General features: G+C 30.5%; 7 protein-coding genes across 8 annotated transcripts; 4 read left to right on the forward strand and 3 right to left on the reverse strand.

Annotated features, from left to right (window-relative positions):
* Nucleotides 1–3,573: 3,573 nt before the first annotated feature.
* LOC114164190 (carotenoid 9,10(9',10')-cleavage dioxygenase 1-like) lies at nt 3,574–8,920 on the forward strand. The gene is made up of 13 exons (XM_028048758.1): nt 3,574–3,660; nt 3,731–3,868; nt 3,949–4,051; nt 5,946–6,205; nt 6,456–6,635; nt 6,759–6,837; nt 6,966–7,047; nt 7,143–7,205; nt 7,293–7,434; nt 7,525–7,774; nt 7,896–7,960; nt 8,055–8,216; nt 8,693–8,920. Exons 1-13 carry the CDS (start codon nt 3,589–3,591, stop codon nt 8,801–8,803), a joined length of 1,707 nt encoding a protein of 568 aa, XP_027904559.1. The 5' UTR covers nt 3,574–3,588; the 3' UTR covers nt 8,804–8,920.
* Nucleotides 8,921–10,734: 1,814 nt separating this feature from the next.
* Nucleotides 10,735–12,342, forward strand: LOC114162201 (putative RING-H2 finger protein ATL12). Its single transcript, XM_028046010.1, has one exon. The coding sequence runs from the start codon at nt 11,042–11,044 to the stop codon at nt 12,212–12,214; it is 1,173 nt and encodes a 390-aa protein (XP_027901811.1). The 5' UTR covers nt 10,735–11,041; the 3' UTR covers nt 12,215–12,342.
* A 10,714-nt stretch (nt 12,343–23,056) lies between these two features.
* Nucleotides 23,057–24,523, forward strand: LOC114163776 (protein JINGUBANG-like). Its single transcript, XM_028048088.1, has one exon. The coding sequence runs from the start codon at nt 23,115–23,117 to the stop codon at nt 24,462–24,464; it is 1,350 nt and encodes a 449-aa protein (XP_027903889.1). The 5' UTR covers nt 23,057–23,114; the 3' UTR covers nt 24,465–24,523.
* Nucleotides 24,524–30,866: 6,343 nt separating this feature from the next.
* Nucleotides 30,867–32,042, reverse strand: LOC114163779 (aquaporin TIP4-1). The gene is made up of 3 exons (XM_028048093.1): nt 31,811–32,042; nt 31,498–31,728; nt 30,867–31,417 (listed from the first exon to the last, which is right to left on the reverse strand). The coding sequence occupies exons 1-3, from the start codon at nt 31,935–31,937 to the stop codon at nt 31,035–31,037; spliced, it is 741 nt and encodes a 246-aa protein (XP_027903894.1). The 5' UTR covers nt 31,938–32,042; the 3' UTR covers nt 30,867–31,034.
* Nucleotides 32,043–33,233: 1,191 nt separating this feature from the next.
* LOC114163778 (lactoylglutathione lyase GLX1-like) lies at nt 33,234–36,922 on the forward strand. The gene is made up of 9 exons (XM_028048092.1): nt 33,234–33,404; nt 33,506–33,683; nt 33,774–33,898; nt 34,006–34,070; nt 34,295–34,507; nt 34,597–34,644; nt 35,104–35,211; nt 35,320–35,460; nt 36,221–36,922. Exons 1-9 carry the CDS (start codon nt 33,293–33,295, stop codon nt 36,260–36,262), a joined length of 1,032 nt encoding a protein of 343 aa, XP_027903893.1. The 5' UTR covers nt 33,234–33,292; the 3' UTR covers nt 36,263–36,922.
* On the reverse strand, nt 36,357–40,133 carry LOC114163777 (VAN3-binding protein). Of its 2 annotated transcripts, XM_028048090.1 has the most exons (9): nt 39,919–40,130; nt 39,466–39,740; nt 39,050–39,103; nt 38,631–38,699; nt 38,139–38,511; nt 37,683–37,847; nt 37,499–37,548; nt 36,777–36,834; nt 36,357–36,675 (listed from the first exon to the last, which is right to left on the reverse strand). In XM_028048090.1, coding segments are annotated over exons 1-9 (1,245 nt in total). In that variant the 5' UTR covers nt 39,920–40,130; the 3' UTR covers nt 36,357–36,475. The 2 variants fall into 2 exon arrangements, with proteins under 2 accessions (XP_027903891.1, XP_027903892.1); XM_028048091.1 differs by lacking the exon at nt 38,631–38,699 and having other exon boundaries at nt 39,919–40,133.
* Nucleotides 40,134–40,879: 746 nt separating this feature from the next.
* On the reverse strand, nt 40,880–46,537 carry LOC114163955 (casein kinase I-like). Its single transcript, XM_028048358.1, has 15 exons — nt 46,240–46,537; nt 46,070–46,110; nt 45,687–45,756; nt 45,436–45,584; nt 45,194–45,289; nt 45,000–45,070; nt 44,821–44,882; nt 44,677–44,740; nt 44,455–44,539; nt 44,152–44,278; nt 43,925–44,007; nt 43,042–43,096; nt 41,962–42,089; nt 41,654–41,827; nt 40,880–41,470 (listed from the first exon to the last, which is right to left on the reverse strand). Exons 1-14 carry the CDS (start codon nt 46,313–46,315, stop codon nt 41,654–41,656), a joined length of 1,281 nt encoding a protein of 426 aa, XP_027904159.1. The 5' UTR covers nt 46,316–46,537; the 3' UTR covers nt 40,880–41,470.
* Between the last annotated feature and the right edge of the window lie 8,782 nt (nt 46,538–55,319).

Below are 55,319 nucleotides of genomic sequence, written 5' to 3' on the forward strand. Positions count from 1 at the left end.
CACTTTGATACCAAGTGTTATATTCCTTTTGGAAACATTTATTTTTTTAATCGCTATTTTAGCATCTATATAACAAGATTCTTTACTGAGGGAAAAACAAGTGGAATATATGATTGTACGAAACAGCAGTAAAATATATAGAAGGTGACATTGTATTGTATGTTAACTCAACTACGTGACGTTGATGGAAAACAACTTCAAAGCCAAACAATGGCTTCTTTGTTTTTTTCTTTTTTATTGATGTAGCGGGTACTCCAACCTCAAATTCTCCAAAAACCACAACTGAAAGAAGAAATACAAGCCAAAAGATAATCTGAAAAGGACAAAGATTTTTTTTTTTTCTGACAAAAATACGCTTCGAACTAACCATGACTGTACTTTAATAATATCCATCGATTAACTAAAATCAAGAGCACCATGACAAAAAGCAATTTTGTTTCGGAACAACCACTACTTGTGTTAGAATAATTACTTCACATTGTCCCGTAAAGTAGTATAATAATTCTAAATTTAGATGAGTTTTAAAATTCTAGCAATTGTCTTCATCAACATGATGCTTGGAGAATAGCATATAATTTTATTAGGTTATATCAACATTATATGAGCCAAAGAAGTTTTGTTAATTACTATTATACAACAACCAAATAAATTTTAACCTAATCTATATATAGACAACCCAATAATTTACATTCAATAACTTGGTTTTTAACTTTGTATTCTGTGCTTATCAGAAACAATGAATTGGCAAATAAGATACTTTCCAATTAATGCAACAAAAGACATGTCTTTTTGGATGTTAAAAAACATAAGAAAACAAAACACAACTCACATGGGAAGCATCACAGTATTAACTAGATAGAAAGAACAAACACAAATGATGAATATATAAGCCAAAGGTACATACATCATTGTCACATGAGAAAGAGAGAAAGAAACACATACATCATCCAATTAACTAGACGAGAAAAAAAAAATAGTAAAGCGCTAAACAATAAGCATATGACTTTTATATATATATATATATATATATATATATATATATATATATATATATATATATATATATATATATATATATATATATATATATATACTGCGAGATATATATTAACAGCTGTGAATCATTTGATTGACATGAGATTTGAAATGACTCTACTTAACTATATAAATTATTTAAAAAATAAACGTATTGATTCTGTAAGAGATCTATTACAAGATCAATTTGGATTAATCTTGGTTCGTTTAAAAAATATAGTTAGAAGAAATATATGTGGAGCAATTAGACATAAATCGATTCTAATTCCTTGAGATTCGCTAACTTCAACTCTATTTTATATATATATATATATATATATATATATATATATATATATATATATATAATATTTTTGTTATCATAAGTATGATTTCTTATACCTATTTTTAATATCCGTGAATTACAATACGCAAAATTTATTATACATTGCAATGAAACCCAATAACTAATTAGTCCATACAGATTTTAAATAAATAAAAATATCTGAAAAGTTTTACAACGACATATATAGTGAATATTCATGATCATTTCGAGAAAATCAGTTAATAACATCAAATTTTTTCATGATTTCTGAAGTGAATTTAATAACGAAATCCCGAAATTACGTTCATCAGTAGTATATAAAAAATTCATGATTTTATAACGAAACAAGTCTCTGTCCCTCGGTGAAATCTTGATAAGTACTTTTTCATATAATTTTCGTTCATTTCGAAATGTTGAAATATATCATCATACACAACAAAAGTTAGTTATTAACTATGATAAGGTTTTTTTCAATATTATTTAATTTTTTTACACACATTCAACTTCCGCAAGTTTAGATTTATTCATGCCCACTTTCTCTTCTACACTGTTTTCAAATTAATGAAGAGGAAGAGATAATTATCATTTTTTATCACACCGTACATCCAAAGAGAGATATTACTGTTCTCATGAAATAAAAATACACGTAATTAATTTGATCTATTAATCTAAAATAAAGTAGAAAGTTAAATACTTATGTTTGAAGTAATATATTAATTTTTTTTTTACGTTTTGTAGACTCGTAGTTGACACTGGTTGTGTGTTGACTCATCAAAATTGAAAAATGCAACTTGGACTGGAATATTCCGATCCCAGGGAAAGCTCCATATGCATTTCGAAAGATACAAAAAAATACAACCTTTTGCTCATTTACTAAGGTAAATGAACCTCCATTGACACCCCTCATATATATTACATTATTATTTAAAATTATCTTGTATTTATACACGAACAATTACATTTAGTAGTTTCTACGGTGAAAACAAATCAAGAATTGAGGATTCTTATTTTAAATGATAATGATAAGGTCATAAATACAACTATAAATGTGATTTACACATAAATCTTAAAAAATATAGAGAAAAGAAGCATGTTAGTGTGCATCATGATTATCATGTATATAAATTGTTGTTATACTCATTCATTCAACTTTTGTTTCTACATTTATTATATATTGAATTTCTATTTTCAAATATTCAAATGCAATTTTCTTTTAACTTATTCTCAATTTGATATTATCATAAAGTGATTGTTATGAACATTAGGAATGATAAAGTGAGTCAGTCTAGTCTGTTTTAGCCCATCTCACATTTTAGTCCGTAAAGTAGGAATTAGGTTGGTCCATTCCGCAGTTTAATATTAAATTCACTTTTTTGACTTGCCCTATCCTGCGAACTGATTTGTAGGTCTGTGGACTAGTCCACAATATATACTAATATTTAATAATAATGTAACATTTTAAGAGAATTAATTTATGCATTTTATTTATTTTATGTTTTTAAATATTTTCATTCTTTGTTCAATATAAAAATTCAAATTTTTAGCAATCTTCTTCTTAAATACGAGTTTTTTCACATTAGGTCATCTCTCAAACATAAACATTTATAACCACATGTATCTTAATAGTGATCTATGTAATTTTCATCGTACTGGAATATATTTATCTGAAATTTGTCAAAAAAACTTTTAATACATGCATATTATACTTATCTCAGTCAATCGTCAATATCAATTGTTAACTCTAATAACACGGATAAATCATGAGAATAGATTTACACGGGTCACCAAATGAAATATAAATCAAGTAATTAACATCACTTTTAATAAAAAAACCATAATAAATTTATGTGTTTTTTCTATAATATTATTCATGATTCTCATTTTTATACAATAATATTTTTAATATTATTATTTTATGTAAATGTTTGGCATGACTTGTCACAAGTAATTTTTGAGATCATTATATATATTATTACATGCTTAATTAAAATATTAGATTATTATTTATTTATTGTTTAATATTGCAATTATTTTATTATCTTGTTTTAGCTAAAAAACATATAATTCTATATATGATAGACTTGGAAGAAGCTAGTAATTACTTTTAAAAATTCATATACTTAATTGGAACATATAGATAGATGGTAAAATGATTTTTGTCTTTAGTTAATGCAGAATATTCACTTAGGTTTTAGTATTTATATATTGAGCTTGTAAAGTGGTAGTGTCGTATCCAAACACAGTTGGTAATGGCAGCTTCATTCACCACTCTCCCACCTTATTGCTCCATTCACAAGACACCCTTTACCTCAAACTCTAAGGTAATTCAATTAATTCTGCCTCTTAACTTTTAAAACCTAAAACATTCATTCTTGTTCCTTTTATTTGCAGCTGATCTTAAGAGCCATACCTCAAATTCCGCTCCAAAATCATGCTTCCCAAGCCATCACAGACATTAAAACCAAATTTCTTAACGCTATTGTGGATTCAGCCTTTGAGTTTGTCGACCAGCTAGTGCTTCCATCTCAGGTGAAGTACCGTGTTTTATCACTTGAACGTCCTAAACATCATTAATAATATATCAGATGTTTAATTACTGTGTTTTGCAGACAAACTTTGCTCCGGTGGAGGAATTAGGGGAAGCCATGGATATCAGTGACATTGAAGGCCACATACCAGATCATTTTCCAGAAGGTGTCTACATTAGAAATGGTTCGTACCTGAAGAAATATTAATTCTTTAACTCTATCTCTATGCATGTGCTAGGATCACACGGAACTGAACACAAAATTCTTTCACACTTTTTTTTATAACACCTTTGCTTGTGAGTGTCTAAGAACAAATTAGAAATTGGTTGAGTTTTTATACGAACAAAACATAGATAAAACTAATTTACAATCATAATTATTCTTTTTATTTTCTTGTTAAACACAGTTTCTTTATAAAATTAACATGTTAAAGTTTTAAAATATAAACAAATTTCGCTATAGTTTATTATAACGACTTTAATACTCTTACCAAATATAAGTGTAAGAGAGAAAGAAATCGAAAAGGAAGACCCAATGACAAATTTATGTCTTAAATAAGATGCATGCCTTTTTTCTTTTTGTTAACCATGTTTTAAATCTCTAAACTTTAAACCAAAATTGGTATTTTTTTCCTATCAGAAACTTTGATATATTTTGATCCTTAAACTTTAAAAATGAATAGATATAATTATTTTAATCTAATTACACTTTTTTGTGTCAAACGTCTTTTTTGACGTGTCAAATATGTTTTATACGAACATTTGAATTATTTACACCGGTTAACACTTCTTCATTTCAATATATGTTGAAAATCACATTTTATACGTAAAAATAAAAATCTAAAATAATTAAGTTAAAATGATTATATTCATTTATTTTAAAAATTTATGAACTAAAATATATCAAAGTTTTATACAGAGACCAATTCCAATTTTGTAAATTCTAAGACTAAAAATATACTAAATTTTTCTTTTAACAAAAGTGATGCAAAAGTAAGTAACACTGATATCTACTAATATTATGTAATATGATTAATTATGAATGATGAATGAGAAGAACATTTTAGATTTTACAGTGTTAAACTATCTTTTTATAGTTATAAACCTACAAAATATATATTGTCCTTGGTTTGATCCTCTCATTTTTCACTAAATTTACTACAGCAAATCACATCTCATTCTTTTCTTCTTTCCTTTCAAAAATCAGTAAAGTAACGAAATCAGAGAAAGTTTATGTATGTCACATTAAAGTTTCTTTGCATGTGAAGTACTTCGATACTAGATTATTATTATTATCATTATCAAATCATCATTTTCGATTATGAAACTGTAATCATTGTACAATTGATTCTAGCATTGTTCCCCAATGATAATATGATAATGTTTGCATGACAATTGCTCGTAAATCATGAGCACCAGTGTCTAACTCTCCAATCAGAATTTGCTTTTACACATCGTGGCTGGCAAAAAAATAATTAATTAAATTGAAAGCTTTTGTACCTATTTAATTGATCACTGTCACTCGGCCCACCAAACTTTAAAATATTATAATGAGACGAAAGTCAATAAAAAAAATATGCTAGAATCTTTGGGATATTCCAGTCTATATATATATATATATATATATATATATATATATAATATAAGAGTTCATAATAAAGTTTAATATTTTTCTTTTTGAAATCTATGTTATGGTAGTTTTGAATCAATCTTTCGTATTTATATTATAGTAGTTCCAATCGTGTATATTTTTTTTTTCAAAATAATCAAGAAGCATTTTCTAAAAACACCCGCAACATTTGAACTTTGCGTTAATTTGTTTAATCATTTTGTACTTCTGTATTGTATTGAACATCATGTTTTCTTCAAACCCAAATGGTCTAAGTGCTTGATCCTAGTTTCTGATATATAATTGTTTCCTCATTTTCTGTTCATTTCCTCTTTTGCTATTGCCAAAGAAAAATGAGAAAAAAGAAAGAAAATAAAAGTAAAAGGATGTGATAATAAGTAAATATAAACTTGATTATGTATTTATGTTCATCTTTGTATATATGTTGGTATATAACACATGGTGTACAGGAGCAAACCCACTGTTTGGAGGATTGAAATCATCGAAGTCTGTGTTGGGGAAGACAAAGAGTATTTGGGTGGAAGGAGAAGGAATGCTTCATGCTTTGTATTTCAAAAGGAAAAATGATGGCAGCTACACCATCTTCTACAACAACAGATACGTTCAAACTGCAACATACAACCTTGAGAAACAAAGTACCAAGCCTTTGTTTCTCCCTGCAGTAAAAGGAGATTCATTGGCCGTTATGTGTTCTATGCTTCTAAACTGGGTCAGCATTTTCTACCATATCTTCAAAATATGACCTTTTCTTCCAACATAACAAAAACATTTTCTTAATAATGCATATGTGTACCATAAACAGTTTAAATTTTAGATTACATTGCGTATGCATGCATGCATGTAACATTATTCACTTTATTTTTCAAATATGTTTTTTAGAAGTTTCTATAAGAACACACTTGAAGTTCTGGTGTGAGAGTTCACAAGAGTTTTGATTTTTCCCCTTGTGGATTTCACAGCTGAGATTCGGAAAACTGAATAAAGATTACAGCAACACCAATGTGTTTGAGCATTCAAACAAGTTTTACTCGGTTTCGGAGAATTACATCCCACAAGAGATTGACATCTTCACACTAAATACTTTAAACTACTGGGATGTCAATGGCGCATGGAATCGTCCCTTTGCAAGTCACCCCAAGGTTTCTTTTATATGTGTTAAAGAATATCTGGTCACAGCTTAAGATACAAGAGTTTCACTAACTTATCAGTAAACTATGCATAGATTTACTTAATGATAATTAACTTCTTGATATTCAATGCAGAAAGTTTTGGGTACTGGAGAACTGCTTATTTTTGGTGTAGATGCAACTAAACCTTATCTTGAAATTGGAATAGTATCGGGTATGTAAGCTTTAAATTCTTAATAAAACCTAATAATACTAGTTTTTTTTTTTTTTTTTGATAAAAAAAGGTTTCGCTGATGTAGTGAGTGTAATATCCATAACATACACATCAGTAACCATTTTCAGCTGATGGAAAGGAGCTGGTTCACAAAGCAGATATAGAACTAGACAGAAGCAGTTTATGCCATGACATAGGTATCACAAGAAGGTATACATAACATTCATTAATTACAAACAAATAATGAAATCGTTACAAACATTCATTACATTCATTATGCATTGATTCATGTTTTTGGTTAGCAGGTATATAGCGATATTGGATTTTCCACTGATTGTTGATTCAAACAGACTACTTAGAAGAGGCCAGTGAGTATCTAGTGCTCATATATGACTATGATGATGAGACATTACAGAATCTTTGTCGGTTAATTATTTCCATGTTATTCCATGTAGATTAATCAAATTCGACAAGGAGAAATATGCCAGAATTGGGATAATGCCGCTGTATGGTGATGCTAACTCAATCAAGTGGTTTGAGGTGGAACCTAATTGCACATTTCATCTCATCAATTCCTTTGAGGATGGTCATGATGAGGTCGTAACTTATCCATAAATTTGAAACTTACCAAGAACTTTTTGTAGAATTATTGGCTGCAATATTGAGAAATTTTGTACCTTGTAGCAGGTTGTGTTGTGGGGTTGTAGAGCCCTAGATTCAATAATTCCAGGACCTGAAGATGGTTTGAAGGAATCTGAGTTATTCTCTCGGTGTTATGAATGGAGATTAAACATGAAAAGTGGAGAGGTTAAGGAAAAATATCTCACTGGACCAGAACAATTTATGGATTTTCCAATGATCAATGCAGGTTTTACAGGAATTAAGAACAGATACGCATACACCCAAGTGGTTGATCCCACTGCAAGTTTTGCTGCAGGTAATAATTCTGTAAAACAAAGTTTCACTTCTCTTTAACTATTTAACAATTGCAACAACCCTTATTTACCATGAATTTAGATTCATAACTGATAATATAAGTTTCATGTTTGACCGTTTAGATATTCCTAAATACGGAGCTTTAGCGAAGCTATACTTTGCGGAACCATGTTCAGAATTCCCTGTGGTAAAACATGGCTTCAAATAAAATATTATTACTTTTATTTTTCATGTACTTGTTTGTTTTCTCAAAATTATTCAAATTCAATTGTGTAAATCAGGGAGAGACACGACAAGAAGAGCTTATAAGAGTGGAATATCATAGGTTTGAAAAAAATGTATTTTGCACCGGATCTGCGTTTGTCCCTAAGGAAGGTGGCGTGGAAGAAGATGATGGTTGGATAATCACCTTTGTTTACAATGAAGATACTGGCGTATCTCAAGTAGGTCAAATTAATTGTGGGTTAAATATGTTTTTTGTCTTTTAAGTTCTAGTGAAATTTGGAATTAGTCTTTCTTCAAAAATTTTGATTAATTTAATTTTTCATCTTAAAAATGCGTGAACCTTTTAACTCAATTTTATTAAGTTTATATGACGTTTCAAGCGAATTTCATGATAATATTTGATTGTTTATACTGTTTGACGCATTTTTGTTTTAATGTTAACTCAAATATTATCATAAAATACGTTTAAAATATCAAATAGACTTAACAAAATTGGGAAGAAGGACTAAATCTATATATTTTTAAAAATGAATGACTAAATTAGTATAAAATTTTGAAGAAAGACTAATTACAAAATTTACTGAAAATATATTTAACCCATTATATATAGTGGCAAGTACTAATTAACTAATTCATCTGATGATCCTGCTAAACTCAAATTAGCTGCTTAATTTTTTTATTTTATTTCTTTTAGGTTCATATAGTTGACACAAAGAAGTTTTCAGGAGAGGCAGTTGCCAAAATTACAATGCCTTGCAGAGTTCCATATGGATTTCACGGAGCTTTCGCGTCAATCTCATTTTAGGTGTGGGGGTTGGGTTGTGTTTATTGTGTTAATTAGTAACTCTAGACACTAAGGTTTGTTTTATGTGTTATTATCTACTTGGCTACCATTATTTAAAATAAAATATTATTAGGTTTCTACTGTTTTATTAAAACTCAAAAGAAAAAAAAATTATGATGTTTCTTACATGTCAATTCTTTCTGATTTTATATAATCATATAGGAAAATATTATTTTCATATCCAATTTTTTTTTTACACTTATTTGATCCTATCATTTACTATACTTTTCACTTTCTTTATTTTTTTAACAAATTTAAAAAAATATATTTATTTTATTACTATTTTACCGTACATGAAAGTTAAATGATTGTCAGATGTCAAACAACTTTTTTCAATCATAAAATATAGAAATTATTCTAGTAAAGGCTTATAAAAGGTGTTTCCATGGGTAGTGGAATGGTGTCTTTCCTGTGGTCGACCCACAGTTTTATATCTATAGATTATAGTGCCAATATTGTATGGAAAAAATAAAAATTAGAGTTATTTGCACAAATGGAAACAATTTTCATAATGGGAAACACGATCCTTGGTCTTGATGCTTATTAATTATCGTTATTCTTTTTCTTCAAATTTAATTGTTAAAAATATTATTCTTTTTTACAATTAATGTTTAAAATTTGTGTTATTCTAGATAAAAAACGATTAGTTATATGATTTTATTTGTTATGCTAAAATTAAAAAATTATTTTAAATTATAGATAAGACAAAAGACAATTAAAATGTTAAGAGAATTGGTATTCATTAAATTTAAAGCATAAATTCCTTAGTTACACTAATTTAAGAGATTAATATGTAAATAATTTCATAACTGTAGAATAACATGATTTTAATTTAATAAAAAATAATAATTGAATGTTAGGGAGTTTAATTAAACTCCAATGATTATTGGTTCAATTTATAAATTGTTCATGCAATCGATATATATATATATATATATATATATATATATATATATATATATATATATATATATATATATATATATATATAATAGTTATCTTATTGTTAATTTTCATAATTTAGAAAAAATATTTTATTTATCTAATTATCACCCCAAGTCATTGTAATACAATCTTACTCTATTTTGTTAGTTAAAGCATTTGGTACTCTTATCAAAATGTTCTTAAAAAAATCTTAAAGGTATTTAGATAATTGTTTTTTTTTCACTTGTGGAGATATTTTCTTATTTTGTTCTTATCCCTAGTAATTTTGATGCCTTTTAAGAGTGTAGCTAATCATAACATTAACCTCGTACATGTAAACTCTAATTGTTAATTAAAATTTATTTCTTTTAAATTGATTACTTTTCTATAACTTTAGTAACTTTATAAGCTACCACTAACAGTTAATCATGGACCTCTAACAATTGGACGATTAGAAAAAGGATTAAATTTAGAATAAATCATAATGGTTAAGAATAATAGACAAAATAAAAATAAAAAAGTAATGATTGAGAGATAGTGAAGAATCTCGAATCTGATACTTACTTTAGAGGAGAATCATTAAAGAATTAAAGTTTTCAATTAGGGAAAAAAAGTTGCTGATAAAAAACCTACAATTACAAGGTGCTCTAAAACTTCTTGTGATATTGTTTGGGTAATTGATTAACTAATTGTTATAATTTTTTTGTAAAAAAATTATCGTAAATTAGGGTAGTTTAAATGGACATAAACTAACGTTCAGAGAAAAAAAGAAAGAAAGAAAAATTACCTGATTACCTGAATACCTGAATACCTGAATCTGAATTCCTTAATATGACACTCTAATTAATTCTCTTTTAATATGCAGTTGTCGAGTTTGCATAAGCATGGCTTATTTTCTCCGATAAACAAGGTTTCAATAATAATAAATAAATAAACAATATACAGATTCAACAAGTATCAATTGAGGTAATGCTTAACAGAAACGAACCATAGAGTGATTGTATAATATGTCAATCATGGACACATGTTTTCAGTCACAGAGAGGTCTTTCAAGCTGATGCATGCTTTTGTCTTCATCAACCACAAGATATTCTATTTAATTGTCCAAGGCAAGCACCACAAAAAACAACAAACAATAAAAGCATGCAGGGTAGGGTCTGTTACAGTAAAATAAGACAAAATTGAAGCCATTTCTGGGTTCATCTCACAAATGTTTATTTAGGAAGAAAAAAAACCAAACAGAGAACCAAAACGGTAACATCTCCACTTCCGAAGATGTCTAACGCCCTCAACTTCAACCCCTTTAAGAAGCATTTGCTAGTAATGTTCACCATGGTTCTCTCTATCCCCTTCAGTGTTCAATCTCAAGACAGGGAAGAGGAAGAACAGAACCTGCCACAACAACCTCAAACCGTTCAGCCAAGCAAGGGGATTGTGATAGCAGTGCTCTCCACCATGTTTGCCATTACAACTATCTTACTTTTATATGTGAAGTTCTGTCGAGTCAACAACCGTCATCAACTTCTTACCCCAAACTCAAATCTCCAAAACTTTCAGGGCCGATCTCGATCAAGTTCAAGACTTTCTGGTATCGACAGAGAAGTAGTTAAAACCCTCCCTTTCTTCACGTTTTCATCCCTGAAAGGATTCAAAGATGGCCTAGAATGCACTGTTTGTCTCTCCAGATTCGAGGACGCAGAGACTCTAAGACTGCTTCCGAAGTGCATGCACGCTTTCCACATGAATTGCATTGACAAGTGGTTTGAAAGCCACTCCACGTGTCCTCTCTGTAGACGCAGGGTTGAGGCAGGGGACATCAAGAACCTCAACTACTCCCTAAGCTCAAGGTTCCTCCGGGTTCCATCAAATCTCACGGAGGATCTGAACCTTGAAATCTTCGTTCAGAGAGAGGCATCTCATCGAGGGTCATCGACAAGAGGCTTCAAGGACGCTGGGAAGTGCAAGAAACAAGAACTGCTTCTTGGTGATGGTAGTGGCACAAAGTGGGACAAACATGTTCGTGTGACAAACCTTAAAATAGTTATCTCTGACGTTTTCACGAGGAGCAGGTGGAGTGATCTTAACTCTTCGGACCTGTTGTCGTTGAACAGCGAGATGCTTAATGATGTCAGCAGCAGGAGATTCTGTTCCAGTTCTTTGGAATCTACAGCAGACAGTGGGAAGGTTCAGGGAAGTTGGCGTTGTAAGGAGGAAGAAAAGTGGTTTACGGAAGTGAATCCTGGTGAGAAGAGGTGCATGTCTGAGATTGCGAATGTTCCGAGGTTTGCAGAAATGGGGAAGGAGAATAGGATCGGAGAAAGTGTGAGATCAAATGAGAGATTGGGGAGAGTTTGGCTGCCGATTGCACGAAGAACTATCCAATGGATTGCAAAACAAGAAAGGAATCCGAGTGAATTAGAACCAAAAACTCTAGCCTCAAATGTTTGATGTTGCTGCAGGAACACAATTGTCGGCGTAATGAAATTTGTGTTTGAGAAAACGAATAATGGTTATTTGACATCACTAAAAATTAAATAACCGGTTTGAAATGAACTATAAGTTGGCTTTTTTTATTATTTTTTCATTTCCATTTATTATTTATGTTTTAAATCAAATTTGATGAAAAGAAAATCTCATGCGTTCCGTTAACTTCTATGCTGGTCTTACCGCCGTCGTTCCAACAGCGCGCTGGGGAGCAGGTACGACTAGCCGAATTCAACGATGATCACGGCCGGTCCACTCGTCGGAGAAGGTCATGCCGTCGCGCGGCAAGCGCTTGTGGTTCTTGAAACAGGTAGCGGTTCTTCAACGAATACATTTAGCCTAAAACCTTTCTTATAGATGTATAAAGACTTTTTAGTGTGCAAAACATATAAAATACATTCAAATTTATAAAAATAAAATATCAAAAATTACATATTTATCAAGAGACTCCTCTTTTTCTTATAGGGTTCGTTGGTTGCTTGAAGCGGTGGAGATAAACGACAAGAGAAACTAAACACGTGATAAATGGTAGTTTCTTTTCAACAAATTTTAGTTAACACATAAATGGAATAAAAATATTTAAAATTATTATTGGTCTTTCGTTCTCCGTAAAAACTAAAATCTGTCTCTCTTAAATTTTTGGTTAAATTTAATTGTTTTAACTTAAAAAATGTATGAATTTAATTTTTTTAACCTTTGTTAAAATTTATTGTTAAACACATTTTTATTTATATTAACTGAGAATTATATTGAGAATTATGTTTGAAACGTTAAAAAATAAAAAATATAATAAAATTTGGTTAAAATAATTAAATTTACGTATGATGATAGATTAAATTGATCCTAAATTCAAGACAGTAATTTAAATTAAAAGTTATAGAACAAAAAATCTTTAATCTAAATAAAAATTTAGACTTAATTATTCACTTTGTCCCGGTTTGATTAAAAATTTTCAAGTGAGTTTTCACTTAGCTTTTTGTTTGAATTTAAGTTCCAATTTTAATTTTTTTTTGTTTCAATTAATTTTTTTTTAAATGATAAATTTTGATAATTTTTTAAAGGATAACGATGGTTACAATATCATTATCTTTTTCTAAAACAAAATTACAGATTACTAAGATAAGTTAAAGGCAATATCATGGGTCAACTGTACTTATATCGAGAAAATCAAAATAAAAATTGTGCTTTACTACAGCAAAATTGTGCTATACAAAATGAATCATATTTTTCAATTATGCTTTACTCATTTTTTGATTTTTAAATTTTCATTTATTTTAATCATTTTAAAAAGATTACACTACTTTACTATAGAAAACTCTCGATGTACTTGTAAAACATTATATGATCTTTCTTGTCTTCTTCACTTTTGTTAAAACAAATTAAATTTATCATGTGTCGGTGTAGTTATATATATTTAGGTAATGGTGCATATTGCCCTAATCTATTTTGGTCATCTAATATTTGATTTATTAAAAGTATATTAAAATGGACTGGCCTATATAATATTTATAGGTTACTTTGTCTGATCACATCATATAAATATAGGCTTAACAGTCCGCGCACATATGTTAGAAAAATGAAACAAATAACAAAAAGATGTCTAAAAATAGGACAAGAAAAAAAAAATCATAATGTCAATCATCATAGACCGCAATTGATGTCTATCTTGCATTTAACATAATACCAAAATGTCAAAATGCCACTTTCTTATATACTAAACATTCATAAATAACATTATTTTTACAACTAAAACATAAAGATCACGAATTTCATTGGAAAATAATACTTATGTAAAGTATGAAAGTTGTACTTATCTAAGTGAATCATTGAGTAAAGGATCTAGTTTACTTTTCTTTTATTATAAAACTACTTGGATTATCAACTTATGCTGCAACCTACTTCCATAATATATATTTCGGTTGAAACTTTTTTTCAACATTTTATTTATCACATTTTTAAAATTTAATAATTTTTATTCACCATTAGTATGTGACTATGTGATCAAATTTTTAACCAAAAATATAAAAATAAGGATGATAAGTAAAAGAATTTTTGAAGACAGAGAACATATCTCTATTATTGATGTGAAAATTAAGTCCCTGATCAAATAAATCGAGTTTCTGCATTAATTAATTTGGATGTTAGGATATTAAATTGATGTTAAAATATTAGTATAATATTTATATAAAAATATCAAATTTAATAAAAATATTAGTATAATAAATAAAAATTAAATTTTTTATTAATTTAGAAAAAAAATTGGTTCATTATAATAAAAAAGTTTAGACTAAATTAAGATTAAATTGACAAGTACAAAATTTAATTAAGATTAAAATAACAAATATTATAATTAAATCTAAATTTAATCAACAACATGATATTAATAATAACACGTGATTTTACTACTAACATATAACACTAACTACAACATTTTTTTTTAAATTAAAAAAAATTAAAAAATCAAAAAAATAAACAAAATCAGAAATTAATAAATGACATATATTTAATATTGTTAGTATATACTAAAAGAAACACATAATTTTTATACATTATAAAAAATTATGACGTAATTAAAATTTATTAAAATTTGATAACCAAATTAAATTTTTTTAAGAAAATCGATAATTAATCGATGATTTAAACCAATCACCTTGACAATCGATGATTTAAACCAATCAAATAAGTGTGGATCACCTTGAGCCACGCAAAACTTGAAGAAGTGAGCACCGATTTTCATTTGATATTCCTGGTAAGGTTAAAATACATTTTTTATTTTTTGTCCCAATTTTTGTCAAGTTTTTTTTAAATAAGTCCTAATTTTAGTTTTGTGTTTAAATAGGTCTTAATTTTCGTTAATTTTGTTCAATTAAGTTTGTTTTTGCTAACATCGTTTAAATCATTAACGGTCATGAACAACGACTGTCACGTATCACTTTGTGATTTTTTTTATTTTTTGATTTATTTTTTATTTTTTAAATTTGTTTTTAAAAATTTTAAACTTTTAATTTTTTTTTAAATGTACATGTGTCAACCCAGTAGCGTGCCACATGTCACTTCGTGGTTTTTTTGAATTTTTGATTTTATTTTATTTTGATTTTATTTTATTTTTTTTAAATGTCCACGTGTCAACCCAATAGTGTGCCACGTGTCAAAGTCAATATTCTATATTCAATTTAGTCCCTATATTTGTTATTTTTGTTCAATTAGGTCCCAATTTTTGTTAACATTAACCAAGTTGTCTCTATCGAAGATGTGTCCAAATTTAATTTTTATATCAAAATTATAATGATGTAAATTTTAATATATTATATAAAAATATTTAATAAAAAATGTGAATTTTAATATAAAAATTAAATTTGGTTTTAATTTGAAGAGGGACCAAATTGGTTAATGTTAACAAAAATTGGGACCTAATTGAACAAAAATAACAAATATAGGGACCAAATTGAATTTAGAACATTAACTTTGACACATGACACGCTACTAGGTTGACATGTGGACATTTAAAAAAATTCAAAAAACCAGGAAGTGACACGTGGCACACTCCTGGGTTGACATGTGTACATTTAAAAAAATTAAAAATAAATTAAAAATAAATTAAAAATAAAAAGAAAATCAAAAAAATCAAAAAAACCATGAAGTGATATGTGGAAGTCACTGTTCATGGCCGTTAATGATTTAAACGTTGTTAGCAAAAAATGACCCAATTGAACAAAATTGACGAAAATTAGGACCTATTGAACATAAAACCAAAATTATGACTTATTTGAAAAAACTTGACGAAAATTGGGAACAAAAAGTTATTTTAACCTCCTAGTAACGATTACTTTTTTACCTTTTTTACTTTATAACTTTTACATTTTAATGTTTCTTCGATAATTATAAACTAACCTATTTTTTTAACAATAAATACACATAATAATAAAAATCAAACGCGTGTAATTACATTAATTATTGACGAAATTTAAATAATACTAATAAAATTCAAATTATTTGTATTAATATAAATAAAATTAAAATAGTTAAATTTACAATGTAATACTTTTCTTTGTTATACTAAAAATAAAATGTTATATATATTACAAAATCACGACGAATATACTTTATATATATATATATACTTTATATATATATATATATATATATATATATATATATATATATATATATATATATAAATCCTAGACAACATATACGAACATGAAACAACTTCATTGCATTCTTCATTATCATATTTCTTAGTAAATGAAGTATATGTGCTAGATTTGTTTTCATATATATTTTTAGGTTTGACTATTCAAGGATAAATGTATTTTTCCTTTTCTATTTTTGTATGAAAAATGATAGGTTGACACTCACATTTTACCACTTTTTTTATCACCTTATGTGGTATCATTGTGTGACTTTCTATGTTTCATTTTTAATTAATTTTTATACTTTTGTGTTGGCACTGAAGATTGAAAGTATATCCCGCTCGTGGATACATTTTTGTCTCATTTTCACCTACCAAGCCTCCCACCATTTTCACCTCATTTTTACATACTCTGTTCACCTCAATTTTTCATACACCATTCGCTCATTCTCTCTGTTTGGTTTGTTCCTTTTCACCCACCAAGCCTCCACCCACGAGAGGAAGAAGCAATTTAATATTTGCGGTGACTCTCCTTTAATGGCGAAACTAGGTCTTCCATTTTCGTTTCCTATTTTCAACTAGATATTTTTTTCTTCGTTCCTTCCCACCCACGAAGCTTACCACCAAAGAAACCTCCCATACACAATTGCTTCAAGGAACCCTAAAAGGAGCATTGGTCTCATATTGGTGTTGGAATTTGGGCAGTTTTTGCACATTTATTATTGACAAAGTTTTTGAAAGGGTGGGAGGAATATGTATGCCCTTCCTCGCATGGTGCACCCCAGTTGTGCGCACGAATAACACACCCATTCCTACTGCTTCTTAACCAGGTCTAAGTGCCTTTTTTGAAAAGAAAAATTGCCTTACGCGTATTTGAAATTAATATGCAACTAAAGCAAAATAACTTGTAACCCACCAATGAATTTTTGCACATTAAATTTTGACAGTTTTGGAAAGGACAGAAGGAATGTGTATTTCCTTCCTCACATAATCTTCCCCAGCTGTGCACACCAATACCACACATTTTGCTAATGCTTCTTAGTCAGGTCTAAGTGCATTTAGGAAATAACATGCCTTAAAAATATTTGAAATTAACTTGCAACTCAAGATAAATTAACTTGTAACCCATGAAGGACTTTTTGCACAATAAAATGTTGACAGTTTTGGAAAGTGCAGTAGAAAACATAATTTTCTTCCTCACATGGTGCATCCCATTTATGCACACCTGGGTTACAAGTTTTCTACTCACTTTCCAAAACTGTCAACATTTTATTGTGCAAAAAGTCCTTCATGGGTTACAAGTTAATTTGTCTTAAGTTGTAAGTTAATTTCAAATATTTTTAAGGCATGTTATTTCCCAAATGCACTTAGACCTGACTAAGAAGCATTAGCAAAATGTGTGGTATTGGTGTGCACAACTGGGGAAGATTATGTGAGGAAGGAAATACACATTCATTCTGCCCTTTCCAAAACTGTCAAAATTTAATGTGCAAAAATTCATTGGTGGGGTACAAGTTATTTTGTCTTGAGTTGCATATTAATTTCAAATACGTGTAAGGCAATTTTTCTTTTCAAAAAAGGCACTTAGACCTGGTTAAGAAGCAGTAGGAAAGGGTGTGGTATTGGTGTGCACAATTAAGGTTCACCATGTCAAGATGAAAATTGTGTTTCATATCGCCCTTTCCAAAACTATCAACATTTTATTATGCAAAAAGTCTTTTTGGGTTATAAGTTAATTTGTCTTGAGTTACAAGTTAATTTCATACATGTGTAAGGCAAGTTTTTTCCCAAATTCACTTAGACCTGACTAAGAAACAGTGGCAAAGGGGTGTGGTATTGGTGTGCACAGCTGGGGAGCACCATGTGAAGATGGGAATACACATTCCTTCTACCCTTTCCAAGACTCTGCCAACATTTAATGTGCAAAAACTCATTGGCAGATTACAAGTTATTTTGTCTTAAGTTGCATGTTAATTCCAAATATGTGTAAGGCAATTTTTTTTTCAAAAAAGGAACTTAGACTTTGTTAAGAAGCAGTAGGAATGGGTGTGCTATTCGTGCGCACAACTGAGGTGCACCATGCGAGGAAGGGCATACATATTCCTTCCACCCTTTCAAAAACTTTGTCAATAATAAATGTACAAAAACTACCCAAATTCCAACACCAATATGAGACCAATGCTCCTTTTAGGGTTCCTTGAAGCAATTGTGTATGAGAGGTTTCTTTGGTGGTAGGCTTCATGGGTGGGAAGGAACGAAGAAAAAAAAATATCTGGGTGAAAATAGGAAACGAAAATGGAAGACCTAGTTTCGCCATTAAAGGAGAGCCACCGCAAAAATGAAATTGCTTCTTCCTCTCATGGGTGGAGGCTTGGTGGGTGAAAAGGAACAAACCAAATAGAGAGAATGAGTGAATGGAGTATGAAAAATTGAGGTGAACGGAGTGTGAAAAAATGAGGTGAAAATGGTGGGAGGCTTGGTAGGTGAAAATGAAACCAAAATGTACCCACGTGCGGGATATATTTTCAATCTCCAGTGCCAGTGCAAAAGTGTAAAAAATATTAAAAATGAAACATAGAATGCCACATAGTGATGTCAGATAAGGTGGTAAAAAAAGTGGTAAAATGTGGGTGTCAACCTATCATTTCTCTTTTTGTACATCCCTGACCTTAATTATTTACTATATTACCGTATTAGAACATATAGCAATAAAACATCCTTGTAATAATATATTTTAGAAAACTAATTGAAACAACTTGTCATACCTAATTCTTATCAATTTGACTATTTGGAGTAATTTCAAACTGTGAAAGGAATGCATTTTCTTCCTCTCTTTTAACGTTGAAATATCTCTTCTTATCTTTATCGATTTAACATTTTTTTATATAATTATGGATTTGGTATCCCAACTTTTTTGTTAAATTCAATTTGGTACTCATAATTTTTGGTTTGTTCAATTTAGTACTCCAATTATGTAAAGAGATTCAATTTGGTCATCTTCGTTAAGTTGGAATTAACACCGTGTCCGTACAGGACACGTGTCAAGCCATGAAATTTTTTATTTCTTTTTCCAAAAAATTTAAAAACTGTCATGTGTGAGTTTATCATCGTACCACGTGGCAGCTTACAATCATGACATGTGTGGCAGTGATAATAGTTGTTTTCAATTTAGTACCCAATTTAAATTTTTGGTTCAATGTAATACCTAACTTTTTAAAAGGTATAAATACATATTTGGTACCCAAACTTTTTCGGAAAGTTCAATGTGGTACCCGAACTTTAGGAATGTTCAATTTGGTACCTCAATTTTCTAAAGAGGTTCAATTTGGTCCTCTCCGTTAAGTTGGAGTTAACACTGTGTCCGTACAGGACACGTGTCAAGCCATGAAATTTTTATTTTTTTTTAATTTTTTTTTTCAAAAAATTAAATTTTTTTTTCAAAAAATTAATTTTTTTTTTCAAAAAATTTAAAAAACTGCCACGTGTCAGTTTATCATCATGCCACGTGGCAGCTTACAAGCATGACACGTGACAGTGTAATAGTTGTTTTCAATTTAGTACCCCAATTTAAATTTTTGGTTCAATTTAGTACCCAAATTTTTTAAAATGATCCAATTTCATCCTTTCCTATTTGAGACCAAATTAGTAAATAAGCTTAATTATAATTTATATAAACATGTTAAAATAATTGTTTTGAATTTATACATCAAATCACTACACCTAAATATTCAAATTATTTTATTTTTTACAAGTGTAAAAAATTTCATGTATAAAAAATTACAAAGGTTAAAATGAAAAAAAATAAAATAATTTAAGTATTTAGGTGAAATGATTTGATGTATATATATTATAAAAAGTTATTGTAACATGTATATATAGGTTGTAATTAAGCTTATTTACTAATTTGGTCTCAAATGGAAGATGACGAAATTGAATGATTTTAAAAAATTGGGGTACTAAATTGAACCAAAAATTTAAATTGGGGTACTAAATTGAAAACAACTATTACACTGCCACGTGTCATGCTTGTAAGCTGCCACGTGACACGATGATAAACTGACACGTGTCAGTTTTTTAAATTTTTTGAAAAAAAAAATAATTTTTTGAAAAAAAAATTAATTTTTTGAAAAAAAATAAAAAAAACTAAAAAATTCATGGCTTGACACCGCACGTGTCCTGTACGGACACGGTGTTAACTCCAACTTAACGGAGATGACCAAATTGAACCCTTTAAAAAATTGGGGTACCAAATTGAACATTCCTAAAGTTCGGGTACCACATTGAACTTTCCGAAAAAGTTTGGGTACCAAATGTATATTTATACCTTTTTAAAATGATCTAATTTCGTCCTTTCCAATTTGAGACCAAATTAGTAAATAAGTTTAATTACAACTTATATATACATGTTGCAATAACTTTTTCTAATATATACATCAAATCATTTCACCTAAATACTTAAATTATTTTATTTTTTACATTTTAACCTTTGTAATTTTTCACACATGAAATTTTTTACACTTGTAAAAAATAAAATAATTTGAATATTTAGGTGTAGTGATTTGATGTATAAATTCAAAACAATTATTTTAACATGTATATAAGTTATAATTAAACTTAGTTACTAATTTGGTCTCAAATTGGAACTAACGAAATTGGATCACTTTAAAAAATTGGGTATTAAATTAAACCAAAAATTTAAATTGGGGTAGTAAATTGAAAACAACTATTACTACTGCCACGTGTCATGATTGTAAGTTTCCACATGGCACGATGATAAACTAACACGTGACAGTTTTTAAATTATTTGAAAAAAAAATTAAAATAAAAAAAAATTGAAAAAAAATAATTTTCTTAAAAAAAATTTAAAAATTTCATGGCTTGACACGAACACGGTATTAACTTCAATTTAACGGAAAAAACTAAATTGAATCTTCTTGGGTACTAAATTAAACAAAAAAAAAATTTGAATTGAACTTAACTAAAAAGTTGGATATCATATCTGTAATTATATTTTTTTTTTAATTTTCGCATTTTGATATCCTTAAAATTCATTATATCTTTATGCAAAAAAGTTCTAAAATAAGTTTGAACATCATCATTCTTAAACACGATTATGGCACACAAATAGAAGGTTCTAGTTACAGTGGTTTCTTTGCGAAGGAAATTATAAAGGAAAATTATAAATAGTACATTTTTTTTTATGAAACTGTAACCCAAAGTACAAACAGCCTGGCCAACTTCTGTAATTTTTCTCTTTTCTATTCCTCAACTCACAACTAAATCAATCAAGCACACACTGCATTGATTCCTTATTCATTTATACCCAAACTTTCGTACAGTGTACTTAATTTATACGTATATTACCATGGGAAATTACAACATAAATTCATTTAAATTACTTTTTTAGCTGTTACATTTGTACAATTTTTAAAATTCAGTCTTAACAAATTTAAAGGAAAATACTGGTTTAAATGTTTATACATACTTTTCAAGTTTTTTTTTACTGCCCTGTAGTTCTGTTTTTCATTACAAGAAAAATCACTATTTTTATTACCATTTGATATCATTCTTCACCATTATTTCTTTTTTCTTTTTTCTAAAAATGTAAAAATTAACTTTTGATAAAATTATTTTATCTTCATATAAGTTATCAAATTATGTCAAACAATATTTTTCCATTTTTTAATTATGAACGGAAGTATTCATGAAAATATAAATTATTTGATGTACTGTTCTCCACCGCATCAAATGCCGTCAACTGATGATGCTATAACAGCAGTTACAACTCGACCAACCATCTCTGACACCGTTTTCATTCTGAGCTGCACTCTGTTCTTTCTTTCACACCATACTAGTTGGACCATAACTCAACATTGCAATCAGATTTCATAATTAAAAACATAGAAAGAAACAACGGACTACTATAAGCAAGACGATAAACAAAAATAAAGAGGTGAATGGTGAAAAAAGCATTATAAACTTCTATGCAAGAATAGCATTTTCAAACAATTCATAATGGACTTAAATTTTTGTGTGACATTTATATTCCAACACCGTAAGGTAATATCGAAGATGTAGCAGTGGTTTCTACATTCACATGTGACAAGAAGTTAAGTTGAATCTGTTAAGTAATAACTCCACGAGATTCAATAGTAAACATTAAAATTCCGCTACCCATACCAGTAGAAAGGAGAAGGTTCTATGATGAGCTTGATGACAATGATGAGAGCTACCCCATTCATATCTCCACCTTTCTGCTCCCTCTCTAGAACTAACGACAAACCAGTTCATGATGGCTACCACAAATGTTCAACCAAGCCCATCAAATTCAAAAACTTGCAGAATTAATCAATTTATTCAGTGTTTACTGTTTATATATATTACTTTCATCATAAAAATAACGCAGAAAATGTCTAACACTGTATTCTATCTTAAATGTATTTTTTTTTCTTTTTACTGAATAACACTGTTTCTTATTCTTATTCCTGGAAAAGAAAAGGAAAAAGTAAAGCAAAGAGGGGTCGCATAGTGGAATGATGCAGAAGAGAGCACGACAATAAGAGAACAGTTGAGAAACATTTATACCATAATAAATACACTCCACCCATCGTCCAAACCCTTATTATGTTTGTTATAGCTCAACTGTGAGGGATAATTTGTAAAGTCCCAATTACTACTATAGCTACCACTTTTGTTTCTTTAACTCAAAGCACATATTCATCTCATCACGCCATGGATTTTCATGGCAAGGACACCCTCCTCAACCTAATGGAAACCGAAAAGCCAGAACCACCACAATCCCCTCTTCACCTTCATCTCCAAACCCACAAAGAGATAAGCGAACAAGACCTTCAGTTCAGTCCCCCAAGGCCTTCAAGCTCCGATGGCATGTTCCCTATCATGCCAGATTCACCATGGACACTTTCCCCTCTCCCAACCCCTTCATCTTCTTTGCTTTACCACTGCATCGCTTCGCTCCACCGCCACGAGGGTAACATCTACGCCATCGCTGCTTCAAAGGGTTTGGTCTTCACCGGCTCCAACAGCAGCAGAATCCGTGTCTGGAAGCAGCCGGATTGCATGGACAGAGGGTATCTCAAAGCCAGCTCCGGTGAGATCAGAGCCATTCTCGCTTATAGCAACATGCTTTTCTCCACGCACAAGGACCACAAGATAAGGATATGGACCTTCACCGTTTCAGATAGCTTCAAGTCCAAGAAACTAGGCACTCTCCCTAGAAAAACCTCCATCCTCATCTTCCCCTCCAGAGGGAAGAACACGCCCAAGCACAAAGATTCCGTCTCTTGCATGGCGTATTACCACTCCGAGGGCCTCCTTTACACCGGCTCCCACGACAGAACAGTCAAGGCGTGGCGTGTTTCCGACAGAAAATGCGTTGACTCGTTCGGCGCACACGAGGATAACGTCAACGCCATATTGGTGAACCAAGACGACGGTTGTCTTTTCACCGGTTCCTCCGACGGGTCGGTGAAGATATGGAGAAGGGTGTACACTGAAGACTCCCACACTCTCACCATGACTCTGAAATTCCAACCCTCCCCCGTGAACGCTCTCGCGTTGAGTTGCTCGTTCAACCACTGCTTCCTCTATTCCGGGTCCTCCGATGGGATGATAAACTTCTGGGAGAAGGAACGGTTGTGCTACAGGTTCAACCATGGAGGGTTCTTACAGGGTCACCGTTTCGCGGTGCTTTGTTTAGCCACAGTAGGGAACATGATATTCAGTGGGTCAGAGGACACGACCATTAGGGTGTGGAGGAGAGAGGAAGGGAGTTGCTACCACGAGTGTTTGACGGTTTTGGATGGACACAGAGGACCAGTGAGATGCTTGGCTGCATGCCTCGAGATGGAAAAGGTTGTCATGGGATTCTTGGTGTATAGTGCTAGTTTGGACCAAACATTCAAAGTTTGGAGGATTAAGGTTTTGCCCGATGAAAAAATGTGCATGGACTACAGTGAGCAGTGTGAAGCCCCGAGGGTGAAGATCAGGGACTACGATATGAGCCCCGTTCTGTCACCTTCCTGGGTGGAGAAGAAGCTTCAAGGTAGCTATTTTCAGTAGGATTATTAATGTAATTAATTAGTTACTAATAATCATCATTAATCAATAAAGATAACCGCAAGCCAAGCAAGCATTTCTGTTTCATCTTATCGTATCTTCTTGCTCTTACACTTTGATATCCAACATGCATGTAGTGTCTGTTTTTTTGTACTTTTGATGATTTATGAACACTTACGTACCAACGCTCATCCTTGGTGAGGTAGTGAAGAATGCAGCAAACTACTGCAGAGTGCAGACTTGCAATTAATGGTTCTCTTCGTCACAGAAGCTTCACTTCTATAATGTATCCATCCATACCCATACCGTTTCTGATCAATATGCGACAATTCCTGTCAAAATACGAATGAGTACAGTAATAACCACATAGTGTTAAATGAGTTTTTGTCAATTTTTTTTAAATATTATTTTCTTAAAAAATAAAAGTAAATAATTTGTGGTTGATGAGACTGCGCTGTAACAATACACAAGGACATCGTTTTTTAATATTTTAAATTTCCAAATACTTCATTTTATTATTTCAGATTAAAATACGTTTTACCTTTGATACTATATCAAATATCAAATTCATTTATATGCGTCAGTATTTATTAATTGGCAATATACATGTAAACTTTAACCGATTAAATCTCATCTACGTTACCTCAAAATTGATCATATATATTCTTAAGTTAATTTCTAAGCATGTTTTAAAATCTTTATAGGGATGGAACATCTTAATTTGGTTTATGAAAAACATATTTTTAAATCTGGTATCTAAATTAAGGATGTAAATAAAAAAAAAATTACATGTATGAGAATCAAATGAGGCTTATGTAATGAGATGATTAAGAGTAGTAAGATAATCTAATTTCATTTTACCATTTTCTTTATCTTATGACATTTCTTGTTGGATCAGGTTTAGAATCCGTAAAGAATCCGTAAGTAATTTTTTTTCTCCCTCAAATCAACAACCATAACATACCGGTGCAACCGTCAATAATTTTTTTTATTACTTTTTATTTTATTAATTTACATAACTGAAAGTAGGAATTATCTTGTAAAATATATAATTTCTCTATTCTTGTTCAGATAATTCATCTTCACCGTGTAATCATTCTAGTAATAGTTCATATATAATAATAGTATGTGTCAAAGCCGTCATGTAATGACATATATTTTAAATTGTCTTTTCTGTAAGCTTCTTTGATCTTAGCTATGGAATAACTTCTCTAACATATAAGAATATTTAAAATTGTATCATCAAACCATGAAAAATATTTTTTAGGAAACTTATTATTTTCAAACTTTAATTCAAAACTTGCATAATTACTTTTACAAAAATATAAAACAAAATGGTAGTTGTTCCTGCAAAGTCAGACATAGGAATGACAAAATTATTTTGGGTTAAATATATTTTTTGTCTCTTAATTTTTAGTTCATTTTGAAATTTTAGACCAATTTAGTCCTTCATCTTTCAAAATATGTAGATTTAGTTATTTTAATCAAATTTTGTTAAGTTTATTTGACATTTCAAGCGCCTTTCATATTTAACTTAACATTAAAGCAAAAATGTTCAAACAGTATAAACAACTCAAATACAACCCTGAAATGCATACGAAACATCAAATAAACCTAACAAAATTTGATTAAAAAGATTACATTCATGTATGTCTAAAGATGAAAGACTAAATTGGTCCAAAATTTTGAAATGAACTAATTTCAAAATTCACTAAAAGTTAATGGATAAAAACATATTTAACCCAATTATTTTTGCATGCAGGTATTTGCATATAAAATTCATTGTAGATAGTTGATATCCATGAATAATAAGTGCGAACATTATGTTATGCGAACTGTGAGTATATGTTACATGCAACAAATTAAAATTAAAATTTATATTTTATTAAATTAATTTTAATTAAAATTATAAAATAATTTATATTTTATTATGTTAAATTATGTTATAATAAATGTTAGAGTACCAGTAGCAACTGCACAACGTGAGGCCCTTGTTTATACTACTCACAGGGAACGTTTACCTTTTGAACAACCTAATTGGGCCCAATTACCTTTTAATCATGGTTATGTAACCTATATTATCACCTTAATATCGTTTTATTCCCTTTCTTGACACCGATCGGTCACAACAGTATTTGACAAACTCTAAGTACTCAAGTGGTTGTTGGTGCACCGTATAGCAATTAATGAATTGTGTCTATAAACATTAGAAGAAAAAAAAAGTGACGAAATCCATGTTGAATGATTATGTCGAAGTAAAGCAAAATAGTAAAACTCACCCTTTGCTATAATAAAGTAGATGAAGGATTTAGTTGTCATAGGTTTAGAGGAGAAAAATATGTATACAAAACAACTTTATTCTATAAATTAAAATTAAGTTATACATAAATAAAATTACAAAAAAAATCATATCGATTTATTAATGCTGAAGGAGTAAGTCAACTTAACAGAGAATGATCTCATCCATTATCCTAAATCCTTATTGCTGGTATGAACACCGTCGTCCAAAGACTGACTTAATTATGGACCAAGTTCGAATATATTAATACCGGGATTTCTTCTTACGTCTCCAAAAATTTCTTCCTTCCAAAAAATTTTAAATTCCCAAAATATGTTTTGACCAATTTTGAAAATGAGTTTTTAAAATGGTTAAAAAATATTTTTGAAATTTAGAAAATATTTGACAGTGCACAAAAAATCTTGGAGGTACAAGAAGAAAACCTCTTAATAGCTATTATCGGACTTGGTTATTAGGCCAACATACCAATGGTCATAGTCTGAATATGTTAACAGGGGTTTCTCCCTACTCCAATAATCTCTCCTGTATCCCCAAAATTAAATTTATTTCCATGTTTGTCCATGGTAAAAATTAAGAGTTATTATTTCTTTTACCGCATCTGCACCCCAAAACCATACACCCTCACCCTGCACCCCCAATAAAGCACTAAGAATCAGATTCCATGCACCCCCCAGAAGAATCTTTGACCTAGGTGTTGTGTTGCGCGTCTCTTCTCCCACAGCTCTTCTCCCACACCGCCTCCACACACTCTTCATCCCTCTTCTCCCATTCTCCCACAGAGCTTCCGCATGCTCCTTTTCTCCTTTTTCCTTTCTTTCGCGCAACTCCGCAGGCCCCATCTTTCGCTCTTCTCCATTTTTTTTATCGAAACGGATTGTGAAATCTGTTTCGCAGAATGCTGAAACGGAACACACATTCCGTTTTAATTTTATTTTTTTACCGAAACAGATTGTGAAATTCGTTTCGCAGAAAGCTGAAACAGAATACAGAATCTGTTTCCTTTTTTTTTCACTGCAACGGATTCTGGAATCCATCTCGGAGGAGGCTGAAACGGAACCTGGAATCCGTTTTGGTGTTTTTTTTGCTTTTTCACCGAAACGAATGAGGTATTGGGTGTGAGAGAGATTGAGGGTAGGGGAGCCATTTGCGGCACACGAGATTTCAAAACCAGCGCTCCCATAGTAAGGTTGTTGCGTTCCTTGGATGTAAAAGGGAAAACTTATAGATTGGTTGTTGTTGGGGCAGGTTTTGGGTGCACATGCAGTGAATTTAGGGTCGACTAGAGAGGAAGTGATTTGGGCAAGGAGGTAGAAGATGATGATGTAGGAATTGGTGATGCGAAAATAGAGGGGTTTCAGGATAAAAAATTGGGTGTTTGGGTTCATCATCTTTGAAGGGTTTTTTTTGTTTGTAGGTGAGGATGAAGGAAATATGAACAGGGAGGAAAAGGAGTGTACATTCTCTCCCCGTTAACTTTTAATTAATAATTTCAACAAACAAAGGATATTTCTTCATTAATTAGAAACGGTGCCTTCCAACAGGCAAGTCGTACAAGTTGACAAAATTATTCTGAAACAGCGGTGTTTTTAGCTATTCAAAATTGGTTGTGACATATAATATTAAGGTTGGAAGCATCGTTGGTTTCAAAAAAAGGAATTTTTTTTTTTTGTGAAACGGATTACAGAATCCGTTTCACATTTTTATGAAACGGAATTTGTATTCTGTTCCACAAATATTTCAAATTTTTCGTGAAACGGAATACGAATTCCGTTTCAGAAAAATGTGAAACGGATTCTGTAATCCGTTTCACAAAAAAAAATTGAAAATTTTGTGAAACGGATTACAGAATTCGTTTCACATTTTTCTGAAACGTAATTCGTATTCCGTTTCACAAATATTTCAAATTTTAATGAATGCACAGTAATGAGGTAATGAGACGGAGAAGAAACGGGAGAAGAAATAGTATGAATGGGGTGCAGAGGAGTTGGCACGGAGTAAATGAAATTTACTGCGTTTTACCCACTTACCCACTTTTCACCTGTATATTAATGAAGGATATAATAGTAAATTTTGAGGGTGCAGAAGAAGCCTTGGAGGTGCAGGGAGAAGCGCCCCATGTTAACGAGTCACGGTCTCATTATATGTTATTGGGCCAATATTTGTGGTCAGTACTGTTAATATGTAGAAGTGAGATACTAGGAAAATATAAAGTAAAAGTAGGATGACGACGGTCGGGGTAGGAACGAGTATGACAATCTCATACTCATCTTTATAGAAAAATTTCATTCTCATATTCAAATTTAATGGGTATCAAATTTTTGTCCATTCTCCATCTCCATCGAATAACGGGTATATACTTGTACTCATACCCATACCCGTTTTTTTACTATTTCAATATTAATTAATTATTTTTTATAAAATAATATAAAATTATAGTCAATGAAACATAATATTATCAAATATTCAATATTAAGCGGAAGGTTATTTCTTTGATATCAAATATTTAGAAAAAAATTATAATTGTATACATTTCAAATTAGAATACCAATTAAAATTTCCTACAAACCAAAACATTTATTAAATTTGCAAACATTAATCAAACCTAATTGATAAAATTAAAAAATATTTTTAAAAAATATAAAAGAAAAACAAATATTTAAATTAAAATCTATTTTAAATGACTGTTTACTTCAATTTTTTAAATTATAATGATTATCTTGTTTTATACTAATAAAAGTTATAATACATGACTTGATCAACATCATGCAAAGAATAAAGGTTAAACTAATAATAATAAAATTTTCACATAGATGGTGATAAAAAAATCATAGCAATTATATAAATTTTTATTATATAGTAAATACAATATATTTATACAATTATATTGACAAAATTATAGTTTGATATTGAGTTAGAAAGTAAAAAAAATACTTATGTTAAGTATATCAAAATAGTATTATACATGATAAAAATAAACAACAAATAAAAATATTAAAAAATTATCAAATATTGTTTTAGAAAGAGAGATTATTGAATGAGATTTCACAAAGGAAAACAAATATATAATTAAGATGTGATAAGATGAAAAATACCTTAGAGATCTAAGAAAACTTTTCAAATATCAACATAGTCAATGATTGAGAAATAAAAAAAAATGTTTTATTAAAACAAAAAAGTTTTTCAAATGAAACAAAAATTAATAATAATAGACTAAAAAAATATTTTTTTTATATTAATTAGTAAATAAAAAGGTTTATGCTATTAAAACACTTAAATTGAGAGTGTTAAACACTTTCATGTGAAACGAAAATATATAATAAATAAAAATATTAAAAAACAATATAAATATTCAAATGTGAGACATAAAAAATATTTAATTAACTTATATCAATTGAACATAATTGAATAAAGGTTATGATATGATGAAAAATATATTGGAGATGCGAATGAATTTCATGAAAAATAAATAATTAAAATAATTAAAAAATAAAAAGTGTGTAGTAATATATATATATATATATATATATATATATATATATATATATATATATATATATTGACTATGAATATTTTAGTGATTTAAGTAGGAACGGGAGGTATATATACATCCCCATACTCAATTGAAAAAATCAGAAATTCCTCGTACTCATCCACATACCCGGTTAATGCAAGTATTATCTGTTAAAATAGAAACAGATTTAGAAAATATCCATAAAAATGAATTTATTTCTCATCTCTACATACAAGTGAGATATTAGGAAAGATAAATAAATTTATATTTTATTATCTTTGTAGCATGCTCTTATTATCTTTATCTTATTCTCCGCGTGTAGGGCAAGAGAAAAATTGAAATACTATCTCCATAAAGATAAATTATTTGTAACTATTTTATTTGTAAATAGAAAATCATACCCTTAGATTTTCTAATTGACGTTAACTTTAAATTAAATTATCTATTCTTTGTTGTTCTCCGATTTAGAGCAGTCAGCTTCTCACTTAACAATAACTCAGCTTCTCACCGAACAATAAGTTAGTTTTAATTTATATAATTTGTTTTACCAATACTTGCAGAAAAATGTATCTAAAATAAAAGTTTAGATCCAGGATTAACTAAATTGCTGATCTTATTTTGGGAAATACATTACAAAAGAGCTGAACAAAAAGGAAACTAATAAAGAGAACTTTTAAATTTAAATGCAAATAAACACACACAAAAAAAGACTGTTTGATAATCAGGATGAAGAAAGCAAAGCGGAAGCTGACAGTCCTACTGATTAGAATTCTTCATCACGAGGAAGAGGAGCGTGAGATCGATCAATGAAGAAAGTTTCATAGATGAAACCGGCAAGCCCACCACCAACGAGAGGCCCAACCCAGTAAACCCAATGATCGGTCCAGTCGCCTGTAACCAAGGCAGGCCCAAAAGACCGTGCTGGGTTCATGGAAGCGGCGGAGTAAGCCCCACCAGCGAGGATGTTGGCCCCCACCACAAACCCAACTAGAGTGGGGCCAAGCCCAGCAAGTGGTCCCTTCTTTGGATCTACCATGGTGGCGTAGACAGTGAACAGCAAAGAAAAGGTCAACACAATCTCCCAAATTACCCCTTGACCGTACCCAACTCCGGCGGCCAGCGTATGAACCGGAGTTTTCTGAGAACAAAGAAACCGTTAACAAAAGTGAATAAAGAAATAAAAAAGATAGATTTGATTAGCTTGAATGAACTTCATTACCTGTCCCCGGAGAGGAAGTAAAGGAGATAAGAAGCTGCTGCAGATGCCACTAACTGATCAATCCAATACAGGATGGAACGGAACACGGTGATGTGGCCACCGGCGAGGAGACCGATAGTCACGGCGGGGTTCAGGTGGCCACCGGAGATGTGTGCGGCGGAGATCATGACGGCCACCACCAGTGCATGTGCCACGGCCACAACAAACAATCCCACTAGTGCATCCCCACCAAGCTTCTCTATTACACAGTAAGGAATCAAAGATTATTGCGTTGTGTTTGTTATACATTAATGGAGTACACATAATGCATATATAAATACCAGTGAGCATGGAAGAAGCAACGCCAACAAAGACGAAGAGGAAGGTGGCGATGAATTCAACGACGAGGGCTTGAATGCAATCTGGCTGAGTGGCCTCTCTGCTGCTTCCAAGAGCGATTTTCGCCATCACTCCTTTTTTTCACTAAACAATCTTCACAATCATCATAACCATGGTGCCATGTTATTTATATGGAACCAAAAAGCCCTGCATTCGTTGACTACCAACTTTATACGCTAACGAGAATTTTGTATTAATAACACCGTATTTTAATCACATTTTCTATTATTCAAGTCCAATCATTGAAGTACCTTATATTATAAAAACAAATTTGTCAGCCAGTGTTTATTTCACATAAAATGTCAAAATATAATTAGAAAAATATTTTTTTATTATTAAATTTTGATAATTTTTTCTTACAATTTTATGTGTCATTTTTTAAATGATTTTTAATTTTTAATTTTATCATTCTTAATATTTTAAAATTATTTAATTAATAATACCTCGTATTATAATTATACCTTTGTCATTGCACCTTTGTCATTGCACATGATGGCTACTTTAGGCTGTTGTACTTCGGACATGTGCGACAGGGTTGTCGTTAGCTAAGGTTGCCTTTCTGAAATGTGTAGTTTAGTAATAAGTAGTATATTCTGCTATGATGACGGTAGTGCCATGCCTCTACTTTCTCTTCTCTTGTCACTGCGTGGTTCACTGTACCCACTTCGACTTTATATTTTTAGTGCCCACTTTTTCTTCGAAAACAACTAAGGCTAATCATTTCTTTAATAACACCAACCAAAGGTCAATGGAATTTTAGGCACAGTTTATTATTATATTCAAGTTCTTCTTTAAGAAACTATATCTTCCCAATTAATCTTTATTAAATAAAATGAATGTTCATTAACTATTCATAAATGAGGTATTGTTCATCCAGCTAAGCCAGATCAGATGAAGGTCAACGATACCAATATTTTTTTCTTTAATATCAATAATAACCAAAAAAAAGTCTAAATTATTTATGTGTGGACCACATTGTATGTTAATTTAAAAATTTATTTCAAATTGTACAATTCAAAATTTAAAAATGAAAGGTTGTGTAACCAAAAATCAATAATACACTTTTATATTTGAAAATATATTTTGGATTGCATAATCCAAAAATTTAAAATATACACAATTTTTTTTTTAACACTCCATTGAAGTGGAGGAAGATACATGGGCTCGAGAAATAGCCATGCAAGTTTGTAAATTGTAGCAGGCCAATAGTCCTCCCCAGTTTGGGCTTTATAGTTTTTGTACATTGGACAAACACGGAGGGGAGTGCAAATAGAAATTCCCTGGAATTTATCACGGCCATATAAAACAGCCCAATAAAATGGATATAACAAGAGCCAATAGGAACATATCATATTAAAACTCTTACAGATAGGAAGACAGAGATGTTGGGTGGAGTGTGACACAGGAACATTGTTTGATTAGCAATGGCATCATTCTTAATGTTACCAACTGCTTCAATGCTGAGACCATCGACCACTTCATCGTCTTCTACACGAAGACTTGCTCTCTTTCACCTTGTCACCACCGGTGCTATTGGTAGTACACACATACATCTACCTTCCTTCTCCATTTTACTCACAAACTCTTTATATCATTACTTATAACTTGGTTCTCTGCTATATCATTTGGTTATTCAGCTCTCCCACAATGTAAGCTGTTTGGTCCAAAAGGATCAGATTTGTTAAAAGTAGCAGAGGCTACTGCTGCAGAAAATGTAGCCCAGCAAGAGAAAATTTTGTTTGATTGGGTTAAAAATGACAACAGAAGATTTCTCCATGTTGTGTACCGTGTTGGGGACTTGGAGAAGACTATAAAGTATGCAATACTTGAATTTTGGAAATCATACATACTTCATTCATACTTTAATGTAAATGTGTGGAATTTTATTACATTGCTGGGATGCAGGTTCTACACTGAATGCCTTGGCATGAAGCTATTGAGAAAACGTGATATACCTGAAGATAGATATTCTAACGCTTTTCTTGGATATGGACCCGAAGATTCTAATTTTACAGCTGAACTTACATACAGTGAGTTCGGATTCGATTGCCACTCTTTTTCTGTGTGATTATTGTGATTGCTTGAACACATCACAAAATGGCTTCTCATCGTGCTTACTATTTCACTGAGATCACAGATTATGGAGTGGATAACTATGACATTGGAAGTGGCTTTGGTCATTTTGGTGTTGCAGTTGAAGACGTAAGCCACTTATGAAAGATAATTGTGCAATATTGTTTACAACTGTCACTGCATATGCAATGCAAAGCACAGAATCGGTTTAATTTTCATTAATCCATTCTGGGTTTTGTTTTCCTTGACAACTAAGGGGCTCATAAGAGTGACTTTAAATCTTCATTTTTTGGTGCTCAGTGTTAACCTATGCTTTAAGATTATTATGGTTTTGTACTGAAACTTCATCGTAGATTTACAAGAGAGTAGATCTAATAAAGGCAAAAGGAGGAAAGGTTACAAGGGAACCAGGGCCTGTTAGAGATGGCAGTTCAGTAATTGCCTTCATTGAAGATCCTGATGGTTATAAGTTTGAACTTTTGGAGAGAAGACCTACATCTGAACCTCTATGCCAAGTGATGCTTCGAGTAGGCGATCTCGATCGTGCCATAGCCTTCTATAAAAAAGTGAGTGGTTTTTACTACTCTAATCGTGAAGGTTGTTCATTCATCACTAGTACCTTAATTTTTTTCCTTGTCTTTGTTTGATTTCGAAGGCTGTCGGAATGAAACTTCTCCGCAAGAAGGACAATCCTGAAGACAAGGTAACTTAACTTTTACGTGTGGCTATTTGAGTTCCTGATATAAATCTCTTTTATTTATGTTTATGATGTTTTCCTAAGAAATCTTGGTGTGTGATGTGCTGGCTAGTGTTTTTATCTGTTTTTACTAAAAACACATTTTCCAATGCACGTTCAAGTGAATAATAGACTCACATTGGATTCAATTCAACTTAACGTAAGGGTCATTGAAAGACATCTACAATTGTTCATTCCATCTGATAATTAGATTGCCTAAATCATGAACATGAACATAGGTCTGTCCCTGTTGAAAACTGTTTACTATTTTGGAAGGGTACGCATTAATGATTTCCATTCAAATGAAAATCTAGGAAGTTTCAGAAATTTAGTTCATGTTTTGCTATTATATGTTAATTACTTTTTTGGATTGTTGTAATTGTGAAATGCTTTTTGTGATAATTCTCTGCTATTTTTCTTTTCCAGTACACAGTAGCCTTTATGGGCTATGGTCCTGAAGATAAGAATACTGTTCTAGAACTAACATATAACTATGGCGTCACTGACTACGACAAAGGAAATGGTTACGCTCAGGTAGATTCTATTCTTTGTTTACAAGAGAAATTTCACGACGTTTGTTTGGCTTCCACGAATGTTTGCCGAATGCATTGTAAGAATTCAACACATTTTGTGTTTAAACAGATTGCAATAGGCACAAATGATGTCTATAAGACTGCAGAAGCAATCAAATTATCTGGGGGGAAGATTATCCGTGAACCTGGGCCCTTGCCTGGTATCAACACCAAGATTGTAGCTTGCTTGGACCCTGATGGTTGGAAATTGGTATCACCTTTTATCCGTTTTCTTATGTTTTTTATCTCTTTCTTTGAAACTTTAACCTTGTCACTAATAAACTTGCCTCACATCCCACTAATGAAGTCATAGATGTTTAGTTGATGAGTATTGGGTTATTTAAGTGTGAGTGCAAATTTTACATTAAAAAAAATAGAAAGTTGAGTACCATATAGCGAAGAAAACTGATAAACTCGTTATCTTAAAATTTTAGGTTAGACTAATGTCAATTTTTTACATGGATTGGACTCATGTCTCATTTGTATTTATATTCTGTCTCTCGAGTTAATCTTTCTCCAAAAGACCCATCAATGAGTTAATGAAAACAGAGTGGAATGGAGCTCAGAAAAAACTGGTTGATGAGTGATTCCAAGTGACCAATCAGGTTCTTTGATGGAAATTAGTCATCAACAAATTTACAAAATTAGTGATAGATACTTCGTACAAATGCAAGAGTTAATGAATTAACGGGTGGAATATGTAATGCTTAAGGAGATAGTATAATTACCACATGAATGACTTGCGATAGATTAAAGTTTTTTGTTCAGCACTAAACTAGAAGATTTGTGCTTTAGAATTGATATGTTTTGATATTGTTACCACACCTTTTCCAAACCTGTCTTCTAATCGTTCTGTATTCACCTTGACAGACTTTGTGTAGTATAAAGCACTAATGGAATCCTTCCTATCATGTTTAAGTGCATTTCTAAACTGCTGTTTTTATAACTTGGTTATTTATTGCTTCATGCAGGTATTTGTTGATAATGTTGATTTTCTGAAGGAATTAGAGTGACACTAACATGGTTCTAGATTCCATACATCTCCACTGAAATCACGCAAGTCTCAATAATTTTGTCAACGAAACCTTAGAGCAGTACTGTCAACTCTTCACCTTTATAAAGAAGTAACCTCCAATCTCTGTGAGAGGAAAAGGGAAAGGGAAAGGGAAAGAAAAAAAAAAGGAATATATACAGCAATCCCAATGTCAATCCTAATATATTTTTTTTCATAATGTTACTTTGACACGGCAATTCAACATGTACTGGATACCCTCAAGCCAGAACTGTTTGTCTCCTTTACTTCCACATTCAAATTCTATAGTCCTGTCTGTTGTTTTTATTCCAAAATATGCCCTCTTTTCATTGGTGTCTTCTCTCTCCCTTCCAGGCCATGCTGGGGTATCATTGCAAAGACCGGTCACTATATCTGCCATTTTAGGACATACCATACCTTAATATTGTTAGCAGAGAGTGGCAACTGGTGGCAAGAATAAAATAAGTAGGAGCTATGTATGAAACATTGCTTACATTTCTTCTTTTTTGTGAATGTTCCTGCCATATGTTTGCTTTTCATTTTGACTACAACCTGTTGTCATTGTGTATTAGTTCAAATAACTATTAAATGGAGATATAGTGACACAACCAATAATTATGATTCTCTTTTATCTGTGAAACGATTTTTGGAGTTAATAGTTTTACAAAATTTACACTATTGGCACAGTGCCACTTCTGATTTCGAAGGCTCCCACAAAATCTAGGGAAGATCAGATAAAACCAGTCTCATCGCCTGAGCTGAGAGATTATTTGGGCTGCCATCTTTGCAAAAAATGTTCCATCAAATAGCATTGAAAAACTTGCATAAATCATGCCATGAGAGTATTTTAAACATATCTGAGATCGTACTTGATATATAAACTAGTGGGAGTCATTATTAGAAAAATATTGACTGATTGAAGCCTTGAAAATTTCATGAACATTATAGTTAAAATATGTTTATACTGGAAACAATGTATAATTGATTGATATGATGAGATTGTAGGAAGAAAGTCATGCTTAGTTTCTACTTCTATTTATAATTTTTAAGCTGCTACTTTGTTCATTTCTTTGCATTGACAATGTCCAATATTAACTTTTTTTTCTGAAATTAGTAAAGTTTTCTTGTCAGCTATGGTCATGTATCAAACTTAGAAATTATTGGAGCTCATGACCATGATCCCTTAATGAATATATGAAATCTCTTCTAGCAATACCTGCAAATTTGAATTTATATTGAAAGAGACTTGCTTCCAGTGAAGATCTCCTGTTAATAACAGTTAAAATAGCACGGTTGGTTATCAATGTTAAGAATGTAAATTGCTTTGAAAACCTGAAATTCTTCCTTTGTTCTTTCCAGTTCTAATGAAGTCATTAACGTAAATATGTTAGTAAACATACCTTTTCTTGTACGTTTGAGAAGTTCTCCTCCTTTAAAAACATAGTCCAGTGCTGTCAAGATGTTTGCTTCTTTGCTTTCATTACACTTTTCCTCAACTAGAGGAATGGCAGTTGCTCCAGGCCCCTTTTGCAGCCTTGCCTTTAGAGTAGCAGCTCCTCGCAACGCTGCCAACCACACATTTAGTTCACTATATTTTGTGTTAATATTTGACAATATATATGTGAAATGAATCCATGGCTTGCAGGTTTTGGACCCACTTTTTTTTTTTACCATTGTGTTGCTCATTAAGCAAACATGGTGAAAATGCAGATTTAGCAGAAGAGTAAAAGTGGTTTGATTTATACCTCATACATGGATCCTACTTAAATATCCCTACCAAGTGATAGTGTTTAAAAGCATAACTGAGTTTGGTTCCGAAATAGAGAAGTAAACATTAAATTCTGATATGATGATACCTGTGGCTGCCCCGGCTGTTAAAGTCATAATATCTCCATTGGTTTTGGCATTAATGGCGGAGTTGACTACTGTTAAGATTTGGTCATGTTCAGCTCCCATATCTTCTGCAATCTCAATGCAGTGAGAGGCTACTAAAGCTGCTGCAGATGCAATTGCAGCAGAAGCCAGGGGAGGAGGGTTCTTTGGGTTGGAATAAGGCATTTCAGGTGATGCTGTTGATGCTGCAACCGCTGCAATAGCAGCAGCAACACCAGCCACAGATACTGCAGCATGCAAATGAGCGTTATGTGTCCTAATTTCCTGCTTTTTCCTCTCCTTTTGATCTTTCAACCACCTACCCATTGTCCTCCCTCTTAGCAAGCTTCTGTAAAGCTGGTGAGCAGTAATTGGACCAATACATAAATAAATGAAACAAATACTCACTAATGTCAGATTGAGCTGGTATTTGAGCATAATTGATGGAGGAAATCATTAAGTTGATTGCAACATACCCCATTTCTGAGTATGTTTTGACTAGAAAGGAATTCTGTACTAAGTGTTTGATGGAGTAAAAGTAAATCCTGTACACAACATATTGCTATGTTATTAATTTATACACACTAAAGATTCACTCTCAGTGCAAAAACAAGGTTTTGTAGATGTGGCCCGTGATTTGAAAGTTCGAAGATGTTGGCAAGAGAAAATTAAAATAACTTCCTTTGATGATGATTGAATTGTCTAAATTTACACGGTTATATAATTGTGAGTGAAGTGAAGTTCATTTAGACCATTATAAAAAACAGGTAGTCATGAAAGCAAGCTGAGGCCAAATGACAGGCTTCAAATTCTTAACTGAAACTGAACAATGGGCCAAAATATTTCTTGAGCATTTATGATCATATTTTTCATCTCATAAGTTAACATAATGTACCTTCTTTTCGCTACTGTCACTCGGTGAAATTGGAGGATAACAGCAGTTAGATAACTGCACAAAATTCTTGCATCAGAAGTTCAGAACCAATATGAAGTTATTAAATTATAAAAGCTACATACAGAAACAGCAGTATTTAGATTCTTCTTAAAATTGAAGAATCCTAGGACCAGAAAAAGGGAAGGTCTAGGTTATGAAAAAATTATTTCCCCTGAAACTCCCTTTTTGGAGGGCTTAGAATCTCTCCTTTTTCCTTTTTATTCCACTGCAAGCATGTGTGTTGCATAGAGATTGGATATATTTTAAGAGAGGTAACATAACATTTGCATAACCAACTAAGAAGAAAGTGGCTAAAAGAAGAGTTAATGGTCTAATTTAAATTACTATTTCAAACTAAACACAGCCAATGTTCTTACATCCTTTGAAGCAGTGGAACTCTTGGTATCAAATTGGTGACCAGAAGGACAAGAAAGTGGCATGTCCATACTGGTGGAGATCGCAATGTTGGTGTTGTGCAATGCTTTAGAGAGTTCCATGGCTGAAAGACTCCATGATCTAGCAAGGAACTCCATAGACTCAGTTGGAGTATCAGGTGGGGGACAGGATGATGCAGTCCAATCTGCAGGAGCATTCTCATCTATGTTCTCCAGTTGATGGACTGAGCATTTAGAGTTAGAAGCTCTCGGGCTCACTGAAATTGAAAATGAGTTAGAATGAAGCTTGATCATAAGAAGAAGCTTTAAGTCTTTTTGGTCATTGTTTCAAGTTTCTATATACTCATGATAATTTCTAATGCCTGAATAAGAAAATTCAGCAGTTGTGTTGAAATGAAGTTTCTTCATCTAGAAACCAACTAATGTTACACTCACTTGTAAAGCTTAACGTGGTTTCGAACACTCGGGACTCAGCAGACACGGGTGGTGAAAAATGTCATGGCATGAGTGGGAATTGAAGAACAAGGACAAGATGCTGGTAGGACAGATGAGCAACAGTGAGATATTTAACAAGAAAATATGACGTTGTTTGTGAGTGCTTCTTATTAAGGAAAATGAAAACAATGTAAAAGATTCTTAGTGCTGAACAAAAGGACCCAATTTAAAGGCCACTCATTCTTGTCTCCAACTTAAGCTGTTGCTTTTGATTTCCACCTCTTAGTGGTTCATGCACAAATAGTTAAGAACCTGTTTTTATGGCAGCGGGTTCATCATTACTTGGATTCTCCTTTGTCACCACTATCACTTTCTAAAGCAGAGTTAGGGGACCCATATTTACGTTTTTTCTTTACTTTGGTAACTTGATAAACGTCAAATTAGCATTGCAAATTGGATCCAGGCCTGTGCTGTTTTCACTGTTTCCCTTGGCATGGAGACAATGTCATTCTTTTGGTTATGGTGTTCACGAGTGGCTCTTTTGTCTTCGTTAAGCATACGACACAGGGTGCCTTTTTTTCTCCTTAACTACATCTTTTCTTTAATTTTGTTGCTGATTAATACTAAGATATATACAGTAGCTACATTACTACAGTTTGTCATTCTGATATATCAATGAATCGGTGATCGTTCAGGGGACCATTCCATAACAAACAAGTATAAACTATGCAGATTGACAATTACTCCTTAAGTAGAAATATTTCTCATCATTTTCTCTGTTGAAAAAGCCCTGCACCAGTATTTTGCAGGGTTTTATATTTTACTAGTTTGGAATATTGAATGTTTGCTTGTTTATAATCCTAACTATATACCACAGGAATGTTCATTAGAAAGTAGAATACTTAGTCGAGTTCAAAGATTGGATACAACACCATTTCAGTGAAAAAAGAAATTGACCCGATTAGTTTCAAATAGCCATGAATTGGATTGACTTATGAATAATTCCCTTGTTGGGATTGAGGTACAACGTGGTTATATTCATATGATGACAAAACTAACTGTACAAAGAAATGACAACTAATTCTGTGTAGTGAATGCTTGAAAGAAAAACAAAAGAATGGAAAAAATAAAATAATAAAGAAAAGGTACAATAAGAATGATTGTAGCTTCCCCACACCCATACATGTTTGGTTCATCATGATTAGAGAAAAAAATGCAATCCCGCCAAACTCATACAGTTCAAGGCCTACCAACCAATTACCCTGGGGCCTCGTGTGGGACATCCACCAGCATGCCTCGTTCTTTAAAGTCGTCCATACTCCCTTATTTTCTTTCCCTCTTTCAAACTCTTAGAAAAATGACAGCACCAATCTCACTTTGAAACAATGAATCCGACCATACATTTAGTATTAGTATCATGTGCAGGAAGCTTGTTATGTCACTGTATCATGCTGGTCATTACAGTCTAATATAATGTTCCGCTGGTGGAGTGAAATGAGTACACATGACATTAGCAAATGTGAAAAGAGCTCCAACTCACACCTTCATAATCCTGTCAAAGAAACAGAGTCAGTGGCTTGACTTCATATTCTAGTTATGACATAAAATGTCTAAAATACAGCAATCAGTAACTAAAAAATTGAGAGCCTGAAAATAAACTCATACTAAATAAACATCACTATGAAATTTGACATTGTCCGATTAATTATATAACAGTTATATGCAATTTTCTTACCTATTTGGCGGAAGAAATTCGGCGTAGTGAAGGGATCCAGCTGCTTGAAACACGGGAATTACTCCCAAATACACGACCAAGGTTTGAGGTTCCTGTGGACTTTTCTGGTTTCGAGACGTTTCCTGTAGAGGATTTGGGCAAGGCAGAGGAACTAGATGGAACATTGTTCACACCCTGCAAAAATTTATCTCAGTCAAATGAACTAACAACTCCTAACATGAAAAAAAGTTGCAACGCCACCATCTGGAAGAAATTCACAGAGGATAGACAAGGAAGCCAGAGGCAGAAATTTCATTGAGGTGACTTACATGTTTCTCAGTCCGAATCTTGGCATCCACATTACGAGTATTAGATGGCTTAGGCTGCGCACGTGCACTTGGGAGTTCAAGACTAGCTAACATATTTGTTATATTAGCATGAGTTGAACCATTGGCTCCTGAAAAGGGAATTTAAAGCATAGGCATGAAGATGTGATCTAAAGAGTATAGACAGTGTGCGAAAAAACTTTTTAGGCTATCTTAGTTCAACACAATTGCAGTAAGCAAAAACTCGTTATCATATAACAACTACCGTATCCCAGGTTCAAAACAAGACACTCAACATCCCATAACAACAGCAACAACAATAATAATAGAAACAGTTATATGGGAAATATATATCCACATTAAGTACTGGTCACCATCTTAGCATATCAGAAGTTATTAAGTTGTTTTGCGAGACAACCAAGTCCCATGAAAATTGAACCATGTTCTGAAAACCAGACTAAACCAACCTTGAATGAAGTTATTCGAAATGGAAAATCAGTCAAAACCAGTTTATCATGGATTGATGAACATACTTAATGTGAGTTCATTTTTATATTTCTTAAAAAAAATTAAACTAAAGTGTTTATAATTATTTTCCTTTTCTTTCTAGATGTAGACATTTTATTATTAATGGAAACTGTTTAGTAATGGTCATACATAGATCAAAGCATTATGATATATTTGATTTGGACTTTTATGTACACATTCAAAGTTAAGTATCTAAAAATAATGTTTTATTTCTATTTTTTAGAGATATAATATTATATTTCTTAAATGTAATTTTATTCATTATTTAATTACAACTAATATTTTGCTAATATCTACTTGACTGTAATTGAATTATTAAACCTTGAACTAGTAGTCAATAACCAGTCTAGTTTCAAAGACATTGAAACCAACTCACTTCTGTATGAGCACCAATAATTTATTTTTCTTTTAATTTTATTTCAATAAGCTTAAAATGTCACTTTAAATTACAATTCATTCTGCAAGAAAATACAAATCTCAGCATGCAAATCATAAACTTGGTAGAATACTCTTTCTAGAATAAAAATATATCTATAATAAAACATCCTTCAATACCTTTATGGTTTTCCACAACTGCTGGTTCTAGATTGCTAGGCAATGCAGTTGAAGGCTGCAAATTGTCAAAAAACAAACTCCAGTAAGAGAATAATATCAGGAAAGTTTAATGTGAAAACTATTAGAAAAACCATATAAATTAATACACTCAATTAAAGACAATTAAGTGAAAAAAATGGCTGTCACTAGATGTTCCTATGCTTGAGGATGAAATTTCAAATCCCAAAAAGCATTTCAATTTTGCAAGCAAAACAAAAAACACCTTCATTGAAAGGAAACAACTCAAGCCATGTGAAGATATTCAAGAATGAGATGTAACAACTATAATGCCGTCTTTCACAGAAAACCTAAGCATTTCAACATTTTCTTAAGACAAGTGCAGAAAAATGGAGATGCTACTCTTGCTAACACCTTTACTTAAGGAGAATAATATCAGGAAAGTTTAATGTGAAAACTATTAGAAAAACCATATAAATTAATACACTCAATTAAAGACAATTAAGTGAAAAAAATGGCTGTCACTAGATGTTCCTATGCTTGAGGATGAAATTTCAAATCCCAAAAAGCATTTCAATTTTGCAAGCAAAACAAAAAACACCTTCATTGAAAGGAAACAACTCAAGCCATGTGAAGATATTCAAGAATGAGATGTAACAACTATAATGCCGTCTTTCACAGAAAACCTAAGCATTTCAACATTTTCTTAAGACAAGTGCAGAAAAATGGAGATGCTACTCTTGCTAACACCTTTACTTAAGGAACAAGTCTGTTAATTGTCGAGAATTATATCACTTACTATGTCAGTCTACTTTTTCTCTTTTAATAACTATAAATGTTAAGGAAATACATTATAGCAAGCAATATAGCCAAAGAAGGTACTAACAGATGATTGATTTTGTTTCTTTGTCTGCTGAGACTGCTGATATTTGAGGATGGTCCAGTCATATACACAGTCGGAATCATATCCTGCTCATTAAGGTCAGCAAATAAAAATTGTTAAAAAGAGAATATATATATATATATATATATGACACTCGAAACCAGTAGAAATATGATAAATGAAACTTTGAGATCCCCAATAACCATGACAAGAATTAAGAATATGATTACTTTCTCGTTTGAACAAATCACTAAACAGGCGCTTCAAGTATCCATAATCTGGGTGTTGATCAAATGTCAAAGATTGGCAATAATGAAAGTATGTAGCAAACTCCACAGGATATGACTTGCAGAGCACCTAATATCAGGAAATCAGAAACAGAAATAAGTAAACTTGTGATGTCAGGGACAGAAAATCTATTCCACCTTTCCACTAGCTAAAGTGAGCCACGGTACGAGGTTCAATGTAAAAGAAAAATGAAAGCTGTATTGGGGCAGGGAGTTCAACTGTTTGATGAAATTGAAAAGACATACCTCAATGGGAGTAGATAACTTCTTGTCACAGATACTGTCATATTTTTCCTTTTTGGTAGCAGCTTTCAAACCCTGCCAAGGAAGGCTGAAATGCAAGAACCAGATAGTCAAGTCAAGACACATATTTACCAGAAAAAAACAATGTCGTTGATGTACTTTACATGCACTATGTTGTTTTTTAATGAGGATGCCAGGAAATTACAATGACTAGAAGAATCATACCTTCCTCTTAAAAAGTACATTAGAACATAGCCAAGAGACTCCAAATCATCACGGCGACTTTGTTCTGACAAAATGAAAAACATTTTGTAAGCAATTTGTAGGTTATAAGTTGTAGTTATAGAGGTAAAAGTTCATTCTGCTCACCAATTCCCATGTGAGTGTTGCAACTTGCATAACGGGCAGTTCCTGTTAAGCTTTTATTCTCTCTGAATGAGTTTATCAACATTAAAACAAATATTATATTAGGCAATGGATAACATCAATTCATGGCATGCATGAAGAGATAAAAAGTATAAAAAAAATCTAACAAGAACAAAACATACCTGTAAGGAATGTGCTTATTTGTGTTTGGATCCCTATATCTTTTTGCTAGTCCAAAATCAATAATATAAACCTGTAAATATAACAAATTGCAGAAAACATATAAGAGAACTTGTAAGCATATAAAAGGAACTATCGAGAGGAAAACAATCCACATAAGTTAGCCATTAAATAGAATGAATTTTGATGATGTTACCTGATTTGATTTCTTCCCAAGACCCATAAGAAAATTATCTGGTTTGATGTCTCTATGCAAAAATCCCTTGGAATGCAGGTACTCTATTCTTGTCAGCTGCAAGATTTAGCTAAGATGTAAGTTTTGAAGACTAAACTGATACAATAATTTGCCAGAAAGAAACATGGAAATAGAATAGTGAAGAAGGAACAAATGCAGGTTCCTTGAAAACTTGAGCAATGCAGACATGAATGAGTGGTTACCATCTGATCAGCCAACATCAAAACTGTTTTTAATGAAAATTTCCTCCCGCAATACACAAAAAAATCTTCAAGACTCCGTCCCAGAAGATCAATAACCAGAACATTATTGTCTCCATCAGTACCGCACCACTTCATACTTGGAACACCATCTAAACACCAAAGAGCAAGAGAAATTAAGAAAAAAAACATTACTCTCTGAAAATGTGCTGAGAGCACTTAAATTATTGAGGTGCTTCTTTCGTATAACTTACTTCCTCCTTGAAGAATGCTATATAACTTTGCCTCGTACAATAGTTGTGGATGTTTGGTCCTCTTGCTTTCCTACAACATCAGAACACGGCACCACAAATCACAATTAGACCATATGTATTGTTTCTTGAACAAAAAAAAGGGCAAACAAGCAAAAGTTCCCTAGAAATTTGACCCAAGCAAACATCCATTATTGTTTCACTATTTTTATACAAATATTTGTCAAAAAAAATTAAAGTAAAATAAAAACGATACTTTTCCGATCATTTATAAAAACAAAGATTGAACCTAAGCAGGTCCTACTCTACCCAATATTCAACACAAACGACATCTGACTTTAGATGATTAAGAAGCTGAAACCCAGAAACAATAAAAGAAGACTTACCATCTTGATGGCAACAATCTCCGAGGTGTCCATATTTGAGGCTGAAAAAAAAAAAACGGAAGCAATGATCAGCATATGCATACACACACGCATATAGATACAGATATACAAAACAGCAACAAACGATGTCTCCGAAAAGGAGAAAGAAAGACACATGTGTTGGTGCTGACCAATATAAATTTCTCCAAATGAACCGCTTCCGATTTTCCGACCAGTCTTAAACTTGCCGCCGATGACCCTGTCCATGGTTGCGGAAAGGGAGAAGCTTGGTGTCTGTGCGTGTGAGAGAGTGAAAAGAGAGAGAGAACAGAACACAGAGATTGACGGAAGAATGAAATTGTGGGGTTAAAATGATCGAATGGTACGGTCTGGTTTTTTTGTTATTAAAGTTGGAGCTGACCTGTCCAATCGAAGGAGCTCAACCTCAACTCAACATTCCTGTGCTATGCTCTTACCTAACTCCATCACCACAACACAACATAACCATCTTCCTAGTAACAGTTCCAACACGTGTGCAATCACAAAAACACGCTTTCTTTCTTTAACCTTCCACATTTTCAATATTTATATCATGTTACCATTTTTTTTATTTACACCTAAAATATTTTTTACGCGGTTATCTTATTATCAGGGATGGTTCCATATTAAAACTAAAAATATTTAAAATTCCAAAGTTGAAATTTGTTACCGAAAGGAAAAATAAATAAATAAATAAACAAATAACCGACGCTCCTTTGCTTCTGGTTTTAGAAACATTGAATATTACTTTTTCTTCGACCTTTATCTGCTTTGGATATACTCAAATCTGACTCAGCAGGATCTAATAATTCAAAGCCTCAATTAATGTGCCCTTTCCCCAATTCTCTCTTGCTAATTCCTTCCTATGATCAATCAATAATTAATGATTTTTTTTTTTGTAACTGGCTATGAACATTAATACTAACAGCATAACGGTCCTCTTATTATATTTTTATTAATTGCTATAATTTATTTAATCATTGAAATTGACAGAAATATATTAATAATTCCTATAGATTCTTTTGATAGGGAATTTTCAAACTGGATAAGGCTGTGGATGGAATTTAGGGTTGAAAGGTGTTACAGCTCTTCATGACAAGTTATGATAACAGTCACAGTTTTACAAACCATGTTTGAAATTATAAAAAATAAAAATAAAGACACCGTCAATGTCAACGCCCTTGTTTTTTTTTAAGTTTAATTTTTATATGTTTTTAATTAAAGAAATTATATTATCAATTGTTAGAAATAGTTGGTCTTTCGAGATTTTACAGATTATTTGCACATAAAACTATTAAGTCCTTTATTGATCTATGAATTAGAAATTTATTTGAGATTTAAAACCATTATATGAATTGATTACTAACCAAATATTAATTAATTAATTAATTAATTAATCTACTACAGACATTTTATCTCTTCGTTACAAGCCCCTCACATGGTTCACCTAAATTTAGTGAGCTAGATTATCTGAATGTGGTATTGTTATAAAGGAATATTGGATATGTTTGATACGGTTCCACCAAAATAAAATAATATTAAACATTGTAAACCAATAGTACCAAGAAACTATTTATTGACTTTATTATAAGTGATAAAAAACTGTTTTAATTCAAAATATTAGCCAATTTTGATTTGAGTATTATTATTATATTGATACATGGACTGTGAAAAGAATTAAAGAATATTGAAAAAGGAAGTGTTGGGTGCAGTGGTCAAAGAAAGCATGCTGGATAGTATGCTTTTTGATTATAATATTTTACTTCAAAAGCTTAATGCATGATTTAACTGACGAGACTCTCACGTCATATCACGCGTTTTAGTGGATCAGCCCAATTTTAAGGATTCGGATCCGGTCCAATGGCTCACTTTTTGTATACACATGAAAAAAATTATCTACACCTTTTAGATAATTTCTTCCTGCACCCCATGCACCTCTATACACTATTTGTGCCTCCCATCAATGAAGATGCACACCCCACCCAACACCAAGAACATCAAGTGTCAATTTTCTTCTTTTCCCTAATCCTCAACAACGCTGGAAGCAAGGTTTCTTCAACAGCTCCCTCAGGTGCATTCTCTGGTCATGTGATTGTGCCTCCTCCCTGAAGCACCTGATGCTTCTTCCGATCAGGTCGAGTTGAATTGGAACTCAACCTCATTGGAGCCGTTGTTGGATTGAATTAGAGAACTGCGGGATGTGGACTCGTCATTAGAATTACACCCAATATTTCCTATAAATGACACCAAAATTTCAAAAATAAAAATATGAACCTAATTCCTAGATCGGATTAATGAAAATCTAATTTAAGGGATTAACTAGAACTTTCTATAGCAACAAAAATATATCCACAATAAACATGATAAATAAACAAAGTCTAAACTCAAAAATAAACTAATAAACACTACAAAAGTCAGCTCCTCCCAAAGTTAAATTTTGACATTAGTCTTCCTAAAACTTGAACACACATTATGACAACTCCTGTTGAGGAATCACTGTTTTTCCTCCAAAAATTGTTAGTTTTAGCATTTATATTTTACAATTATATGTGAATGGATGCCCTATTTTTGGCTTCTAACGACAATAAAGGAATGAAACGTATGTGTTAAGTTTTTTATCCCAAACAACTCATGTCTGTTTCACATCTTATACATGAAGATGAAAATTAGTGAAATGTAAATTTTTAATTTACATTACCGATCATATAATCCGTAATATAAATTTGTATTATAAATTATATGATCTAAAATATTATTTGTACCATAAATTTAGATTATAGATTATATAATATATACAATCTAAAATATAGTTTATATTTTTAATCAACTTTCAAATTTTTATTATAAATTATATTGTCTAAAATATAATTTTGTATTACAAATTAATAGTTTATAATGTAAATTTATGTTACAAATTATATAATCCGATATATATATATATATATATATATATATATATATATATATATATATATATATAATATGTAATATAATATAATATAATATAATATAATATAATATAATATAATATAATATAATATAATATAAAAGTGCAATACAGGGTGCAGGAATAAATTCACCGCATATTTTTTTAATATAAAAGATAATTAAATTTCCAAATTATTCATGACAGCTCTTTTATTCTGGAATCTGTGCTATATGTTTAAAGAAAAAGTTATTTTACAATGTGCTTTTTGCATTTACAAAATACATTTATGCAAATTAAAATACATTTGAAAATGGTTATATTTTAAAATACAAATCATATAAGTCTAATCCTGAAATAGCATAGTTAAGAATATATTATTATTTTGAAATATAAAAAATATATTCATGATGAACACTTTGATATATAAATAATAATACTTACTTTTAAAGTGTTTATTACATAACGCAAAAATGTACATGTTTTTTTTTTTTCAAAATACAAAAAATAAAAGCAGAAATTATTAAAGTGATGTTCTTTTTCTCATAATACTTGTCTAAAAAATTTGGTTATGTTTTTCGAATAATACTTGTCTAAAAAAATTGGTTATATTTCTTTAATCATTCTTTATAAAATAAATATCGCATTCCTCTAAATATTTTACTCTTCAGATCCAACTTACTTTTATTTAAATTTATAATTTTTAGTCTTAAATAAATAAATATTTGATCTCTATTTTTGCTGTGTTTGTTCAATTTTGTCTTTATTTTCGTTTTGCGTTTAATTAGGTTCTCATTTTTGTTAAATTTTGTTTAATTTGGTCTTTTTTACTAACGTGTTTAAATAGTTAACGTTCTTAAACCGTACATGTCACGTGTCATCTCTTTCTTTTTAAAAAAAATTGAAGTTTTTTTTTAATTTCAAAAAAATTGTCTATGTGAAGTCACATTTGTATCACATGTAAATGTCAATGTCAGTGTCATGTGTCAGTTTATGATTGTATTATTTCTTTAAATCTAAAATATTTAATATTTTTATTGAATTTTAGATATTAAAATCTAAAATGTTTTATATTTATATTTAAATTTTATCAATATTAGTTTACTTTTCTAAAATATTTCTAATATTTTTAGATATCAATTTTAAGAGTATCAGTATTTTAAAATATGAATATTAAAAAAACATTTAATAATTATATTCTAATAATATTTTAAATAATTGTATTCTATTTAACAATTAAATATAAAAATTTTATTCAATTTATAATTAAATTTAATAATTTATAATTGAATTTCAAAAATAATTAATAAAAATGTAAATTTTTGAAAAAAATAATAGTATAATTTTTATAAAAGATATTAAATTTGGTGTCAATTTGAAAGGGACAAAATTGATTCATTTTAACCAAATTTGGGACGAAAATGAAGAAAAATAACAAATATAAAAACTAAATTGAACAAAAATAACGAATATAGGGACTAAATTAAACAAAAAAATAAAAAACCACAATTTTACACTAACATTGACATGTGCCACAATTATGACTTGACAAATGGACAATTTTAAAATTAAAAAAAATTAAAAAATCAAGAAAATCAGAAAGTGACACGTGGCATATACAGTTAAAAAATGTCAACTATTTAAATATTGTTAGTAAAAATGACCAAATTGACCAAAATTTTACAAAAGCGATGATCTAATTGAACACAAAACGAAAATGAGAAGCAAATTGAATAAAAACAACAAAAGTAAAGATCAAATGTATATTTAATCCTAATTTTTATCAAAAGTATGGTCTTAAGAAGCTATTTGTTAAGAATTATATTTGAAGTCTAACTTAACACCATAAATTTGGCTTATAAAGTAAAGTTTGGACTTACTTATATATTACTCATACATTGTAAAATCGTTTTATCTCTAGTATATGGGATCTCCAATACATTTTCATCGTGTCAAGGCATATACATACGGAGTATGAAACTAAATATTATAGGTGGTTTGATAATGACTCAATAGCAAATAATATGTTAGGTATTTTAAATGTACTTAAATTAAAAGAAGGTATTTTAAATGTATTTAAATTAAAAGAATTGAATTTTGACACATGAATTATAATGAATATACATGAATTTCAATAAAAACATTTTGGGTAAATATGATCTTAAACTTATTTGGAATTCTGAGATATAAAAACAAAAATATGATCTTATTTGGGTAACGTGTATGAATTAATCTCATGACTTGTCACTCATATTTTCATCTTTCTTAAGTGTAGTGTCAATATTTGTCCTCAAAATGAATAACAGAAGGATCTTCTTATTTTCTCATAAATTGGTATCAAAGCTTTGATTATTAATATTCAAATTTTGTTTAACTTTATTTTTAGACTTATGGCAAGTACTAGTGATATAGTGTATAGGGGTTAGAGTTTAGGGTTTAGGACAAATTATTTATATATGACTTTGTTTCATAAATGAAGAGAGGAAGTTGAAGAGAATTGTGAAGAGCATTATAGTTAAAATTGATATATAATAAAAAATTCTTAAAATCTTACAATTTACATAATTTTTGCAACTCAAATCTTGCGCACAATGGTGCGCACAATGGTAACAAAGTAAGATTATTGGGAACGTAGAGCAAAATCATAAATTTATATAAATCATTACTTTTTTGCTACACCACATGTTCATCTTCTTAGGTGAATATATTGAGTTCAAACAAAACTTAAACTTAATTAAAATTTAATGCAAATAAAAGTTATTGTTATATTATCAATTTCAATATCACTTTATTAAAAATAAATGCAATGAAATTAACATATTTTTTTTTCGTTTAACCACACGTATTTTCTTTCTTCATTTGTGATTTTAATTAGAACAAAATTAAAGCTTAAATTAAAATTTAAATGAGTTCTGTTTTGCACCATTTACCTTGTTGAATGAATTTTAATTAAAAAAAATTAAATTAAATTAAAAATAAATGGTATTTTTGCAGCACCCCTCCCCTTTTTTACTAAATTTTAATCAACTAAATTGAAACCCAATTAAAATAAAAATACATTTTTTCTACATCCTTCAAATTCTTGTGCTTACAGTATTTACAATATCAAGGTTTCACAAAAGTGATTAATTTTGTAAATTTATATTTGATGAAGTATTGACAAATTAATTGAATTTATTTTAATAATTTGACATTTTTTGTTGTAAAAGATAAAATCTACTATTCATATGATCCTAACCATAATATCAACTTTAACTACATTGACGAGAAGAGTATAAAGAAAAAAAAAAAGCATAAATATACAAATAAATAATAAGAGTGGGCATGGGTTGGATTAAGATAAGATTTAATTCACTTCGTCAATAAGATTATATTCAATGGGATCAATCTAGTATACTCTATTATCATGTCCATTAGATATGTGTTGGGTTGACTCGGTTCAACCTTTTAACTTAGGTCGACTTGACTCAATCATAAGTCTTGTTTAATTTAGTCTAATCTTTGACTATAGTTGACATAAGTTGACCTTCGACCAAAACCGACTCATGTCAACCTTTGACAATAGTTAACTAAGGATGACCTTCGATATAGGCCAACTCTAGCAGACCTTCAACGAGATCGACTTGAGCTGACTCAAGTCGACCTTCAACCAGAGCAAATTTGGCCAACTTAGTTGAACTTCAGACGGGCCAACTTGACCGACATTCACTAGAGGCCGACTCGACCAACCTTAGGTTGGAATCAACTCAACCAACCTTAGGTTAGGGCTGACTTGGTCGAGCTTTGGTTAATAACGACTTAGTCCGATTTCGTCCGAAATGCGACTTGAACAAATTTAACCAAATTTTAGTCAAAACCAACAAGTCAAATTAGGTCAATCTTCGATATTTTGTTAAATTAAAAAAATAATTAAAAATATTAACCTAGTTATATTACATTATTTAAATAATACAAAAGTGTATTAATATCATAATTTATGTTATTAACTATCTCAAATTAACTTGTATTTCTTTATGATAGTAAAATAATTTAACATATGAATAACAACTATTTTAATTTATTTAGTTAAATATATCTATTAATATTAAAAGCTTATAAAATATTTTTATATATATATATATATATATATATATTTTAAAATATAATACTAAAAAATAAATTGAAGGGAACTGGTAAATATTTTTAATTTTACTACAACCACTCTAATATTTTTGGGACCAATATTGGACCAAGAGTGCTTTGGTTGGGGCCTTTGTTCACGATTTTTTTTCCAAAATAGCACGGTTTCCTTTTTTATTTTCCCACCTAGTATAATGTGCCTAATATTTCCCATAGTAGCACACTTTTGAAATTGATTTAGAATTTGGTTTCTAGAGAATCGAATCCTAACCTTCATTTTCATTTACGTTGAAAATGACTTGTAAATTAGTCAGAAGTCAAAATTCGGTTATCGAGAAAATCGAATTTTGAACTGAATTTTTTTATTTTTTATTTTCGTTTTTATTAAATTTTTTTACTAAAATTAAAAGAAAAAAGAATAAAATTTTTATTTGTTTATTTTTAATTAAAAGGAAGGAAAAAAATATTTTAAATGTAATAAATGATTTAATATTTTAAAATATATAATTATATTTTAAAATAAATTAATTTTCTTATTATTTGACATTCAATATATACATAATTAAAAATTATATTTTAAAAATAAAAGAATAAATAATTGATCGAAGATTATTTGTAGAAGGAGAAAAATATTTAATTATACAATAATTCAAACTAAAAATAATTACTTAAAAAACAGTTAATTATTTAAAACTTCACACATCAAATCTTAATATCAAATTTTAACTACAAATCATCGATGCCTTATTTATAAATTTTCAACAACAACAAAATAATAAAAAAATCAATTTATTTTACAATCAAATCTTTTTTTCCTTTAACAACAACTTTTCAATCGATTATTTATTCCTCTATTTTAAACATATAATTTTTAATAATCCTATACATTACATTTCAAAAAATAATAAACTTAATTTATTTCAAAATATAATTATACATCTTTTAATATTTAATTGTTTCAGAGAATTGTATCAATTACCATTAACAATTACTAAATTAATTTATTATAATTCTTATCATTAATTTTTTTCCCTTTCCCTATAAAAAGAATAAAACTAAACAAATAAAAAAATAAATTTTAGCTTTCTCTTCAATTTTGAAAAAAAAAATGAAAATTAAAGAAAAAATATCGAGCTCAAAATTCGGTTTCTCAATAATCGAATTCTAATTGGTTTTGGAACTAGGGATGACAACGGGGCGTGGCGGGGACGGGTTTCATCATCCCATATTCATTCCCGTAAAAAAAATTCATCCCATCCCTATACCCAAACCCAACGGGTATCAAATTTTTGTCTCATCCCCATCTCCACTGGATTACGGGTGTAATCTCGTACCCATACCCATACCCATTTTTTTACTATTTTAATATTAATTTTAATTAATTTTTATAAAAAATTACGGTAAAGGAAACATAATATTATTAAATATTCAATATTAGGAGTATGGTTGTTTCTTCGATATCAAATACTTTGAAATAAATTATAATTGTTTACATTTTAGATTATAATACCAAATAAAATTTGATGAGAACCAAAACATTTATTAAATTTGCAAACATTAATGAAACCTAGTTGATAAATTTTAAGAATATTTTTTTAAAAATATAAAAGGAAAAAAATATTTAAATTAAAATATATTTTAAATGTTTGTTTACTTCAATTTTTTAAATTATAATGAATCTATTTTTTATACACTCATAAAAGTTATAATACATTACTTGATCAAAATGACGCAAAGAACAAATAATAAACATAATAATAAAATTTTAACATAGATCTTGTATCTTTTGAACCACAGTATATGTTGGATGGTGGTAAAAAGATATTCATGCCAATTACATCAAATTTTTATACTGTAGTAAATAAAAATTATTTATACAACTATAGTGAAAAAATTAAAGTATGATTGTAATGAGTTAGAAAATAAAAAATAATTAGATAAAATTTATCGAAATAGTATTCTACATGATGAAAATAAACAAAAAATAAAAATATTAAAAAATTAACAAATGTGTGTCTTATAAACAATTTGGAAACTATTGGAAGGAATCACACAAAGAAAAACAAATATATAATTAATTGTATGATAAGATGAAAAATATATTAGAGATCTAACAAAACTTTTCAAATATCAACATATATACTCAATGGTTGATAAAAAAATGACGCAAAAAATAAATAATAAACA

The sequence above is a fragment of the Vigna unguiculata genome, chromosome 9 (assembly GCF_004118075.2).
Source record: "Vigna unguiculata cultivar IT97K-499-35 chromosome 9, ASM411807v1, whole genome shotgun sequence".
Classification (NCBI taxonomy): domain Eukaryota; kingdom Viridiplantae; phylum Streptophyta; class Magnoliopsida; order Fabales; family Fabaceae; genus Vigna; species Vigna unguiculata.

Coding starts and splice junctions, on each gene's coding strand:
- LOC114164190 (XM_028048758.1), top strand. CDS start 3,589: ATGGCAGCTTCATTCACCACTCTCCCACCTTATTGCTCCATTCACAAG. Junction 6,636..6,758: donor CCTTTGCAAGTCACCCCAAG/GTTTCTTTTATA, acceptor TATTCAATGCAG/AAAGTTTTGGGTACTGGAGA. Junction 7,048..7,142: donor GACATAGGTATCACAAGAAG/GTATACATAACA, acceptor TTTGGTTAGCAG/GTATATAGCGATATTGGATT.
- LOC114163778 (XM_028048092.1), top strand. CDS start 33,293: ATGGCATCATTCTTAATGTTACCAACTGCTTCAATGCTGAGACCATCG. Junction 35,212..35,319: donor AAGGAAATGGTTACGCTCAG/GTAGATTCTATT, acceptor GTGTTTAAACAG/ATTGCAATAGGCACAAATGA. Junction 35,461..36,220: donor ACCCTGATGGTTGGAAATTG/GTATCACCTTTT, acceptor TGCTTCATGCAG/GTATTTGTTGATAATGTTGA.
- LOC114162201 (XM_028046010.1), top strand. CDS start 11,042: ATGTCTAACGCCCTCAACTTCAACCCCTTTAAGAAGCATTTGCTAGTA.
- LOC114163955 (XM_028048358.1), bottom strand. CDS start 46,315: ATGGACAGGGTCATCGGCGGCAAGTTTAAGACTGGTCGGAAAATCGGA. Junction 44,008..44,151: donor TGATTTGTTCAAACGAGAAA/GTAATCATATTC, acceptor CTTAATGAGCAG/GATATGATTCCGACTGTGTA. Junction 43,097..43,924: donor AGAAACAAAATCAATCATCT/GTTAGTACCTTC, acceptor GACAATTTGCAG/CCTTCAACTGCATTGCCTAG.
- LOC114163776 (XM_028048088.1), top strand. CDS start 23,115: ATGGATTTTCATGGCAAGGACACCCTCCTCAACCTAATGGAAACCGAA.
- LOC114163777 (XM_028048090.1), bottom strand. Junction 36,835..37,498: donor ATATAAATTCAAATTTGCAG/GTATTGCTAGAA, acceptor CAATGACAACAG/GTTGTAGTCAAAATGAAAAG. Junction 36,676..36,776: donor ATTCACAAAAAAGAAGAAAT/GTAAGCAATGTT, acceptor CTAAAATGGCAG/ATATAGTGACCGGTCTTTGC.
- LOC114163779 (XM_028048093.1), bottom strand. CDS start 31,937: ATGGCGAAAATCGCTCTTGGAAGCAGCAGAGAGGCCACTCAGCCAGAT. Junction 31,729..31,810: donor TGCTTCTTCCATGCTCACTG/GTATTTATATAT, acceptor ACTGTGTAATAG/AGAAGCTTGGTGGGGATGCA. Junction 31,418..31,497: donor TCTCCTTTACTTCCTCTCCG/GGGACAGGTAAT, acceptor AACGGTTTCTTT/GTTCTCAGAAAACTCCGGTT.